This window comes from Alnus glutinosa, chromosome 7, assembly GCF_958979055.1.
Source record: "Alnus glutinosa chromosome 7, dhAlnGlut1.1, whole genome shotgun sequence".
Classification (NCBI taxonomy): domain Eukaryota; kingdom Viridiplantae; phylum Streptophyta; class Magnoliopsida; order Fagales; family Betulaceae; genus Alnus; species Alnus glutinosa.
In genome coordinates this window covers 10,601,710-10,673,798 of record NC_084892.1, presented here as the reverse complement: position 1 = coordinate 10,673,798, position 72,089 = coordinate 10,601,710, and the positions used below count along the sequence as shown (strand labels likewise).

At 35.2% G+C, this 72,089-nt stretch overlaps 2 protein-coding genes, 1 long non-coding RNA gene and 1 pseudogene across 4 annotated transcripts; 2 read left to right on the top strand and 2 right to left on the bottom strand.

The window, feature by feature from the left end:
- The first annotated feature begins 24,062 nt into the window (after nucleotides 1–24,062).
- Nucleotides 24,063–26,344, top strand: LOC133872413 (transcription factor ORG2-like). Its single transcript, XM_062309919.1, has 3 exons — nucleotides 24,063–24,408; nucleotides 24,531–24,893; nucleotides 25,724–26,344. Exons 1-3 carry the CDS (start codon nucleotides 24,109–24,111, stop codon nucleotides 25,808–25,810), a joined length of 750 nt encoding a protein of 249 aa, XP_062165903.1. The 5' UTR covers nucleotides 24,063–24,108; the 3' UTR covers nucleotides 25,811–26,344.
- Nucleotides 26,345–33,865: 7,521 nt separating this feature from the next.
- LOC133873234 (phosphoserine phosphatase, chloroplastic-like) lies at nucleotides 33,866–34,703 on the bottom strand (annotated as a pseudogene).
- A 608-nt stretch (nucleotides 34,704–35,311) lies between these two features.
- On the bottom strand, nucleotides 35,312–49,635 carry LOC133873233 (bifunctional aspartate aminotransferase and glutamate/aspartate-prephenate aminotransferase-like). The gene is made up of 4 exons (XM_062310967.1): nucleotides 49,424–49,635; nucleotides 35,834–36,071; nucleotides 35,642–35,735; nucleotides 35,312–35,538 (listed from the first exon to the last, which is right to left on the bottom strand). The coding sequence occupies exons 1-4, from the start codon at nucleotides 49,633–49,635 to the stop codon at nucleotides 35,312–35,314; spliced, it is 771 nt and encodes a 256-aa protein (XP_062166951.1).
- An 11,189-nt stretch (nucleotides 49,636–60,824) lies between these two features.
- Nucleotides 60,825–67,121, top strand: LOC133873031 (uncharacterized). 2 transcript variants are annotated; one of them, XR_009901101.1, is made up of 3 exons: nucleotides 60,825–61,534; nucleotides 62,211–62,240; nucleotides 66,553–67,121. It is a non-coding gene; the product is annotated as an uncharacterized LOC133873031 (long non-coding RNA). The 2 variants fall into 2 exon arrangements; XR_009901100.1 differs by having other exon boundaries at nucleotides 66,421–67,121.
- Nucleotides 67,122–72,089: the final 4,968 nt, after the last annotated feature.

The following is a 72,089-nucleotide window of genomic DNA, read 5'->3' as shown; positions in this document are numbered from 1 at the left end:
GTCTCGTTGGCGTTTTCTCCAAGGATCTCTCAGCTCCAGTTGTCTACACGTTGCCATGCGCTTGTACTTGCGTTGTCAATGTCTTCTCAACCTTTTCCAAACCATAGGGCTTGTTTGGTAAAGGTAATAAAATTCTCTCTTCCCCTCTGTACTTTTTTTTATTTAAAAAAAATAATTAATTTTAAAACATTTTAACTTTATATTACATCAATAATTTTTTATTACTATTTAAAAAAAAATCACTAAAATATGTAACTTTTTACTTTTTCGTACAAATTCTTTTTACTTTATATTAAATTTATCACTTCTGATTCTGACTCTCTAACTCCCACCCCCTACCAAGCAAGGTCATAGCGTAAAATTCTAAACCAAAATCAGGTCTATCAAGTACAAATCTTTTGATATATGGAGGACCCGTCCACACCGGCCACTACGCGCGCCTCCATGCACCGGCGAGCTCCTTGCCTATTCTGCAACACGCCGCCTTAGTCTTCCAGTTGCCTCGGAGACCACACAAGTCGACAGATCCACCTTCGTTCGTTCCAGAACTACCAAGTACACTGTCGTACGCGCTGCCACACGCTTTGACGTGCCTTTAGAAGGTTTGGCTGCTCTAGGCCTCTAGCAACTCACGTCATGTGTTTCCACACGACTCCTTTAATCTCCATGCGCCGGCGGAGAATTTTGCGCGTCGTTGTCGCGCGCCTCACGTAATCTCTCTCCTGCAAGTCTTCAACATGCTTCACGTGCTTTCATAAACCCGGTCTGCCAACCTTGTTTGCTTTGTCCATGCCCATTCGGCCATCTGGGTTCAACCCGATTTCAGAGCAACCTTGGCTAGTTCAACCCATTTTCAGAGCATTCAATCTGGCTTCAGAGCAATTTCAACCGGTTCACCCTATTTTTTGAACTATTCAACTCTATTAATCCAGGGTTAAATACAATTCACCCCTTTAAAGTTGTCACACATTTTTCAATTCGGCTATCAAAGTTTAAAATTTTACAATGTGCCCCCAAGTTTTCAAAATTTTCAATATAGCAATTCCATCTCATTTGACTGTCAAATTAGACGAAATTTTGAACACGTGCGTGTCAAGTGATTTTTTTATGCAAATTTGTCAGTTTTACCCTCACTACTCCAAAACGATGTTTTGCCCTTTATTCAACCACGTCACACCCAATAGAAAGCCGACACGTGTGCATTAAAATAAAAAAAAATTATAAAATTTAATAAAAATATAAATAAATCAAACAAAAATATTTGTTTTTTTTTTTTTTTTTAGAAAAAGAAAGAAAATACTAAGGGGTGGCTGCAGGTTGGACAGCCACCCCAAGCCACCCCCAAAGGCATTTAGGCAATTAGGGGTGGCTCAAAGGCCATCCCCAGCCCCTGGGGGTGGGGATCCGGATCCTCTCCAGTTCATTAGAATTGGAGAGGAGCCGGTTTGTGGCCATGATCTCTTTAAAGAGATTCAAGGCCACAAGTAAGCCACGTGGCTAAAGAAAAAAAAAAAACATCAAAAAAAAAATCCACATGCAAAATAGAACTCTCCGGCCCCCGTCCGATATGACGTCGTCGCCGGTTCCTTTGACGATGCCATCCTCTGTCGCCTCTAGGCCACATGACTCGCACCGCGTTCCTCTGGCGGAACTCCATCCAGACAAGGCCCAAAGCCAAATCGTGCGGCGCAAGAGCTTATTGGCGGACGAGATCTTCCCGCGTGGTGCGTCGCCAAGGCCCAAAGCCAGATCTCGGATCAACTTGTTATGAGCCTAAATCGTAACACCCAGGCGCATAACACAAATCCTCGGGATTGCTCCGAAAACCCCATTTGTCGAGGTCAAAGGAAGGCTTTCCCTAGTCGGAGAGCAAATCTCGAGCCCGCCTAACCTTTTCTAGCGCGGGGAAACCGAAATCGAAGGGAGCCAGAAGGTAAAGGATGAAGTTGAGCAAGAGGCGACAAAGGTGCAAGTGTTCAATGAGGGATGAGACGGAATTGCAAAGATCCAAGAGCTTGAGAGCCCCGTCCAAATAGCCGGCAAGCGAGTCATCAGAATCGGTTGACAGGTGGAGATTGGAAACGTGTGTTTTGTGCCTCGGTGTGTGCAAAGGAGAGGAAGTCGTGGGCCCGGGACGCTCTGTCAATCCGGGCATGAATGGGGGCGCTTTGTGGCGGCGCCTCCAGACTCGTCTCCAGCGTTAGGTCCTTCGAGTCCAGCGACACCACCTACCTCCAGCTCAACCGGGTACTCAACGAGTTGGACCATGCCAGCTGGGCCAGGGGAAAACAGGTCGGCATCTTTGGGCTTTTCTACGCGGGATCATGGCCCTTAGGGATAGCCTCCATGTCGGCCGGTGATAATCTTCTGTAAATGGGGAGAACTTTTCCTTCTTCTTCTTCTTTTTTTTTTTTTTCCTCTCTTTTTCTTTAGCCACGTGGCTTATTTGTGGCCTTAGATCTCTTTAAAGAGATCCTGGGGGTGGCTGCGCGCCACCCTTGGCCTCCCTTAGGGGATGGGAGTGGCTGGCCAACCGACAGTTACCCCCTTCAGTATTTTATTTTATTTTTTAATTCTCCCCTCCCCCCCCCCCCCCCCCCCCCCCCCCCCCAACAAAGTTTCTAGAATTTTCAATTCATCCCCTAAAGGCCAAAATAACGTCGTTTTGGAGTCAAGGTAAAATGAACAAATTTGCATTAAAAAAGTCACGTGACACGCACGTGTTCAAAATTTTGTCTGGTTTGACAGTCAAACCAGATGTAATGGATAAATTGAAAATTTTGGAAACTTGGCCGGGGGGGGTGGGGGTGTGGGGGGAGACATTGCACATTTTTAAATTTTGGTAGCCGAATTGAAAATGGGTGACAGCTTTGGGGTGTGTGGGTGAATTGTATTTAACCCATTAATCAAAAGATACAACAATTAAGCACTAATCAATTGTAAAATAAATTGAGCATGGGTTGGTTAATACTTTGAATCCAATTACATGTCACCAGATAAATTATGCATTCAATATATTCTTGAATCATAACAAATCAAACAAGATAAGCACTTGATATAAACAAAAATCATAATAAACAAAAATCATCGGCAATCCCCAGGTTAGTTACAGCTTGGCGCTTCCCCAGACTTTCACAGTTGGTATCCGTTCTCTGGCATTTCTCTGGCTGCCATTGTCAGCCTTTATCGCCGGCATCGCCTTGATCCATAACCACCGAGTTAGGTTCCCTTTAATCGCTTTCTCTTTCCAAACTCAAGCTTTGAAAAAAAGAAAAGAAAAAAGAGGCTTCCACCTTGAGTTTGAGGGGAGATGCAAGAATATTTTGTATTCTTTTTTATATATTTCCTTATAAGGTTTATTCGCGTTATGCTAGAATGTTTTATATTCTCTAAATTAATATTATCGATATTTTCCTTATTATGTCATTTACCTTTCATGTATTATTGTAATCTAATCTCTTGATTTGATTACCACATTTACATTATTCTACCTACTACATTTTCCCTATAAATAGTGACATTTTGTACTATGTAAACTACGTACACACTTCAATGGTAAAGATATAGCCCTAAAGGTTTCGTCAGTCTTCTTCTATATTTATAAGGAAAGGTCAAAAGTCCAGGAGAAAATTTCTAACATTCAAAATTCTTTTTTTTTAAAAAAAAAAAAAAAAAAATCTATACAAAACTAAAATATTTTGTTAAACAATTTTTAGATGGTTTAATAGAGGATTATAAACACTTTGTTTTGAAGTCTTTTATACTTGAATAAAACTAAAGGTTTTTGTTTGTAAATTACATTATTGTTCAAAATAAATATTATTTATTATGTATTTATTTCCAAGGTATTACACTTCTACTAACGTAGCATGTATTTGGAATCTACGTCTTGGACATATTATTCTAAGTAGGATCCAAAGACTAGTCAAGGATGGGCTCTTGGGCCCATTGGTGAGTTTCCGGTATGCGAATCATTCTTAGAGAGTAATATGACCAAGAATCCTTTAGTAGCAAAAGGATACAAGGTCAGTAATGTTCTTAGGTTAGTACACACTGATGGATATGGTCCTATGGTTTGTTAGACACAAAAGGGTCTAGAATACTTCATCACTTACACTGATGACTACTCTAGGTATGGTTATGTATACCTAATGCGTCGGAAATCTGAAGCCTTTGAAAATTTCAAAAAGTTTCGGGTGGAAGCTGAAAAGCGATTAGGCAAATGCATAAAGGCCATTCGATATAATCGAAGTGGTAAATACCTCTTTGGGGAATTTAAGAACTACTTGTCAGAGGCTGAGATTGTATCCCAGTTGACAACATCGGGGTCTCCCTACAAAATCGTGTAGCGTAAAGAAGTAATAGGACTCTTTTAGAGATGGTAAGGACTATGATGAGTAATTCTACTATACCTACATTCTTTTGGGGATATGCTCTAAAGATTATGACATACTTACCAAACTTGATTCTTTCCAAATTTGTTCCCAAGACATCAGTCGAGTTGTGGATAGGGTGAGAGCCTTGTATAGGATTCATCCACATTTGGAGTTGTCCAGCACTTGTGCTGAAAGGGATGTCTGATAAGTTGGAACCAAATAGAGAAGTATACTTGGGTGTTGGGTATCCAAAAGGAACCAGAGTTGGATTGTTCTATAGTCTTGAAGATAGGAAGGTGTTTGTTAGCACAAACAGCAGACTCCTAGAGGATGACCATCTGAACGAATTGAAATCAAAAAGTAAGGTGGTACTAAAGGAATGTCAGATACTAGAGTGTGAACATCTCCAGATTTGTCTGGAGATGAGGTGGTTGTATGAGATACACCACATATTACTACTAATAAGATACCTCGTACCATCTCACAACATCGTAGTGGGAGCATAGATTCATATTCTTAGGTGAAGCTTGTGAAGTTATTTGTTGCGTCAAAAATATTGCAAACCCAAGTGCAGGCTATGACATATAATAAATTCTCGGTGAAACGGAGGTCTATCCTTATGGAATGATAGTCACTCAAGTAAAACTTCTATTATCATGCAAAAACATAACATGACTTGGATGTTGTTTTTCAACTAAGAAGTGGAGCAATGAAGTGAAATGTACAGTAAAATTAATTTAAATAGAGCTAAGGAAAAATTAATGGGAAAAACACTAAGGCCTCGTTTGGTTTGAAGAATAGACCTCCGGAATGGAATGACTAATCCTATAGAATAGTCATTCCTATGTTTGGTAGGATCAATTCATTGGAATAGTTATTTCCATTGGAATACCTATTCCCTTACGAAGAGGAATACCTATTCTTCTAAAAAATGAGATGAATAGCTATTTCATTGGGAATAGACTAGATTTTCCAAAAAAAACCACTATTATTTCTTTTTATTTCTTTTTTTTTTAAAAAAAAAAAAGAAGAAAAAAAGGGAAAAACGATCCCCACCCCCCCTTAACAGTGGCTGGGGTGGTTGCACCACCCCTGGAAACGCCTCGTGGTGGACTCCCGAGGCGCTCTAGGGGTGGTGCGACCACCCTTGGGGCGATTTGGGGGTGGCACAGGCCACCCTCCATACTCATCGGGGGTGCCCGGCCACCCCCGAATGGGCTTCGAGGGTGGCTGCGGCCACCCCCAGAGTCACTCGCTGGCCACCCCCTGGCTATTTCGTGGGTGGCCGACCACCATTGGGGTGGTCAATGGGTGGTCGGCCACCCTATAGTTTTCAATTTTTTTTTTTAAAATAATAATAAAATTGAAGTTTGTTTTTTGTTTTTGTTTTTGTTTTTATTTTTATTTTATATATATATAAATGTGGTGTTTTTTTAGTAATTTTGATTGTATTCCAATTAATGTATATGAGTTGTTACCAAACTAAAGATTAAGAATAACCATTCCATTTCATTACCTTCTATTCTTAGGAATAACTATTCATTTTCCTAATGGAATAGTCATTCTGCAAACCAAACGAAGCCTAAGGCTTCAAGGATTCACTGTCATTCTTTTACATGTTCTTGAGATAATTTTAACTCGACTCTGTTAGATAATCAACTCTATTAATCAAGGGTTAAATATAATTCACCCCCACAAAGTTGTCACACATTTTTCAATTCGGCTACCAATGTTTAAAATTTTGCAATGTGCCCCCCCCCCCCCCCAAGTTTTCAAAATTTTCAATTTAGCCATTCCGTCTGGTTTGATTGTCAAATCAGACGAAATTTTGAACACGTCCGTGTCACGTGACTTTTTTATGCAAATTTGTCAGTTTTACCCTCACTACTCCAAAACGACGTTGTTTTGGCTTTTAGTCAACCATATTACACCTAATAGGAAGCCGACATATGTGTATTAAAATAAAAAAAATTATAAAATCTAATAAAAATATAAATAAATCAAACAAAAATTTTTGTTTTATTTTTTTTTTTTTAAAAAAGAAAGAAAATACTAAAGGGTGGCTACAAGTTGGACAGCCACCCCTTTTGGGGTGGCCTGGGCACCCCCAAAGACATTTAGGCAATTAGGAGTGGCTCAAAGGCTGGGGGTGGCGCATGGCCACCCTAGGCAATTGGGGGTGGCCACGCGCCACCCTTGGCCTCCACCAGGGGATGAGGGTGGCTGGCCAATCGACAACCACCCTTTCAATATTTTATTTTATTTTTTAATTTTCTTTTAAAAAACAAATATTTTTAAAAATTTGTAATTTGCCCCCACAATGTTTCTAGAATTTTCAGTTCACCTCCTAAAGGGCAAAACAACGTCGTTTTGGAGTCAAGGTAAAACGAATAAATTTGCATTAAAAAAAGTCACATGATGCGCACGTGTTCAAAATTATGTCTGGTTTAACAGTCAAACCAGATGTAATGGATAAATTGAAAATTTTGGAAACTCGGCCCCGAGCCGAGGGAGGGGGGGGGTGGGGGGGGGGGGGGGGGGGGGGGGGGGGGGGGGGGGGGGGGGGGGCACATTGCAAAATTGGGTGACAGCTTTGGGGGATATGGGTGAATTGTATTTATCCCACTAATCAAAAGATACAACAATTAAGCACTAATCAATTGTAAAATAAATTGAGCATGGGTTGGTTAATACTTTGAATCCAATTACATGTCACCAGATAAATTATGCATTCAATATATTCTTGAATCATAACAAATCAAACAAAATAAGCACTTGATATAAACAAAAATCATAATAAACCAAAAACTTTTCAATATCAATTTTTTGTCAAATTAAAATAATTCCCGACATTCATTCATTAATCTATGAAAAAAATAAACATAGTCTCAAGAATACACTGATGTGGTCTTTTGTTTACCAAAATATATCAATAATAAAATTAACCACTCGCAATAGAACGAATCCTTGTAGGATAAGGCTATAGAGAGGGTGTCGAACCTCAAGGACTGCGTAGGTATTATTATCAAGCTTTTCGAGATTAAATATAACTTAATTAAAAAGATGTTTAATTTTATTTTTGTTTATAGCTAAGTTGCATAAACTTAAAGACATAAAAATAAACATTAGAGTGATGAGATAAAGAATAGGGGATTGATTTCACCACTCACCGCATAACAATGGTCAATCATAAATTAACAAGTAAAATTCATACTATGCATGATAAAGGGCTCGCCTCACTAGAGTAGTCAAGAAATTACCTCTAAAGAATAAGTATAATCCATCTTCGGTTGGCACAGACCGTTCACCTAACCACTAAGATGCGGTACGACCCGTCTTCCTTAGGCATGGACTAGCTACGTCTTTAATAGGATACACATAATCAATGGAATAGTATAACCCATCTTCGGTTGGCACTGACTGTCTACCTAAATTACACTAAACTAGGGTGTAGTACAATCCGTCTTCCCTAGGCATGGTCTATCTAATCCTCTTGATCATATGTCAATTAAAACCGTTGTATAACAATCATTCACATAATCACAGAAAATATGAAGGGTTGAGTTCAATCAATATAAAAGACTTTCTAAGACAATATAAGAAATTCATAATGATTGAATATAAACATTAAAATCAATTCTCACAGTTATACAACCATCATGCATAGAGAAAATCCTAAACTAAAATACAATTAAACCATTGTTACTTGCAAAGGGCTACATCAACACCCTATTAGGAATTTAGCCGCTCATGACGTTGCTACAATGGCCTCCTGCCATGATTACTTCTCTTCAACTCTTCAAGAAGTTTTTCTCTGAATTTGCTCTAGGTAGCAGTGTGTCTTTCTTCAATGTTTAGAGGCCTATCTATAGAGATTATGAGAGGCCTAGAAGCTCTTGGAATTCCATAAAAATCGTCTCTTGAGTCTCCTTGTCCAAGTAGGAGATTGAAATTTCAATCCAAGTGGGAAAAGGATTCCAAACTCGTCCAGGATTGCGGTCTTTTATTTCAGAGCGATTTTGGCATAGTAAACATCCGAATTAGGGAAAAAATATTTCTGACATATTTGTTTAATATTTTATTAGCTTTCCAACACCACCAATTTCATCGCAATACGATATCTAAGTCAAAAGTTATGATCAAAACACTGAGATATGTGCAAAATCCAAATTTAAACCCAATCCGATTTTGACTCTTAATGGAGAAAGTCCGATTTAATCATTCTCTTGATTTGATTAAACTTAACCACATCATATGGGTCTTCTATTATGATTGGTTAAGCTTAAACATATCTTCTAGGTCTTCTCAAAGTGTGCTTTAAGCCCAAAATTAATGGAATTAATTGCATCTTTATTTAAAACCTGAAAACATTAAAACAACACAAAATCAAACAAATAACAATGCTAAAGAATTAACATATATAAGTTAAGGGGCTTGAATGTGCAACATTCAACGCTTATCATACACAATAAAATATTAGGCTTCACTCCTAGCCGTGGCTGAAAAATTAACCATTCATAATCATGAAATAAATATCATGATCAAAGTGTCAAACATTATGGCTCCGTTTGTTGCAACATAAAATGTTTTCTACAAAACTTTTTTATTATTATTATTTTTTTTTTTTGTGTTTGGTACGATTGAAAATCGTGATCAAACCCAAAACATTTTTGGTTAACTAATAAAACATTATTTAATTTGTGTAAAATGGTTTCCATTTCTTAAACCTATAAACCACTTTCTGAGTTTGAACATCTCACTCTCGCACGCACTCTCTATTGCAGTTCATTTTTCGCAACCGCTAGAGGTCAGTGGAGATCTTCGCCGCCTGAATCTGCAACTACGAGCAGCCAGAGTTCGCTAGTCATTTTTTGCTGCAATAGTTTATTTTCTGTACGAGCCAAATGTCAAAAAATATTTTTAACTGGAATTACTTTCATGATTTAGCTAAAAATATATTATGGCGAAATAAAAGGAGGATAAGACAACAAATAAAAGAAGAAAAATTAAAAATAAAAGAGAAATGACTAAATCAGAACACACACACAAAAAAAATCAAAAACAAAAAAATGAGCATCTTCCAGAATTAGGACTGTAAACGAGCCGAACTCGAGCGAGTAGCGGCCTCTTGAGCTGGGCCCTTTTAAAATGTTCATGAGCTCGCTCGCGCTTGATTCGAACTCGTGAAGGGTATTGAATATTGAGCACGGCTCGACTCGCCAAAAGAAATTCTTGTCCGAGCTCGCCTGTTAGACGAGCCGAGTGCCTTATTGGGCACTCGACTCATGAGGATAAATTTCAGTGTAACCGAAACCAAGCTAAGCCAACACCTGCAAGAACAAAAGCCATAAGATCTCGACATAAATCAAGCTTAAGAAAATTCTGCCGAATTAACATGATTTTTGAGTTCTAATCATGATGGGTATAACAAAATTGTAAGTAAGAGCTTGATATTTACTTTTTTTTTTTTTTTTTTCTTCCAATGACAGAATCTTACACCTTGTTTCACCATTTTCTTCTTCTTTTTCTCCTTGATCTCTTACTGCATCGGCTCTCTCTCTCTCTCTCGTTTAGGTCCGGGTGCAGGAGGAACGAAAATGAGAAGACAATAAATGGGAGAAAAGAGACGGTGGGAGAAATAAGGGGAAGGGGGTGTGCATGTGATTTTTAGCAAGATGGGAATGGGGGGTTTTGGTCTTTTAAGGAGAAAACATCAACACATTTTCTATGTTTATCTTAATTCCATTTTTAACCCACACCTCACCTTAATTATAAAAATGCCCCATTTATTAACTTATTCTTACAAACAACTATTTACTACACTAATACTATTATTAATTAATCTTATTCCTATTAATTTTATCATCCTAATTAATCTCTTTAGCATTATCTTAGTCTCTTTATTTTAATCATGCTAATATAATCATTATTATTATTTCAATCTAAATTAATCAATTAATCACTTAAAACCTAATCTTGGTTCCATCTTATATTATTATTATTATTATTATTATTATTATTATTATTATTATTTCAATCTAAATTAATCAATTAATCACTTAAAACCTAATCTTGGTTCCATCTTATATTATTATTATTATTATTATTTTATCCAAATTGTTTTGAGATTATTAATAATAAACTTCTTACTTTTTAATCATAAATTATACATTTATACTCAATCTGTTAATTATAAATTCATAATTAGTAATGAAACTTCATCATAATTCATAGGCTAAAAGCATAAAATTATTAATTATATTTAAACTATAATAATAATAATCATACTTAATTATTATTTTATACTTAAGCTAGAAGTATGTATCAAAATTATCTAAGTAATAGATACTTAATCATTATATTAGTTACTTAGTATGAATTGTATGCTTATGACTTATGTGACTATGTCATTGTGTGGCTTTAATAATTTATAGTTATAGCTTCATTTTTAATTATATATAGTTATCAATTATGATTCATATCATATGATATAAGATTATTTATAATAAGATATGAAATTATGAATCATATTTATTCTAACTTCCTAAATATCTAATAATATGACAGTTAATACTTATATCATATAATATAACTATATAAACATTATTATTATAATTTAGATACATATGAGAGAGAATCATATGATTATTAGATTCTATAATAAAGATACATTTTGCCATATGAAATTTTTTTTAATATCATATAAATTGTTAGATCATATGATCATTTGATATAAAATCAAATGATAATACCTATGATCATATCATCCAATGATATGAATTCTAATTTTTTAATGATAATACTTAGAAACACGTTTTTGATTTTAATGCTAGTCATTTAATTTGAGATTATACGGTATATCAATTACATTATCATTGTATCTTATTATATGAATAATAATAACCATACTTATTTGTTATTCTATACTTAAGCTAAAATAAGCTATAAGTAGCCATCTAAATTATGTGCTTCGATTCTTAGATCATACTTAAATTTAATCAAATGAATTGTTACAGCATTCACAACAGCTTCCCTTTGATTTTCATTAAATTTAGAGAACAAAACTACTTTATGCTTCCATATCCAAATACACTCCATAATAAATTCTCTTATATTTTATTATATTAATTAAATATTCTTTCTTTACAAATATAAGTTTGTACTTACCCTCACATTTTTCACAAAATTTTAACACAATTCCCAATAAAAGGCAAAAAGATGAGAGATGAGAGAGGAAAGAAAAATATTTTATATTAAAATAATGGATATGGAAGCTTTTTTGGTTTCATACACATTGGGAAACACTGTAGCATTCCCAATGCTTAGGGAACCTGTAAGGAATTTGCTGCAAGTGATTTTTTGTGATTTTTGTTTGTGAATTTTTATTTTTATTTTTATTTTTTTTATTTTTTTATTTTTTTTTTATTTTTTTTACATTTCCCCTATATTTAGGGAAGAGAACCATCTATAAGGTATTTGCCACTAGTACTTTTAGATAATATCACCTATTGTTGTTAGATTATAGTACATTGTTATATCATACTTAATTAGACAATAACACAAAATAAGTATTGTTGATATGATTATTGCATTATATAATAAAGATATAATGTGCCATATTACCTAAGTTTTAATATTATATAAATTGTTAAATCATATAATCATATCAAAATTATGTGCTTATTATATATTGTTATAATTTATAACCTAATCTTTATAGTTTACATTATTATGGATTGTATACTTATGAGTTAGGATTTAGGAATTATGTGACATTATATGACTATAATTTATAGTTATTGCATTATAGGCTTACACACACACACACACACACACACACACACACACACACACTTAATCGTAGCACATATGAATTTGTTTGATCATATTATATAATTTACATGATTAGATCATATTTAGTCACTAGTCATACAAAATAAGTGTCGTTGTCTTGTTGATATAAATGATGAATCATATGTTTATTATATAATTTACATCATATAATGAAGATATATTGTGCCAAATCAGAATATCACCTAACTTCTAAGATTTAATATCATATAAATTGTTATATTAATTATAACTTATAACTTAATCTTTATAGTTTATATTACTATGAATTATATACTTATGAGTTAAGATTTAGGAATTATCTGACATTATGTGGTGATAATTTATAATTATAGCCTTATAGGCTTATATATATGTATGAATTATTATATACTTAATCATATGCATCTGAATTGTCAGATTATATTAGATAATTTACATGATTAGATCATGCTTAGACAACAGACATATAAAATAAGCGTTGTTGATATAAATCATATGATTATTATATAATTTACATAATATAATGAAAATACATTGTGCTATATCAATATATTCGCTTAACTTTTAAGATTTAGTATCATATAAATTGTTATACTATATGCTGATATATTCAACTACCATTAGATACTTAATGGTTAGATCATTTAAGATATGACCATGTGATTAACTTTTATCATTGAATTATATATTATATAGATACATATAAATATAATTATATGTTATATACCAATTATTATTGTTACTTAATAATTAATATTCAATATATGTATATACATCTATACTATATACAATTACAATGACTATTGTTAATTTGTTACTTAATAAGTAATAAACTATATAAGTTACTTTTAATAATTAATATATATATATGAGCTGCGCTAATATGAACCGATCCCTTACAATGCTAACATGAGCATGTTCGTGTAATATAATGAGCTAGCCGAATTTTATATAAATATGTATCATTTAGTAATTAAGTATCGTTTCGTATCTACGAAAAAATCATTTAATAATCGAATCGTGAACGAGTCAAAATATATCGAGCCGAACCCAACCAAAGTAGTTTTGCTTCGTTTCACCCTGCTCTTCCTAGTTCCCACGCAGGCTACGCAGCTCACTCCTCTTTAAATAGCCTCTGCCCACCGCAATTGTTTTTTCTCTTTCTTTACCCCAGCTGGCATCCTCCTTTTTCAACCAAGGCTCGTCCACTTCAAAAAACACACAGAAGTGGCAGATGACTCAGATGAGACAAACTAGCTTCCTTTACCATTTCACCACATTCTCCCTATTTTTTTCTTTTTTCTCCATGCCTTCTTAATTTCTCTCCTTCAAAACAGAAAATGCAGCCTCTGTTTTGTTTGTTTATCATTTTCAGAAGAGACAGCACCCACTTCACGTTTGGTAGCTAGAAGAATGAGGCATGACTTTCGAACAGATATACGCGTTGCTTGTGCTTTGTCTTGTTGCTGCAGAAATTGTCTGGTTTTTTTTTTTCTTCTTCTTCTTGTTTCGTTGCTGCCCCAGCTGGTTGACCAGGTTTCTTTCCTTTTCGGTTCAAACAGAGAAGCATTTAGAAATTCAAAAGTTTTCTTCCCCTTTTTGCTCGTTTGTCTTGATTTTCTGTAACAAAGGATCCCCCCCAAGAGCTGGCCGATTGGAGAAGAATACAAGGAACCTCTTTGCCTTTCTGTTTTGTTGTTCAGAGTCACAGCTGCAGCAATTGTCTTCTTCTTATTCTTTTTTCCTCATTTGCTGGCCTCCTCCAATTCTCCTCTGTCTTGCGCTGAATCCTTTTCAAATCAGTTTTCCTACTTTGTGTTTGCCTTCAATCATGTCTACTTGTCTTTGTCTTTAGAACAAGCTTTTATTTTTTATTTTTTTATATATATATATATATATATATATATATATATATATGTATTTTATCATTTCTTTCCTCTTTTGCTGGTCTCCACGTAACCTTTTTTTTAATAACTTCACTCACAACCAGGGGCGGACCCACATATATGCTGGGGGACGAATGTCCCCCCAAAAGTTTTAAAATTCCCTTAAAAAATTTTAAATTTATAAATTTGTCCCCTAAAATATCTAAATTTGTCCCCCCTAGATTTTTTTTATATGTTTTGACCCCTCTTTTATTTTTAAAAGTCAAAAATTTCCTTGGTTTGTACCGTTAGCTTCTAACTAAAATTCAAATTTAGTTTCCTTTTTTTTTTACTGTGACTGAGCTCACAAGTCATAAATCAGCCTGTGAAGCCTGCACCAGCACGTCTGCAAAGATTGCAATCAACTAATTGTAGCACTTTTGTCGTTTTCCATTTCCTTGGCAATTGTCTTGGCGGGCTTGAAGCACTGGCAATTGGAGCACTGGCAACTGTAGCACTTCTGTCGTTTTCCATTTCCATGGCAATTGGAACACTGGCAATTGTCTTGGCGGGCAGGGGCGGACTAACGTCTTGGGTGAAATATCCTTAAATATATCAAAAAATATATTTTTGTCCTCCCAAAATAACATTTTTGTCCCCCCAAAATAATATTTGTGTCCCCTTCAACTTATTTTTTTTTTAGTTTTGCCCCATCTTTTAACACAAAAAATCTACAATACCCCATTCATTTAATTTCCTTCCATATTGTAGTTGGCTTGTAACTAGAAACTCAATTTGATTTAGGACTCTGAAGATGCGAAATAAAAAGTTAAATGGTTTGGGTTATTTGAGTAGTTATTATAAGTGACTTCTAACCAACAAAATCAATTTTCTGAGTGGTTATTGTACAGTCATTTGTGTTCACAATATTTGTTTTGGCATCACAAGTTAAATGGTTTAATCATTTATGATTTTACCATTGTTTGGCTCGACTCATAGCATTGTTATTTGAGGCTTTAGGGATTGTTAGGAGAAAGAGTCTACGATCATAAGTATCGTTTTTATTGGACTCTATAGATTATGTTTAGTTTTTTTTTGCTAGTTTTTATTTTTATTTTTAGATAAGCTATTTTGCTAGTTGTTTATACCACTGTGTGTTTGTGATGCCATGAGATTAAATGTAAGACTTCAATGCTTTTATTTAATATCAATATGCACAAACACAAATATATAAAAATTTTAAATATTTATATGCTTTTGTATTTATGCAAGTCCGTCTCCCCAATAAAAAAAAAATTCTGTCCCCCCTCACCAAAAATCCTGGTTCCGCCCCTGCTCACAACTATTTATCTTTTATTAAACTTTAAAAATATCAATTTAGAGTTATTATCTTTCGTAAGTTTACAATGTCATCATCTCAACAGTTTGAAAAATAGTAACTTTAAAGTGATATTTTTTAAAGATTAATGGTATAAATATAAAAGTGATGAAAGATCAAGATTAGTTGGTGAACTTATTTTATTTTTTATTTTTAAAAAAATAGCATGTCTTCTTTCTTCTTTTGTGCGTGACATTGCCTTCAACAGCCTCAACATGAATTTTGGACATGTGTGTCACTTGATCTCTTTGTTTCTCCTTACTAAAATTTTACCAACTCCTCCAAGAAATAAACTTAAAGATTACGGATCAGACAGAATTCCAACACAAATTGTATAAAATGCAACAATCAGTACAAAATAGGTATAATAATGCTTACTTTAATTAAAAAAAAAAAAAAAAAGCCCAAGTCAGATTTCATGATCTTTGATAAAGTGGTCAACAATGTGAATACGCGCGGACCGCTAGATAAAGCTATGAAATCTACTAAGTTGAATCTTCGTATTCTTAGTGGCAATCCTTTTTGTGATAGCTTTGAATTCAATTTTGGTTTGTTTCTTCACCCTTGAATTCCACCACCAGGCCGGTAGTGGCCGGTTGGTTAGCTTTTCAAGGTGAAAGATGTATTCATTAGGGACTTTTCTAGAGGAAAAACCATTAAGTACACCAGTTTTTTTGAGTCTGTGGGTGTCAAAAGGACGAGAGTGTGGCAGTTAGCTTAGCTTTAAGGTCCATCAAATACTATGCAACTAACAGATGGCGCGGCGATGTTCATGCATGTTTATCAACTTGTGAACTGCATCAGTACCACTGAAAAGGGCTGAACTGAAAGCTTTAATCAAGGACCCCCGTATAATGTTCATGCATGTCATCAACTTCTGACCGCATCAGTAGTACCACTGATACAGTGGGACTGAAAAGGGCTGAACTCAAAGCTTCAATCAAGGGTGTGTTTGGCAAACATTCGTGATTGTGAAATTTTTGTAGTAAAAGTTTAAATAGTACTAAAAAGTGATTGATATGATATAAAGTATATAAAAGTTTGAAATTGTTTTATAGAAAAGTGAAAAAGTTTTGTTTTGTAATGAATTTTTTATTTAAATAGTAATAAAAAATTATTGATGTGATATAAAAAGTAAAAAAAAAGAGTGTTTTAAATTTGACTTTTTTGGGAGGAATGAAAAAAATAAAGAGAGTTAGAAATGTTTGCCAAACACCCCCCAAGTATATATACCCCCTTATTATAAAACTTTACATGAAACCATAGTGTAACATCACATAATTTAAGAAAGAAACGAGAATAAGAAAAAGAGATAAAATTAAGGTGGTTCGGTCTAAAACCTATAGGTTATATCCACACATCAAAATACTTTTTTAGTTACATCTTTTCTTTATTCTTGTGATTGTATATGAGATTCTATTTATAAAGAAAAAGTTCGAACGTTACAAATCTCTTCTACTTTTTCATTAACAACAATAAATCTAATTTAGCATATTTTAACTATTGTTTCTTGAATGTTTATAACCTATTGAGTGCTTGTAACTCTTTTATCTTGAGTTTTTATAATTCTTATATTAATACCTAGAACCTCCCCCACTTGCCGCTCCCTTTTTTTTTTTTTTTTTTTTTTTTTTTTTTTTTTTCAATTTAAATAAAGAAAAAGAGGTTTTCAAATTTTTGGTTAGGTTATAGTAATCATAGTGTGGGTAAGGTTAGGTTAAAGTAATCATAATGAGGGTGACAGTGATACTGTGTTAGAGTTATGATGGATCAAGGCGTGCCAATACATGGCCCCAGGCATCAGTACCTAGTCTTTAAGGTGAAATGTGTCAGTGCCAATATATATATATATATATACACTGTGTTCAGAGTTATATACGATGCTTATCGCACAAATGAAAAAAAGTGTATCTTTCAAATTTGACATAAATACATATATATATATATATATATAAACCAGTCCCTTATTCTCCGGTTTTGTCCAGCTTTTAAGGTTTAAAAATGTGCAATATCTGGGACAGTTTGGCATGCTTAAAGCTGTTCATACAACAAACTGGCCGGCTGCTGCAACTCATTTACCAGCAACTGCATATATATATATATATATATATGAAAAATCCATCTAGTGTTTGATCGGCAGATAGAAGGGACAATTCGGATGATCGAGGAATACACGCAAAAGGGAAAATATCAAGAAAGCGACATTTTTAGGACTCGGAAGAACACTTCAAAGTCCAATCCAGCAAACTGCTAGTTTTACCAATGGGCTTGTTACTGCGTAGAAATCAAAAAAATATTGGGCTTGTTAGATAGAATATAATATGCTATGAACAAGTTCTAGAAGGGGTGGGATATGTCCCTATCCACCCTAAACTATAGGGTCATTTGCATTCTGCGCGTAAATAAAATAATTTTGCACTCGACACTTTTTTTTTTTTTTTATTCAAATATGGGAAAAAGGGAGAATGGGGAGTTTTTGAACTCGACACTTAACTCTAGATTACTATGCAATGTCCATTCCACCATCCAAATTAGGAGGTCTATTATCCACCGTCGCGAAGCCATAAATTTGTTAGAGAAATATTTGGTTTTTTTTTTTTTTTTTTTTTTTTTTTTTTTTTTTTTGTTTATTTTTGTAACAAAAGATATGTAAATTATTTATTGAATCTATGAGACTACACGTAAGTTTCACAAATTTAATGGTAAATTTGTAAAATAGATGCGCAAGAAAATGACACCAAACACATTTAATTTGTTATTGTTAAGAGCCGAACTAAAAGTGAAAACTAAATAAAAAATAAAAATGTATGAACTTTTTTTTTTTTTTTTTTTCTAAAGACTATATGAATCGTTTTAAGCTTTGAGCTTTAAACTTAATTTACCAGTCTCTATAAGGTACGAACTTTAAGCTTTTTTTGTCACTCTTTCTCCAAGCATTTTTTTTTTCTGTTCTTTTTATAAGGTTGTCTTTGCACATTCTACCCTTCATATCACTTTTTTTCTTTATTTTTTTTTTTGGAAAAAAAAACCAATATTTGGCACTTACTGTGTGAAATATATTTAAATTTTACAATAATTGTTCAACATAAATAAAGGCTCATAACATCATTTATTAAAGTAAAAAAAATGTATAAAACATCTTCATATTTTATAAAAGAATATATCGTATTTGCATAATTAAAGAGTACTTTATCTATTCCATAAGCATTTACTTACCTCAGTCAATCATCCCTAGTTTCGGACATCTTAACTTCACAACACTACAAATCACATTCTAATATTAGACATGTAATATACTTAAAAAAACCTAATCTAATCCATGGAACCCTAATCATGCATTGAAGAACCTAATTATCCTTTACTGTCACCGTCGAATGTTTGGTGCTTGATAATTAAACGTTTGACCTTCTATGACAGCAGCTAAAACTAGAGATTTCAGCAATGAAATCCTAATATTATGTAATAACTAATTGCTAATCATCATAGAAGTCATAATACACATCATCTATCATACATACATGTTCAAAGCAATCATAAATCATACATTGTTCTTAAAACATTACAGATGATAACTTTCTTTTTCATAATCAAAACCCATTGTAAAATCAGTCATGAAAGATGTTTGAAATACTGCAATATAGGTATCTAGTTACTGTTTTGACTGAAAACAAAATCTATGGTTTTAAAGTTCATGCAATAATCAAACCTCTCAAAATAGATTATAATCTTAACCCATATTATTGAAAAATTGCGAAGCATGCTTTAGATACGTATTTAAACAGTGATTGCATGCATGAAAATGAAAGATTAGAGGTTATTACCCCAAAGAAGAGCTTCCTAAGCTTTGAGGAACAAAAGTTGTTTCAAGAAGGTCCTTCTCTCCTCCTTATTCTCTCTCTCTCTCTCTCTCTCTCTCTCTCTATGTATAGGGATTTAAGAGGTTAGAGACCACCAAAATAGGGCGAAGGGTCGTAAGGATATATTTATAGTCGCACGGTGCAGAACAAAAGGGCGGAGATGTCATATTTTCAGTTGGTTATAACCGTCAATTATTCCTTCGTCGAGTTGAATGTTCGTTGACTAGGGTTTTCATTGGATGATCGATGCTAGCATTGAATGTTCTGTGCTCAAAGAACCATTTTAAACCTTTTTAAAACCTTTTGTGGAATACACTAGCTTGGGTGCAAATGTGTTTATACTTTAAGAAAAATTTCCACAATATCTTTTTAAATGTTTAAACAGTTTTCTTGAGTTTTAAATCGGGAAATATTTTAAAATAATGCTACGTATTTATGTGGGGGCCGGTGTAACAACCACCCAGGACCAAATCCTGCTTTTGCCGACATCATGCATGGAAACCATGAACCAAGCCCATGAGTTGTCTCATGGTCGAAAAAAGAACACAATGGTTTGGTAGACCGTCGTCTCATCCATGTTGACCACGCATTGTGCGGGTTGGCACAGTTATAGGTAACAAGGGGATCTGACATCAAATGTGGATTCAGCAGACCATGTTGCTAATCCTTAGCTTAAGTTTGATTAGTCCCTTGTCTTAAGTATTTTCGGCCATTAATGTCCCATATTGAGTCTAAACCACATTCCTGCAACGTTGCATGTTTTAAGAAGGAAGATCAAAGGGGAGTAGCCCTCAAGTATTACCATTTTGAGCAAACTTGTCTTACCTCACTTCCTATTGTGCCGTTCACTCCCAAGGATGGGGAATGATGTCATATGAACCCCTTTGCCTCACTACTGAACGAGTGGTTGGCTTACCTATATAAAGAGGGCCAACTCAAACCCTAAGAGGGATGTGTGTGTGTGTGGGGGGGGGGGGGGGGGGGGAGGCGCGGGGGCCGCAGGGTGAGGAAGGAACAACTTAAACGAGAGTAACCACATACAACAACACAAAAAGTATAAGAACTCACATACAACCCGATTTTGAGTATAATCGGGAGTGAGTGGGAATAACCCCAGGATATGCTAAGTGAGTGCTAAAGTTTCTTAACAAAAATTATAAATAGTGTCCATAGGGAGCCAACCCACGACAGTCATCCATGTCTCACCACTGGAAGACTAGTGATTTTTCTGCTGAATCAAGAAAGAGCTATCCTTCTGCGTAACTACTGGATCACATCCTATCTCCCATACTCGCGCCCCGTCATATGTACTTGTCGTGATCATCTTTCTAAATAGTATAATATATATAGAGTACGCTTTTGAGTTCATGCAATTATTCTTTTCATTGATGTCTGTGTTGAACCATACTATCTTTGCCAGTGAAGTTATTGCTAGAATCACTACTGAACTCCCTAATAAATTACTATAAACCGTGTGGGCCTTCTTCTCCATTTTGTGCCCTGATTGATTTTATTGCAAGTCTTTAATTAGTGCCCTGATAGCCATCAATCTATTAGGTTAACATGAGTGCTGGGCTTGGATCTCCCCATTTATAATGAACCTAGGCCCAAGTATATTGTCCACTTAATTGCACTCCAAAAAGTGCCCTAACATTTCTCTGGAGATCGACTTTACTAGGGAGTCAAGTTGCAATAATTGAACTTTACAACGCCATAGAAGTCTAGCAACACCAGACGGGAAAGCAATGCACCTTCTCAAGAACATGGGCTTAAGACACAGGCTCTCAATATCAAAATCCAGAAGTTAACAAAGAAACTACTTAGCCCTAGGTGGCTATGGTTTTTGACATGGTTAAAGACTTGGAAGGAGCTCAATCTGAGCTAGTCGAATATTCAGGCTTTGGATTCAAAATAATCAATTTTCATTAAATTTATCTTAAGGGGATATTTACATCTCTTCTATTTCAATTAAAGTGATTATGGATTCGATCTCGAGGAGCATTGTTCCCACAGTGTTACATGTGACCACTCAACACATCAAGATTTTGATCGTACAAGATCTCACTCTTATATGTATCAAAGTGACCAACACTTTACATTTGAGTTCATATTTCTCTCATGATTGAGAGTCAATGCTATAAGTAGTTATGAATTCAAACTATTCAATCAACAATAATGTATAAAATGGCAACCCACGTGGTCCGGTTCAATGTATTTTGACTACACGAATGTATCAATCAGAAGTCTTTACTTCCATAATCAAGATAAATCATCATGATTGATATGTTATAGCCTTATCAGATGGAATGTCAATCTCATCACTAACTATGAACTAGGGCTTTTATAAGTCAAAAGGTATTATGATTCATATATTTTGTGTGATAATTTCATTAATACACCTTTTATGCTCATGCTTTTTGAATTTTTTGGTTATAATTCAATTTTTTTTTTTTAAAAAAAAAAATACTGGTCCTTCTATAATTTGTAGATTTTTGGTCGATGCCTTCCCAAATGATTTACAAATATCCGTATCCAATTAGATCCAACAAGAGTATTCGTATGATTTGGTTTGAAAAAGTTATTAACAACTGTTTCATTAGTTATTTTGAGATTTGAAGTTTTTTTTTTTTTTTTTTTTTTTTTTTTTTTTTTTTTTTTTTTGGAAACATGACTTAACCCTGTTTTACTTCCATTATTTTTATTTTTGTAATATCCCTCCAAATTTAAAAAAACTCTTAATTTAGTGTATCAAATTTTAAAAAAAGTTCAATCTCACCCATCCATTAGAATTTTTTGTTAAATTCTAACGGAGACTATTGAAATTTCTAAAATACCTTTATGTAAAAAAAAAAAAATAATTGTAATTTAAGGGTAATTTCATAATTTAATAAAGTTACAGGGGTATAATGGTTATTTTATCCTTCGTCGGTGTGATTTAACCCCAAACCTTAACAGGAGGGGTGACATTGCAAAAAATTAAAAATTTGATCCACTGTATTAAGAGTTTTTGAACTTTGGGAGTACATTATAATATTAACAGAAGTTAATGGGGCTTAAGTGAAATTTTTTCCTCTTTATTTTTTATTTTTTTTGATAATGCTCCCTCTATAATATGTAGATTTTTGGTCTACGCCTAGCTTCCCAAATGATTTTATAATATTCATATCCTATTACATTCAACTAGATTATTTGTATGATTCAGTTTGAAATGTAATTAACATTAATAGTCCTGTTTATTAAAATTTTTGTTTTATTTTTGTTCAATTCTCAAAGCAAAAATATTAATAAACAATTCAAAAACAAAACACTCTTTAACATAAATAGTTTACTGTTACGTCACATCAAAATACTTGTTAAAATATATGAAAAATATATTATATTTTTCCGTATTTTCCGTATTTGGTTAATATTGTAATATTCTCTATTTACGGGTTAATTGTAATCAAATCATATTACCATATTTTGTATTTACTCTAAATCATATAAATAGGGACCTTTGTAATGTAGGCAAATAAGTCAATGAGCACAATGTAATCCTTAGGGCTAATTCGTAGTGATGGACGTAAGGTTTTAATACCGAACTACCCGTAATTCCTTGTATTCTTTTCTCCCTCTTGTTTCGCCTTTATTATTCTATTTTAGATTTTTACAATACTCTTTTCATATCAAAAATAAAAAATACCTCCTAAAACACATTAACAAAAAAAGAAAAAGAAAAAAATGGTCATAAAAAACTAATCGAGCAGTTACATTTTGGCGAAAAAGTTCATATCTATTATCTAACTTCTGTTGCATCGAATACAAATAAGATTGCATTTTAAGCAAAAGAATAAAGGGTCTAGAAGGATGTGTGCTTCCCACGCGATGTCGCACCTCATGCACGTGCATATGAGTAGTAAAGCCCAGTTAGAGCTCGTGCATGCCATGCCAGGCACGTGCAGTTTATACGTCCAGTCTCTGCAAAAGTTCGCTCTAGGTAGAGTACTATAGTATTGCAAGTGGGGGAAAAAAATAGGAAGAATTGACGTCAAATCATCCAATCTTCTTTTCTTTATCATCTTCCTCTTCTTTATTTGTTTGTTAATAAATCTATATATTGTTTTGGATGACATAATCTTCCATGGATAAGACCTAAAATCTAGCTTAATGATTGAGAATATAAAAGACTTAAAGGTGATTTCTCCTAATATTTAACATAGCAGGGTGTTCTTCATGGGTATTAATCAAAGGAATTGCTTCCTGTCTTGTCTAGCTACTCCATTTATGTGTGTTTGAGTGACTATGTTTAACGGTATGGCTAGAGAAAAAATAGGTAAAATTTTGTTTCTAAGTGTACTGTTGACGTGTGTTGGTTTGCATTTTGCATATAAGGAGGTTATGTGTGAGAAGAATTAAAGAAGGTATTTGTTATAATGTAATAGTTGAATAAATAAATCCATATCGTTTTTTCTTTAATTTACAAAATTATTATATACTAACTATTAGACGTGCACACGACGAACATGAACACATTGAGAAAACAGGGAGCATTTCACCTCCAGTTGAACCAGTTGAGTTAATTCCTATTTCCTTCCATTAACTCAACTTGAAGTGAGCGGGTCCAAAGAAAATACTTATCATTTCTTAATCAATATCTTATACGTTATAATATAATGTAGTTTCTAGTTTCCAGAAGTAATCTTATATAATAAACGAAATAAATGTTGCTGAGGTAATGGCTTTGTATACTATAAATACATGTCATGATCATCTCACTTGATTAACAAACCAAGTCCCAAACAGCCCCCAGCTAATCCACCATGTTAGCATTATCACCGCCTTTGGTGTCATCCAACGGATGTTATAACTTAGAGAATAGCGTAGGCAATGACCACAACTGTGTGCACGGAGACCCCGAGATAATGGAGTCAGTGATCCATTTCTCTACATATCAGACACAAACCGTGAAGCTTGACACGGCGAGAGCACCAACAGCTATTTCTGGTGATTCCAAAATGTCTAAGAAGCATTTTCATAATGCTAGCGAGCGTGATCGTCGTAAGAAGACGAATGGTTTCTACTCCACTCTCCGTTCACTGCTTCCAGGGGTGGATGAAATGGTATATATATATATATATATATACGTACCGATTAATCGGATCCCCTCTTTATTATACCTTTTGATTTCTTATCTTTTCGCTATTTTTCTTCCTTTTCGTGACTATTTTGACGTCGTTAACAGAAGAAGTTAAGCATTCCGGCCACAGTTTCACGGGTGGTAAAATACATACCAGAGCTACAAGAGCAAGTGTTGGGGCTGATTCTAAAGAAGGAAGAGCTTTTGTCCAGGATTTCTGGGCAAGATGATCATCATGAAACTCGTCAAGAGAAGCAACCAAAAAGCATAGCTTGGAGCTCGTTGTCAACTGTTTCGGCAAGTCAACTCGATGATCGAGAAGCTGTGATTCAAATATCCACACATACGGTCCACAAGAATGCATTATCTGAGATCCTTGTCAATTTAGAGGAGGATGGACTTGTACTGCTAAACGCATCATCCTTTGAGTCCTTTGAAGGGAGGGTCTTTTGTAATTTACATCTTCAGGTTTCCTTTTCTAACCTATCGGTTCCTTTTGCTTTCTCAATTCTTGCTCAGCATTCATACTCATCAAAACAATAATCAAGTGTAAGAACTAATAGTCTAGGAAAGAGATGAGAATAAGAATTAATAGAAACAAAATTAAGGTAGTTCGACCTATGGCCTACATCTACACGTCAAAGCCTTTTGTTGTCTACATATTTCCTTGATTATTTGATTATATGCAAGGCACGTACTATTTATAGAGAAATAGTTTAAACATTACAAGTCTCTTCTACTTCTACATTAACAATAATAAATCTAATTTATTACCTTGTAGCTCTTGTCTTTTAAGTGCTTATAACTCTTGTGACCTTGTCTCTTGAGTGTTTATAACTCTTGTGACCTTGTCTTTTGAGTAAGAAATAGAAATAGAATGAAGGTAATTCGATCTATGGCCTACATCCACACGTCAAAGTCTTTTGTTGGCTACATCTTTTCTTTCTTGATTATTTGTTTGATTGTATGCAAGACACTATTTATAGAGAAATAGTCTAAACGTTACAAGTCTTTTCTACTTCTACATTAATAACAATAAATCTAATTTACCATCTTATAACTTCTGTCTCTTGAGTGCTTGTAACTCTTGTGACCTTTGTCTTGAGTGCTTATAACTCTTGTGACCTTGTCTCTTGAGTTCTTATAACTCTTGTCTTAATATCAAGCCGTCATTCACTCTTGAACCATGCAAAATACCTTTTTGTATAATTATTTTGTAACATATTAATTCATTAATTAGACTATAATTTGTTCTAGCTAATACTATTTTTGTTTTCCTGCTTTGGGTCATACTGCAGGTCGAAAGAACGGAAAGATTGGAGTGCGAGAGTCTAAGTGAGAAACTCATGTCACTGCACGACAAGAGGGAAGCTCTGCTTCCATGATTCTACATAATTTTAACCGTTGAAATCATAACTTCTTATGTGCTTTAGATATTTTAACTAGACAACTGGCCATTGTACAGACTACATAAGTAAGTAGCTAGATGTGCACTCTTGTAGCTTAAGCATGTAACAAAGTGTAAGGCAGATTTGCTTGACCTGGCCTTTATAAAGAAGGCAGTATCTTTTCCCTTCAAAATGAAAGATGTTGATGTAGATTTTTGCATAGCCAGACTGGACGGTGGGTACTTGCAAAATAAGAGAAGACTACCAGGGGCTAGTGGGGATCCTCTGATGGTAAGCCAATAATGACCATGAAAGAGAGGCTCAATCAAGACTATATGTAGGTTGTGGCCTGAAGGTATACCCGTTTTTGGGGTTTGTGACAATTTTTATGTGAAGCTCCCTCAAGGTGGTCCGTAATAGTTACCTGATTATATATTTGCCACGTAGTGGGCTTGTTTGAGTTGGGGCCATTCATTATTTATGTCTATTGTTATGCAAATATCTACCTAAATAAATAGGTAAATAAATGTACGTCGTTTTACTCGCTAGTGTACAAGATCGAAACAATAGTATAGAAAGTAAATACGAGATCATTCCCACAAGAATTGATATAAATTATACTTAAAGTGAATTTCCTAATTAAAAATCCTGAATGAAATGAGATAAAATATTGATTTGAGATAATAAGAAGAAAGGGTAGAGCTTCGATATACACCGCTAATCATACTCAAATAAGATTCACAATATGCACATTGATACAAACATAACATGATACTTAATGTTTGCCAACCTAAGGGCATGTCATCTACTCCTTAGACTATTGATCTCCCTAAGCAACGAATTAGGCATGGCATCTACTCTAATTATTTTCTTTCTCAAAGAATTTAGCATGGCATCTACTAAGTTGTTCTCTATGAAAGCATAAAACTATGAAGATCGACAAACACATGAAGCCTAGGGCATGGCAGCTACATCCGGTTTTCCATATTGATTAATCGAAGAACCTGTAATGGAGTTCTTTCATTATTCTATTATGCCTAGGACTCGACCATCCAAATTGACACAAATAACAAATTCATACCATATGCATATGATGATCAAGTACATACATGTGAGGAATTCAATAAAACCAGAAGTAATCAAGTTAAGCATAAATATATGAATTGTAGCAAGGCAAAGTGAAAACTTAAAGAGACATGATTAGGGTTTCAATCGAGCCCTAACTAAAATATTAGCTGCACATAATTTAGATGAAAATCATCCTCATAAGAAAATAACAAAGAAAAAGAGAAAAACTAAAGAAAACTAGAGAAAACTCTTCTTGAAGTAGCCTTTGATCATTTCCAAAGCTTGTGTGTTTGTCTTCAATGTTTAAAGGCATATTTATAGGTATTAGGAGAACCCTAGAAGCCCTAGGAATCCCAGAAAAATTGGAAGAAAGTCTCCTAGTCCAAGTAAGAGACTGAAAATCCAATCCAAGAAGCAAAAGGATTCCAAATTCGTCTAGATTTTTGATCCTATATTCCAGTGCGATTTTGACATTGTAAATGTTTGAATTAGGAAAAATCTATTTCAGACATATTTGTTTCTTTTTTTTATTAGCTATCCAACAACACTAATTTTAATGCAATCAGATACTTAATCCGAAAGTTACTGTTAAAATACAGAGACGTATTCATTTTGGAATCTTTCCAAAAATAACAGTTTTTTTTTTTTTTTTTTTTTTTTTTTTTTTTTTTCCGATTTCTATAGCAAACAAATTCAAAATTGATTTGGTGTTGGATCTTTCTAAAAGTGAGTTTGCCGACTTCAATATTCTTGCAAAATTATTCTAAGCTAAGCTTGGAATTTGATGGATTTTGAGTGATTTTCTTCCAAAACCTGTAAAATGAAAGAAAACACAAAAACAACACAAAACGTCAAACTATAACAAAATTAAGAAATTAACATATGTTAATTAAGGGGCTTGAATGTGTAACATTCAATAATTATCATCCATATCATTTGGGCCCTACTACCACGGTCGACTTGTTCAGCATGTCGGGCAATGGAACTTGTGTTTGCTTGTATTCGGGGCATTTATTTTGCAAGCCCTTTACAAGTTGCTTCCCATTCCCGCAAGGGGTTTGTTATCTCATCGATGCCAAGCTCGTGGGTTGGTCTTTTGCATTGAGCACATGACTCGGATTTTGGGCACCAATCTTTGACTTCATCTTTACGTGCCGAGCTTGTGGCTCGGTCTCTCGGTGCCAAGCTCTTACTTTAGTTGCTTGGTCTTAAGGTGTTGAGGTTATGGCTTAATCCTTGGGATGCCTAGTGTCTGGTGTAGGTCTTATTTAGCCCGCTAAGCTCATGGCTCGGTCCTTGGGTGCCTAGTACGTGGTGTATGTCTTAGCTCCCGAGCTCAAGTGTAATGCCCCGACTAAATTAGTTCGATAGAATATTTGCATATTCCACGTGATGATACTACTTTACCTCAATAACGCATAAAAAAAAAATTGTTTATTTTTATTTTTTAATTTCTTTTTCTATTTTGAAACAACAAACTCACATTTTACATAAATATAAATTATACATCAGAGCACTAATCTGTAATAGACATCTTATATAAAATAGAGCCATTCTATCACGATGAAACATTGTTCGTTACAATCACAAAGTGCCACATATGGCATCTACTACTAGGGCTGACTTCCACAAAACTCAGCCTCACCCTGCTAACCTTAGGGATAATACTAGTGCCACATATCGTTGCTAGGTGTCGGAGGTGCACGCCACTGATCCTGAAGTATCGGTTGGTGAAAGGCCCATTGGGGGGGTGAGGTGACCTCTGTGTTTGTGGGCACTCTAGAATGGCTAGTGATACGGGTTATTAGCACCCTGAACGGTAGAGTCGTGCCGACGTCCGTGTCGTCGACCTGCTTCATGATGTGATTGTGACAGAGGGGAAGTCTATCCGTACACATGTCAACACTACATAAAGACACAACACCCACTCAAAGGTGATGGGTTCGTGCTCTTGATTGGGTGCACTCGGCTAGAGGTGATGCATTAGACCAGTCGAGCCTCCACCGACAGCTAGTTGAGGGCGAACCCTCCAATCCCTTCTATGGTCATGTTGTGGGGCCGTCCCTTCGCAAAACACTCCACAAGCATAGAGATGGGAAGCCTATACTCTACAGCCCACAGGTACATTAAGGGCCACTTTGATAGGGCGTTTGCAGAGAGATGTCATGAAGTGGCCCTTGCCGCGTGCGTGAAGGTTTGCGTAAAACTCGCGAACCAGCTCCGTCGCCCCAGGCATGGACTCTAAGATAATCTATCCGCATCCTTGGAACTCGAAAAGCTTTGGGATTCTGTGGGAGTGACCACTGATATTCGGTAGATTGACTTTAAGCTTTACGAGGGGGCTTAGGCATAGTAGCAGCTAGTGAATTAGAGGGCTGCATCGTCGCCCATAAGCCTCGTGGTATCAAACCTCCGAGTCGGTGGTGCCTCAAGTTCTGGCTCGGTGGCCTCCGTCGTCTGGGTCGGGGTGGACCCCTCAGTTGATGTTGAGACATCCGCCTTCATCCTATGCTGGGTACGAGAAGACGAGGCCTCGACATTTGCCCCCTATCGTCTATTATCTCCCTCAGTACGTGTCGTCATCTTGTTACAACCAGATACATTAATCAACTTCTATTTACGTGAACCGTAACTATGTCTAGTGACTTAACAAATTCCAACACGTTGAGCAGGTTAGGTTTCAATGGGGTAACCCATGTCGAATACTGGGTTAGTCACGAATGATGGTGTGGTGTTCCAGCCACGGGTCACAGTACTTACAAGAGGAAAACTAACACAAGGAATAATTGGTCATAACGACAAAAATCTCGTCCGAAGGTCATGAAATGACAAAATTGGGCATGCCAAGGTCACAGAGGTAACGAGTCATGGTCCAAATTCAATCACAACAACAATGGGCTTAACATAACCCATCAAACACAACAATGGGGTTCAATCCAACTCAACAATCAACAAGATTTCCAAAGGAAATTTCGGATTTGGGCAGAACTTTCCCAAATCTGAACGGGTTGGGTTCAAGGGCTAGGGGTGTTGAAATCTAACTACCCACAACTACAAACCACTCTACAACAATCCTACAACATCAATGTCTCGTAATTTTAACATTAAATCAAGACAGCCCCAAGTTAAAACTAAAAATTGAAATTACTGTACTATAAATCGAAGTTTATCCTAAATAATGTTTAAATCAAGCTTGAATCTTCAAGAAACAAGGGAGATGTGGAAGAAAATCATTTTGGAAGAGTTTGGGGAGTGAGAACTTGGGAGAAAATAGGGTTTGAAATGATTTTGGGAGTTTAAAATTCAAACTTAACGCATTCTGGGCAAGATCAAATGTTCGGCTAGATTTATTTTTAAATTTTTTAAGAACAATCCTTGAAGTCAAAATTTTATAATTAGAAGAAACAAAATTATTTTCTTACTTCAGAAATCACTTCAAAACAAAAGAGTGTCACGACCCAAAAATGCAACCCAAATCTATCTATTCGGTTCACGTGTGTGACCTAATCACTCTACTACTAATTATCAGATCCTAAAATTAACTGCCACAACTGCCATTATCCTCAGCCATGTCCTAGGATGGATCCTATTCCTCCTTGATCATTGCTGCATAGTCCTTCTCGATGCTTAACAGAAAAGCTTCCCTCTAGCAACATATCCCGTCTTGAAGTGCTCCGGTCATCAGCAATCGTATCTCGTTCCACTTCATCTCTGCATACACATTAGCCATGTGGGTCGCCATCGCACGCCTCCCTTTTGTACTAAGGTAGGGATTGTGGAAAATCCCTCACCACTGAAACATTGTGACGTTTCCACGTTGCCAGAGTGGGGTTAATGTTGAGGTTCTTTGTCACTCTTAACTCACCATTTAAATATCCTTCACTTGATGATTTGCCTTCAGTTGGCTTGCTATGACCATTCCTCATTAGATCAAGCTTGCGTATTGCAAAAAGAGGCGTATAGCCTAACTCATAAGATTTGTACTCACTACAAGAAATTCGCTCATTAGCGTCGACTTTTGGACGCTAAAAGCCCGACGCTGATGATCACCAGTCGATCATCAGCGTCGACCCTTCGGTCGACGCTGATGATAGACTATATGTTGACGCTAAAACATGTAACACATATGAAAATAATTTATTGATTTCTAATTTAAACCAAGTGTGTGTATGTGTTTGTGTGCAAACAAATATCTTAAATGCGGAATTTAAATAAGACAAGATATTTGTTACGAAGTGGAAACTCTATGAAGAGAAAAAAACCACTCCGGGGCAGCCAAACCCAAGAAATCCACTATCCATAAACAAAGCTAGTTACAAGACACTCGTACTCACATAACCCTATGCAGTAGTCATACCTTTAACTCTGACGTGTAGCCCAACACGAATGTTTCCCAACCAGATCTTCCACCTGAAAGGGTTTTTGATGGATTCATTTACCTTAGGGCCGACCCCTTGGATAGACTTCACACAAACAACGAGCACACACCGGAAATGGCTTGAGAGCTAGCGGATCTTCAATATCTCCCTAAACACCCTCTCAAAGCACTATGGAATTCACCACCGAATTCTGTACAAAACACAGACCTAGAGCCCCTTATTTATAGGCTTCAAGAGACCTTGAAATCTGCTGAAAAACGGACTCTGTCTGTCGATCGTCCGGACGAGTTTCTGCGATATCCTTCAGAAACCGCGCATATCTTATCCTTATCAGGTGTGCGTCTGGACAGCTTGACCGAGCGTCCAGACGGTCTTCACTGAAATCCTTTCCGCGTTCGATCAGAATTTTGGAGTTATCTGAATTACTGTATATCGTCCGGACGTGTTGCCGAGTCGTCTGGACGACTTGCAGATAATGAACATTGTCCGAACGTGATGCCGAGTCGTCTGAATAGAATACTGAAACTTCCCAAACAATGCCGATTTCTGAGAAAAGACTTCTTGTAGAATACTGGTTGACCAAGCGTCCGGATGGTGTGGCTCTGACGTCCGGACGCTTGCACATGAACCGGTTCAATTGACTTGATTTTTGCACAAGACTCTTCATGGATAACTTCTAGAAGCTTCTGAACAGTAGATTTCTGAATATATGAAGATTCCCATTTGAAAACCGACTATCCTGTTAAAATGCAACCATTACAAAAAGTGTTTTTGTTTTAACCAGAATGTAGCCAATAAAAATACTAACAACATATATCATAAGTCGACCCTGATAGGTATACTATTAGAGTCGACACCTTGTTGTCAACGCTAATAGTCTATCATCAGCGTCGACTCATGTGGACGCTGATACTCCAAAAATATTTTTTTAAAAAATAAATTAATAGATTATTAGGGTCGACCCAATCGACGCTAATACCTTAAATTTTTTTAAAAAAATAGTAATAGGCTATTAGCGTCAGCTAGGTTGATGCTAATACCCGATTTTTTTTTAAATAATAATAATAATAATAATAGGCTATTAGCGTTGACTTGGTCGACGCTAATGCCCTATTTAATTTTTTTTTTATTAGAACCCATCAATGGAGCTATGCCCACAATTATGGTTTTTATTTGTGATAAGTGAAAGGGAGCACCATGTCGATAAAGTAAACATCTCAAAAAAAAGGTTATGCACATCAAACCTAATGAAGAATGTTGTTAACAGTCCAAAGTCAGAACTTCAATATATAGTTAACAGATTTTGGAGCTCAAGTGCTCAACACTGTCCATTATATCATTTCAATTTCTTTGTCAAAAATATATAGAAACACTTAAAAGGAATTTGAGAGGCTGATGCAACCAAAGATGTCTTCAAGCTAAGAACAGGTTCCCCTGCCAACGAAGATAATGACAAGTTAAAATAAACGTAAAGAACATAATAGGCTTAATTGAATAAAGCACTTCCAAATCAATTTTCCCAAACATCACCAAAATACAACCTCTGTTTTGGCAAGTCAAAAAAGAATTGAGCTGGTTTTGAACCCACAAGCTCACCCCCCAACCTCATTACTCCAAGAGGACACTTGAACTAAAGCTCATTCTCTTGGTCAAGATGTCCCATAAAAGATGATTGCTTCTATAACGTAACCTATAAATCCATCTCAATTGGAAAGGAACCATAAATAAATTGTTTTCTTAAAAGCAAAAAAGAGAGATACCAATAGCTTAACAATTATTCAGAGGCTCTTCCATTATGATTTGATAACTAAATCCATAAAGGAAGCAAACATGAAATTAACTTTGTTCGGTCCATCAAGTCAAACTAGCAGTAGAGTGAAAATATGCCATACATGTCCAAAATTGAAAATACATATAAGTTTAAGAGGCTGCAGTGTTTCCCTTTGTGAACCTAAACAATCCATGAGTAAATTCAGTGTATGAATCCAATTTGCACAAATCCTTGACGAACAATCCCTAAAATGTTTTGTACAATCTAGTAGAAAATTTGAAGTAAAATGTTTTCATGATTTGGCCACACAAAAACCTTTAATGCGGTTGACAATTTCAAATGTAGCTACATGGAATAGAAACCGAGAATTCTGACTGTAGTAAAAATAAAGGAAAAAGACAGCCTATGCGAGGATAAAACATAATAAGACTGCATGTATTATTGCACTAAAAAGAGTGCTCAGCTATCGTAATTGAAATTGGATGCTTCTCCATGTTTTACAAGATTTGGTGCAAGCACATAGTGTCTTGACAACATCCAATTTAGCCCGCCTTTTAGAATTAAGATCTATTTCAGATATACTTTTGGATAAAAGACAACATATATTATTCCTCTCCATCCACAAGATGGTAATGGTTCCATAGACCACTGCTGAATTATATCTTCATATGCTACATAAAACTCAATGCAGAATTCAATTCTTTTTCTTTTTTATCGACCTATCCAGCTCAACCTTATTATTATTATTATTATTATTATTTTGAGCAATTACAAGGGCAGAAGGGGAATGGGAGACAGCTCAACCTTATTAAGACAATGACATGCTCCAGATAATTAAAAATCCCTCATAGTCTCATAGCGTGGGGGCTTCTTTTCGAGAAAGTCCTGGACTTAGGAAAAGGAAGGATTAAACAATGATAGCCTGGTAGCCAAGGCCTCCGCAAAAGGGACAGAACCACTCATTGCTTTAACAAAATCAAAAACCAAATCAGGCACAAACACTAACACCAATTCAATTGAAGTAGTTCCAATGAATGTGGGACATCCAACCTAGAAGTCCATTCTGCAATAGCCTTTCCAGCTCCACAAAATTTTGCAAGTTCATCGATGTCCTCATCTAGGCCCCCTGTGCTATCCACATCAAAGCACACCGCATTGGAATTTCTCCATAACTCAAGAACGTCTACAAATTTGAGATAGCAATCATCAAGCATAGAAACGAAATTCTAAAGTTGACAAAATTAGCATGGAAAAAGTAAACAATGAATATTTGAAGAATTCAATAATTCGTATCATAAGCTCTAAAATTGGTATCTAGGTAAGCCAACTCCAATCTTTATACATAAATCAAAACTCAACTCAATTAAATAAGAAAGTTCAATGAGTTTAAAATTAAACCTATTTTTCCTTCAAAACTAAAAAATTACAGATGTTAAGACATTGCTCAAGCATAACCTTTGGATGGCAGAGTTTTGTTTAAATGGCTCAATTTTGAGGCTTCCACTGGTTGAACTAAAGCAACAATTAATTTCAATGATTTAGGAGATTTGTTCATACTGATGTGACTAATATTCAAATTTCTTGTAAAGGAAAATGCAGGAAGGAACAGAGAGCTATATTGCCTACAATGAGCACTGATTGGTGCCGCCTGTGAACTCACCAATCCTTCCATCAAATCCGAAAATGAAAATATTCAAATAAGAAACCATCTTTACCGCAAATGGTTCTATACCAAAACAGCCCCAAACGATCGCACAACGAACTATAAACGTTAAAGATGCCTTGTGATAGATGCCTTGTGCCAGGTGATAGATGCCTCTAAATGTGTATTCCAAACAAAAGAAAAAGAGTCCATGACTGTTGAAGCTTAAAAGATAGAAACAAACAAAAAAAAAAAATAAATAAATAAAAAAAGGAATTTATAAAGGGTGTGATATGGAGGAAACCATTTTGTTGCATACCACCTATAGTATGCACAATATACACTCCCTCCACCCCATTCAGTCAGTCCCTTATTCCTTTCTGGAATGTCCCAAAACGTGTCTACTTACTTAAAAAGAGAACAGCCACAGACACACATACACATACACGCAAATGATTTTGCACACACACACACACACACACACGTGACTGTGATCAAGACCACTACTCTGATCAGCTTAACGTCATATATGATTTTATATGACCTTATGTTAAAGTGGGTTATTGAGTAGCTTTTAAACTAGTAATTTGGTCTAATTAAACTGACAGCTAAATAAGTATAAAAATAAATAAACATCCCTAAGACAATCTTGTACCAAACTGTACATCACAAAGCACTTCCAATATAATTACACAACAAATTGTATCAAACAACGATATATTTGATGTAAAACTATCAATGAAAGGCATAAAGCACTGGACCTCATCTCTGGGTGAACAAACTGCAAGCAAAGCTTGAAGAATGCTCTGCTTGGCCCCGTTGCTAACCACAATCTGATTAGGCGTGTAAGAAATCCCATTCTCCTCTGCAACAAAACAAACCCAATTGTCCGTCAGATTCACATCTCACAAATCCACCCACCACATAAACACAACTCTCAAGCGGCACAAAATATAGCAAACACCAACCCTTTAGCTTGTGACAAATTGCTTGGCAGATCTCCATAGTCCCCGCATTTGGAGTGTACCTCGTGTAACCCTCTCGAATTGCGTTTATCCCAGCCTAGATTAATGTAAAACACTTTAGGTAAAAAAAAAAAAAAAAAAAATACAAAACAGAAAAAAAAGATTAGATTCAAAAGGCTAAAAAAGGAAAATTACTTCTGCAATCGGAGCTGGGGTATCGAAATCGGACTCTCCGGTGGCTAACCGGATAACGGGGACGGCAGCTTGGGCGAGAGCTGTGGCCTGGTCGGTGATGGCCACAGTCTTGGAAGGCTTTACGGAGTTAACTCTGGGGCTAAGAGAGAGATCAATTTCCATTGCGTCAAAACGACTCTCTGCCCTCACTGCCACACTTACTCTAGGGGATTTTACCTGCCATGTGCCCTCCAAAGACCTACCAAAACACAACCAGACAGATCAAAGAAAGAAAGGAAATGATTTCAGAGAAACAGAGAGAAGTGGTTCGATGACATTCTTGAGAGGGAGTGTACGCGGATGAGAGGCGAAAGATACGGATCTGAAACTGGGGTCTGAAGCTGAGTGGAGTCCGAGGGATTGGCCTCTCAGACTCAGATGAGGAATGGCCGATGAACTGTGCAACGAGTTAGCCATGAAAAGGACTGGCAGGTGTTGGATTCTGCTCGGTGGTGAGCGGTACTACGGCTGTTGAGGGGAAAAGAAAGAGCGTGAGAGAGAGATTTCTGAAAATGCCAAAGAAAACCTAGCCTTTGTAATATGATAAAAATTTCCTCTGAAAAAATTCCCTAGCGCCAAGAAATCCCGCCTAATTTTTTTTTTCTCAAAATGATTTATTCTACATATCAGCGTCGACTACTAGTAGTCGATGCTAATACTAAATAAAACCTATTAATTTATGCAATTTAAAATTTGTTTAAATCAAAAAAAAAAAATATTAATAAATATTTAATAATAAAATCCTATTAAAATTTTTGAAAAATAAAACTTATAAAAAAATCATATTTAATATACATATACTGTATATAGGGAAAAATATAAAATATATATACGTCATTTTTATTTTCAATCGAACTCTATAGATCTTGCATTATCCTTGTGAACTAGTTCGATCGATCAATTGATCATATTCCAAACGATAAAATGCATTAGGATCGATCAAATGTTCGATCAAACCTTCAATCATTTCAAGTTCAATCGATCCATTGATCAGACTAATGCATTAAAATCGATGAGATGTTTGATTAAACATTGAATTGTGTAACAATCTATCAATCATTTGATCATTTTATAGTTGATCGGGCTAATACAATATGATACTACAAAATCCTTAGTATCACAATTGATCAAACTAATGTGTAAGGATCGATTAGTTTGATCTTATTATTATCGATCAGACTATTGATCAATTCTTCAATCGATCGTACTAATGCATAAGGATAATACAAAATTAAAAGAGTTTGATCGATTAGACTAATGCACTAGGATCGATTAGTTGTTCGATCAAACCTTGAATTATGTCAAGTTCGATCAATCCTAAATAAGATCATGGTTTATTCGATTTTACAATGATCGAACTAATGCATTAGTATCGATTGGATCTTCGATCAAACCTTTCATCGTGTCAAATTCGATTGATCATTCGATTGATTACGATCAATCAGATTGATCTTATAATGATTAATCGAACTAATACACAAGCATAAATAATACAAAGTCCATATAGTTCGATCGATAAGACTAATGCACTATGATAGATAGGATGTTCAATCGAACCTTCAATTGTGTCAAGTTTGATCGATCAAACTGATGCGTGTAGATCAATTAGATTGATCTTATCATGTCAAGTTCGATCGATCAAACTGATGCGTGATGATCAATCAGATTGATCTTATCATTATTGATCAGACTAATGCACAATGATAAATTAAAAAAAAAAATAGAAATAGAAAATATTAATTCATAGGATTGGAAAACAGGAAAAAAATACTAATAACATAAAAATCATTAATTTTTTTGGAGTTTTTTTTTTTGTTTTTTTGTTTTTTTGTATATATGTATATATATTTCTTATTTTCCTCATTTTTATATTTTTTATGAGACATATGACCACGTGGCAGGTTTTGATTGGTTTGACAGGAAGTTCTGTTTATGATACAAAATAAAACCTAGCTATAAAAAAATAAAGTCGTTAAAACCCAAAGATTGAAATGACATTTAACCCAAAATTAAAAATTAAAAAAATAGAAAATTTTTACTAATAATATAAAAATAGTATTTTTTTTTTTCTATAGGCTTCAAATTTATTTATTTATTTTTTTTAAAAAAGTTTAATAGATTTATATGATTTTTTTTTTTGTTATACATGATCATTGGTGTCGACCTAAAGTGGACGCTGATAAGATGTTATCAGCATCGACATGCAGGAGTGGACGCTGATAACCTATTATTAGTGTCCACTTTTAGGTCGACGCTGATAGTTTTCTACTTTTTTTTTTTTTAAAAATAATTTTCTATACATGGTCATTAGCGTCGACCTAAAATGGACGTTGATAATAAGTTATTAGCGTCAACTTCAAGGAGTCGATGGTGATAACCTATTATCAGCGTCGACTTTCAATCGACGCTGATGCTTTTCAATTTTTTCAAAAAAAAAAAAAAAAAAATTATACATAATCATTAGCGTCGATCTATAGTGGACGCTGATAACCTATTATCAGCGTCCACTTTTTGGTCAACGTTGATGCTTTTCAAATTTTTTTTTTTTTTTTTTTTTTTTTTTTTTTTTTAATTTTTTTTTACAGGATCATTTGCGTCGACCACAGAGTCAACGCTAATGACCTATTATCAGCGTTGACACATATAAGTTGACACTGATAATAGGTTATTAGCAGACACATTTAGTGTCGACCAGGGATGGAGGGAGGGGGGCCGGTAGGGGCCATGCCCCCCCCCCCCCCTCCAATTTCTTGAAAAAAAGATCTATAAGGAATGCTTTAAAATAACTCTTTAAATAAATCACCTGGACATGCCTCGGAATGCGCTTCAGGCAGTCCACACTCCTCTCCTTTTCAAAGCATTTGCGTAAAATCCACGGCGATTGTGTTAGGAGAGGAAGAGAAAGGGGGAGCAGTGGTTACCCATCTTTTGTGGCCACCATGCTTCCATTTCGACTCATACTGGATCGACCCAGAACACCCCTCAGCCTTTGCTTGTATTAACCCAATTTGATTTCTACGATATTTTGGCTCAGTTTTTGTGGGTCTAGTTTTAAATGAAATGGGTTTTCCTCCTTTTGCCATTTTTCATATAATTTCCTTTAATATAAGTATAATTTCTTCTCTGTTTCTTGCATGTGTCTCTGTGTTAATGGCTAAAATTGCAAATGGAAACAGTAAGACCAAAGGATTTCACTCTTATTGCCATAGTTCAACCAACTTATGGACAATAAAACACAAACATCATAATAATCGTATGAACTGCATACGTAGAAATGAGGGAAAGAGAAGGAAAGAGAGGCATAGACAGAGAGGAATAAGAAAAAGAATTAGAAGAAGACGAAGACGAAGAAACTATGGGCTGAGTCGTGTACTCCACTATTGGATTACTTGGGTTTCAGTCTTGGTAAATAGTGTCTTCTCGACATAAGCAACATGAAATCATCTTTCATTTAACTAATTAATTAATTAATATATATATTTTTTTTATAAGTAAAGTATATTTGTAATTTATGTCTTGGCCCCTGCCCAAAATATTTTCTGGCTTCGTCCATGATGTCAACGTTAATAGTTATTTATTAGCGTCCATGAATACTTAAATGTTGTTGCTATTTCTCAACCCGAGCGAGGCAAAATTTCCCGTCAGGTTATTAGCAACGACACATTAGCGTCGACACCAAAGTTGACGCTAATAGTGCGTTTTTTTGGACAATTAGCGTCGACTAAGGGGTCGACGCTAAGAATGTTAATAGTTGATGCTAATAGTCGATTATCAGCGTCGACTACCAAATTCGACACTAATAGTCGACTATCAGCGTCGACTTTTAGTCGACGCTAATTGTAAAGCCGACGCTAATTGTGTCGCCCCTAATGAGTGAATTTCTTGTAGTGACTCCACCAGCCAATCACGTAACATTAACTTGTGCTTGCACAGGTTGTGCATTTGCTTGTGTAGTAGGATCAAACGACTTCAATATGGTGACTGGCGAGTTCATTCCTAGATTCTTATCAACGAATTTTTATCATAATCAAACATAGGCCGTTACTTAGCCCAGACCTCAATCATCAAGTCGTAATACTCAAAAGGGTCCTAACCCTCTCCTATGCTCTGGTCTTTCTCAATTAAACCTATTTGGATCGTCACCTATTCTCAGATCGTCTGTTGTGGTCAATAGAGCCGAATGCTCTGATACTATACTGTAATACCTCCAAAATTAAATAATTGTATTTACTTAACTTTGAGGGTTACTGTCGATTCTTCCAGATCGATTAGCTGATAACTGATTAGTGGAATTACTAATAAACTTATCAGAGTAAAAAGCATGCGGAAGATCTGAGACTTTTAGCAATAAACCTTTAAGACAAAATCATATATCATCAATCATAGGTTTAGAGCCTCTAAACAGACATTACCATAGCAATTAACTACCATATATATATATATATATATCCGATTTTATTTGATCTATCGGAAATCTATTGCAGCATCACAAACTTTTTTGTTTTCACGTTGAAAGGCTAATTATGTTATGAAAGAATACAAAAAAAAAAAAAAAAAAAAAAAACTTTAGGATTGCTGAATAAAAGACTAAATAAATATAGAAATATAAAGCAACGAAGCCATTATAGAATTTTTTAACTACTCCAAAATAAAAGGAAGGATGGTTATTGGATAATTTATTGATTAGGGTCTGGTCTGATAGACCCTATATTTTCTGTTTCTTTGATGGGAGGTAAAAAAGAATTCCATTGTAGAGCTGTATGTAATGCAAAAAAGATGTGTGTGTGTATATATATATATGAGTCATAGCTATTCCCTATATGGTATACAGATGATATTAACCTCTTCTTGGCATGGTTGACGTTATCCCGAGAGATCTGTAAGATAACACCAGTGCCCCAGATATTGTATGCATACTATCATATACTAGTAATCCAACTGAGTTTGACTTCAGCTGGCCTACGCTACTTACTTACTAGTAAAGCCGTAATCATGACCTTTATTATACATGGTGCGCCCGTCACAAAACAACCATTGGATTCAAGGCCAAATATAAAATTAAATCTCTCTGACCATAGGGTCAAGCCCATATAACAGTAAGCCCATGGCTGTCATATCGCACGTACCGGTGTACCATCTTATAGCAAATATCGTTCATTTACTTTAAAAAAAACATATATAGGTATTTATCCACAAGAAGCAATTAATGCATGTTATAAAAAAAGAGTAGGCTTAGGACATATCATTATGAAGAATAAAGTATGCTCAGTCTGCTGAAATATTATTTTTAAGGCATTTACTTACCTCAAACGTTCATCCATAAGCTTGGATACCTTGAACTCTCGCTATAGTGAAACATACCCTAATATTAAACATAATAAAACGACGGTTCTAATTCATGCAAGTAAAAATTCTAATGTCAACTTTGGCATTCTAGCCTACCATTAAAACCACAATTAACTATATATGGTCATTGTTGAATGTTCGGTGTCGAGGTCAAGCATTCGATTAGCAAGGCTCAAACGTTTGGTAAAAATGCCGCGAACGTTCGAGGGGTACCGAAGTGCATGAAAAACTCAAGCTAGAACATTTTTTATACTAACCAAAGCTCACAGTTTCCACATATCTTTATTTCGTATAAAACTTATCTTTCTTTTCATTCACTACAAAATTTTTGTCAATTTGCCACTTGCATTTCGACACGTGTACGGACACTGTACACGTGTCGATCAGGTTGCCACGTGTAAATAGCCACGCGTGCGACTCGTGTTAGATCAGAAAGTGACTAATTGCACATTTTGACACGTGTATCTTAATACATGTGTCAGATTAGACACGAGTATTGGAATACACGTGTCTGACAGTCAGACATGTGTATTAAATACACGTGTCCAACTGTCAGACACGTGTATTGATGTGTGTTTTAAATAGTACTCGCAAGTGCACGAATCGTTTTACAATATAGTGTTATGCAAGTGCGAGGTCGATCCCACAGGGAAATGGTCAAATATTAGTGTCTTGCTTGATTAACCCCATTTTAACCTAGTTCCAAAGGTTTGAGAAATGATTGAAGAACAAAAGACTAATGGAAAGAGATGTAATGAAATATGCAAATTAAAAGGAACTAAGGTTAAGGAATCCACCAAACCAAATCCTACAACTCACACTCTTGGTTTCCACTTGAACACCCAAAGAACATTAAGCTTAGGGTGTTATCCAAGTTTCTTAACCATAAACCCAAGAACCATTAAATGAATCCAACTCATTGACAAATCACAAAGAGTACCGATTGAAATCAAAACATCCAATGTATCATTCAATCACAATGGATATCATCATTCAAACCGATAAAACAATGTATTAGTCGGTTGAAACACATAAAATGTCCTCTATCCACCACTAACCACATTCATTGCAAAAGATAAAGCTTTAAATGAATGGAACTTGAACAACTAAAATGATATATCATTAAATGTGCAAGTGGTACAGCAAGATTGTGAGTGTCATCAATGGAAAGGTTTCATCCTCAACCCTAGTTGAGGTTACTAGCCTTCCATAACTAAGAACACCACAAGAAAATGATGAACAACCATGGAAATGAAAGAAAAGCTCTACAAAGAGAAAGTATCTGAAAATAAACTACTGAATTACACTACAAGAAGCACGAAATTAAACCTATCTACAGAGTTTCTGCTCTATTCTTTCCTTTCCTACTCTCTCTACTACTCTCTCAACAAGGGGATGTCTATGGCTTTTATAGAAGAAGGCTAGGGCAAGAAATGACTCCTCTACCCTCCTCTAGGGTTCCTCTGCAGCTAGAGACAACCCCAAACACGAAACTAGCGTGTTCTGCAGCGGAAATCAGAGGGAGGACTGCTTTTTGGCTTCTGATTGGGCGTTCTGGCGCGCTCTGCAAAAGCAGTTTCTGGGAAATTTCGATCGATCGACTTCGGGCAAATTTTCGATCGATCGAATTTTAAGTTCGATCGATCAACTTGTCAGGGTCTCCGAATTTCCAGTTATCTCCTTATGAACTTTGCCATTCCTCTCTTATTGTCCTACAGAAACAGAAAACACAAAAACTAACCAAAACATTAGAAAATAACAAGGCTAAAGGTCTAACTAGTGCAAATCAAGAGGTCCAAATACACAATATTTGGCACTCATCATGTATGAAGATACACGTGTTTATTTTGTGTTTTTTTTTTGAAAAAAAATTTAATTGTATTTTTTATTTAATTCTTTAATTGTATTTTTAAATTAAATTAAAAATACAATTAAAGAATTAAATAAAAAATACAATTTGAAATTTGTTTTTCAATTTAAATTTTCTTATTTTTGACCACAAATAATGCAATATTTATTTTACCCAAAAATATCAAAAAATCAAATTACACAAACTAATAATTAATAACGTATTTGTTAACTGTGCAAATCTTTACAAACAAAAAATAATTACAAAAAATAAACATATTCGTTAATAACAAAAAATAATTGCACAAAATATATACAAATCCGAAGGGCGTCTCTGCGGAGCACGAGGTACCGTCCCAGGCGTGTTCTCGCCAACCTGCGATTGCTGCGCAAGGGATGGTGTAGCGGGCGAAGGTGTAGCGATAGGGGAGTGCTGGCTCAGCCGTCGTCCAATAGGCGACAACGTACCAACCGTTGTCGCATTACTTGCAAGTAATATAGACAATTAAAGTATATAATATTACTTGCAAAATTAAAGGGGTAATGAAAACAAATTGAAATTAATTTTGTCCTATACACAATATAAATCATACCTGCAGATGCACTACTAACAGACGACGTACTACCTATGTTTGCAGGTGAAGACTGAGCACCAAGACATGATTGTGATACTCCCATTGAGGACATGAAGACCTCGAATTGTCGCATGTGCTGTTCCATGGCGTCGAACTGTCGCATGCGCTGCTCCAACGCGTCATTCCTCTCTCGCTCAGCCCGTAGCTCCGCTTGGATTTCTTCCATCTTCCGACCGTGTTCGGCCCAATCCCGAGATGTGCCCTCAGATGATCCCCCCTGTGAGCGAGGCTTGTATGAGAAACATGTCCCCCGAACAGGAGTAACGTTCGACCCAACCTGCCGAACCCTCCCCATGTACTCAGGCCTCCCAACCGCCTTTTCATACGCGTCGTTCAGTGCCCAACGCACCGTGTCTGCTGAGACGCTTTGCGTGGCGGCTGGATCACTGGATAAACTCTGCGTCATCCTTTCCTGTACGTCGTCAACATGAAATACTCATATATTGAATAATGCATATCACACACATAATTTAGAAATATTAGTAAAATAGATCAGTAGCATACGCATAGGGCCCGTGTACGATCATTCAAGTAAGTGCCGTCCTTCCTTGTGTGGGTCTTCACGAATGACGTGGCGCGAGTGGGGGGCGTGCCAGATGTACATGTCTGTCGTCATCCAGTTGAAATATATAACAAACAGAGAGCGAGAAAATAGTGTAAAGAAAAAGAAAAACAATTAGCAACAAATACGAAAAACATAAACATATATTTGTTCATACCTCCTCGTGATTACATCTGGCATAACTTTTGGATCCCATACAATGGGGAAGGTCATTCTGCTCCCGCAACCTCTTCATTCGTTCAGAGGTCGCCTACGCATTGAACATTAAGATAAAAATGTAAGCATTGACACACTTAAAGTAGTAACAAAATTAAATGAACTGTTATTAAAAAACCACAACATATTTTTGTCATACAATTAAAGACCTACATACCCTTTTTTGCTCAGTGCACCAACCGCTCAACATGAACTCTACATCTTCTGCGTTATACTTCGCAAAAGCATTGTCCGGCACTCTCGCACGTATAATCTCGGGCGTGTCACCGTCTCGAATATCTAGCTTGGTTTTGAACCTCGACTTCCACGAGCGGTGCTTACGGCCAATATCATTCCATGCTTCCTGTTGTGCCTTGCGCTTGTCTATTGATACAGGTAGATAGAACTCCTCCTGCACATTCAATTTAAGCATTAGTTTAAAAACTTCAAGAAAAACTTAATCTTAAGTTTAATTCATATAAATAAATAAATTAGATTCATAAACATACCATCAGCGCGTCCCACATAGCCTGCTTAATCTGCTTATCTACCTTCGTCCATTCGTCCCACATATGTATGTAGGACCCGCTCCTGATAAGCATGCCCTCAGCCCGCCTAAAACAATTGTAGGCTCGTCCTGCAGGTTGTAGAGTAGCATTGTACTGCAACACAACCTTCTTCTCCCTCAGGAGCACCCAATTTCTCTCTGGGTCCCTAATCACTCATAATATATGGTTCCGTCTGGGTTAAACCCTAATGAAAAAAATATACAACATTTAATTGGTTAACACTAAAAAACATAATTATATCAACAAATTGTAAATTCAATTTATTTTTCTTTCAAACTTAATATTTATTTTTGGTAACATAATATGAGTTTGAAGGATTTCTAAATATGTACTTACCCAGCAACCGAATCTGGTCAATCTGTATGTGCTGGGTCGCCTGTGACCTCCTCGCCAACCCCTCTCCCTGGTGGAGGCTGCTGATCATCATCTGAAAGCATATCCTGGGGGCTATCGGGGGCCAACTGATCGGTGCCCAACATCGCAACGTCCCCCTCATGGAGAATCTGGCTCCCCCCCAGATCTGGCATCTGACTCTCATCGAAAAGTGGTACTTGGCTCTCTCCAGATATCGGCACCTGGCTCTCCCTAGATAAAGGCACCTGGCTCTCTCCAAGCCTCAGGCCCTGACTCGCTGCGGATGCTGCCATTTGTCTCAACCCCATACTCTAGCCCTGCATCGCTGCCTGTGCTGGCATCTACATCTCCCCGGTCTGTGGCAGAGGAAACCTATTATCCTGTGTCTCACTATCAGATCCACATGGCATAGGTCCAGTATATGTATACGGAAAGTATGGTGCATAACCATGTGGCTCCATCCCCTCTCTCACCCACCATCGAGCCACGTTACCTGGTGGGGTGAACCCTATTTGAGATAATGTCGGCAGCTCCGAATATGGAGAATTGGAATATCTAGCTGTGCTGGTCTGCTCGTGATCTGACGTGGGCACAGCCACCGTACCTGGCAACAATGGTCTATAAGCGGCATCTGGGTGGTGTGGCCACGCCGCAGTATATAATGCCGTCGAATCTGTGGGCGTGGTCATGGGAGGCACGGGTGGGCGGGGTGCCCGATATGCACAAGGAGGGGGTCTCTGGTCCATCGATACCTGCGAACAAATGTAAACAAATTAATTAAAATTTGTATTTTATATATTATTAATGAATGTGCAAATTATAAAATGAAATTTATGCAAATAAAAAAAAGTGTATTGAGTTCAAGCGAATTGTACCAACACTAAATATATCAATCATTGTATCACGAGAGCTTCAATCGGATCAATGTCGGGCCTGTCGTACTCGAATTCATCATTCGTATCGGGTAGGTCATCAGTGGCTAGTACGAGCGGTCCACACTCATGATAGGTTGTACCTACCTCATTACTCCCTTCCCCCTGACCAACGTCGTACAAGTTGCGCGGTTTGGTCATAACTGCACAAACCCAATTTGGGTTCCTTCCATCTTCGATGTAGAATACTTGATCTACCTGAGATGTAAGCACGTACGGCTCGTCCTTAATCAGTTCTCCCCTGTGGACGAGGTGATTAAAATTGACAAACACTAGGCCATACTCGTCTATTCTGAATCCTCTGTCCATCGTGGGGTCTGCCCAATTGCACTTAAATAGGACGTACGTAATCCTGTCATAGTACTCGACCTCAACTATATCGGTTAACTGCCCGTAGTACGTTTTGCCTTCAACGGTTGGAACACATACGCCGCTGTTCTGAGTCCTCCTTCCCACATCATGGGCAAGCGTGCGGAACAATTTCCCATTTACCACGTACTTGTTGTACTCGACTGCTGTCCTTTAGCCATCTACAACGCATAACCAATTTGTGGCCCAATTCCTCCCTACGTTGATCCTCCAGGCCAACAACCTATGTTATAATTACAATTATTAAAGATCACATTGGTTAATTACACTGAACAAGCATAAATTTTTCCAATTTCAAAATTACCACTATTTCCTTACATATGCACGGTACCATTCGCAGAACTACTCATGATGTTGTGCTTCAATAAGAGCCTCCGTAATGCGACCCCTAGTGCATGATCGCCTAAGCGCGTCTTTGTGCATCCTACATTCAGCGTATACAATTATGTAATAATTGTTATTAATAATTTTATTCGAATTCTGTTAAATATATAAACACTACTTACATCCGCAAATTGTGAAACTCTTCAGAGTTGAACACAATATAACGATGAATCTGGTGCATTGTCAACCGGTTCAGGGTAACTCGCGTGCCCGCCCCTTTGGATCTATTAGGATTTCTTTGAGGTCTGTTGTGAAATGTTGGTACGTTATCCAGATACCTTGAACATAACGTTACCAGCTCGGTCGCTATGTTCCCCTTTGCAATGCACCCTTCAGGAGCCGCTTTATTGTGCACATTAGACTTGAAACTCCCAAGACTCCTGGTGTACATACATACACGACATTTTTATTGTCGTCAATTAGGGACCAATTAAATCAAAATATATATGTATATATTACGCGAAATTTTACCTCTCTGCCGGGTACATCCACCTATACTGCATGGGTCCGCCGAGTCTACAATTGCGCATAAGATGCACGACCAAGTGGACCATGCTGGTAAAAAACCCTGGAGGAAATACCTGTTCTAGCTTGCACAAAGTAATATAGATGTCACCTTGCAGTCGGTCCATCTCTTCTTGTGATAGCTTAGTTGAACATATGCCTCTAAAAAATACAGAAATCTCCACAAGTGGTCTAACAACTTTATCTGGCAATGACTGATGCAATGCAATTGGGAGAAGCTGTTGCATCAGTATGTGGCTATCATGGCTCTTCAACCCAGAAATTGTACGGTCCTTGAGCCGAACACACCGTGAAATGTTTGAGGCGTATTCGTTCGGGACCCTCACATTTCAAAGAACCTTCAGAAAATTTTCTTTGTCCTCCCTAGACATTGTGTGACAGGCAGCGGGAATATACGTCTTAACATTTGCGGCTGTGAACGGATGCAACTTAAGTCTCAACCCCATTTCCTGCAAGTCCAGCCGAGCTGCCAGGTTGTCCTTTGTTTTCCCTTTGATATCCAAAATAGTACCAAGTATATTATCCATGACATATTTTTCTATGTGCATAACATCAAGATTGTGCCGAAGCAAATTGTCTTTCCAATACGGCAAACTGAAAAAAAAAAACTTTTCTTCTTCAACATAACATCATCGGAACTCCCTGCACCCTTCTTCCGCTTCTTCCGTTTCTTCTTCTTACCCATGTTCTCATCCCTAAACGCAACTCCGTCTAACTGTTGGAGGATCTCGTCTCCGCATGGCACATTTGGCGCGTTGTCAAATTCTTCAGTACCGTCAAATGTTCTTCTGTTCAGCCGCAATAGATGTTCAGTTGGCAAGTATCTCCTGTGCCCCATGTAGCAAAATTTACATCCGTTCTTTAAATATTTAGAACGTGTCGATTGCATACAGCAAGGACATGCCTTCACACCCCTGTTAGGCCAACTAGATAAATCTTCATATGCTGACAAGTCATTTATTGTCCACATCAACTGGGATCGCATATTAAAATTTTCCTTCTTTGAAGCATCGAATGTTCATACCCCTACATTCCACAGTTCCAGCAACTCATCAATCAATGGCTGAAGGTAAACATCAATATCCATACCAGGTGAGCTCGGTCTAGGAATAACTAGTGACAGGATGAACGACGTCTGTTTCATGCACATCCAATGAGGCAAATTGTACGGCACAAGCATTACGGGCCATGTGCTGTGGGATGTGCTCATGTTCCCAGAAGAATTAAATCCATCTGCTGTCAAACCAAGCTGGACGTTCCTACTGTTTGCCATAAAATTTGGATGTAAAATGTCAAACGATCTCCATGCCTCACCGTCGGCCGGGTGCCTCAATACGCCATCCCTAGTGCGGCCTTCTGCATGCCATCTCATATGGGGCGCAATATGCTTAGACATGAATAACCTCTGTAACCGTGGGATGAGTGGAAACCACCTCAACATCATCACCGGGCGTTTTTTCCTCGATGATATGACCTCACCATCCTCATCTATATGTGTATCAGCCCTTCACTTAGATTCTCCACATACGGTACATGAATCTAATTCTTTATTGTCTTTCCAGAATAACATACAGTCATTACGGCACACCGGGATCTTCTCATACCCTAGACCTATGAAACTTAGGAACTTCTTCACCTCATACGTATTAACTGGCAATGTCTCATTGCAAGGAGGCAACAGTTGATTGATAAACTCGAGAATGTATGAAAATTTTTTGTTACTAATACCTCCAACGCACTTCAAATTGTACATGTGTACAGTAGCACTCAATTTACTATGCTTGGTACCAGGGTGAAGTGGCTTCTCGGCAGTCTTTAACAACTCTTGGTACTTCAATGCGACCCTGCAAGAGGTTCTTTCGTCAACTTGTTGCGGATCCGTACTGACGGCTTCAGCAACATCGTGTATGCCGAAGGCGTCATGCAACATGGCGTGCATGTCATCATCGTGTTCCAGGGCCCCACCCTGTTCAGTGCTACAGGCAGCAGAATCTGTGCCACTGTGATGACTCGAACACTGACCACGAACAGCAGACCCGCTCATGGTCTCACAGTGCATATACCACAAATTGTATCCCGGATTCGTCCCCCTACGTCCTGTCAGGTGGGCAATAACGTAATATGGAGTGTGACACTGGTTATTTCGACAATACTTGCATGGGCAGTAAATTTTGCCATCGACAGCCGTACAGTTACTACCGGCAAATGCCACAAACGCCTTACACCCGTCGTTATACTGTGTCATACCCCTACGTGCTGACATCCAAGACTTGTCCATATTTCTCTGTATAGGGTTAAGAGACTGAGACAAATCATACTTCTTACAATGTGAACTTGTAAAAAAGGAAAGAACATGTGTTACAATTTTACGGTTATGGTTTTAGGGTTTATGATTTAGGGTTATGGTTTTTGTAGTTTTTTTTTTTTTTAAGGGTTTAGGGTTTAAGGTTTATGGTTAGGGTTTTTGTTTGTGTTTTAAGGGTTTAGGTTTTATTTTTTTATTTATATTTTTTGAAGGGTTTAGGGTTATGGTTAGGGTTAGGGTTTAGGGTTTACTTTTTTATTTATATTTTTTGAAGGGTTTAGGGTTTTTTTTTTTTTCTTAAGGGTTAGGGTTTTAATTTTTTCTTAAGGGTTTAGGGTTAGGGTTTTTTTTTTCTTAAGGATTTAGGGTTAGGGTTTTTGTTTTTTCTTAAGGGTTTATGGTTTTTGTAATTCTTTTTTTTTTTTTTTAAGGGGTTATAGTTTTTGGTTTTTGGTTTTTTTTTTTTTTTTTTTTTTTTTTTTTTTTTTTTTTTGTAGAGTTTAGGGTTTAGGGTTTAGGGTTTTTTGGTTTTTTTTTAGTGTGTAGGGTTTAGGGTTAGGGTTTTTGTTTTTCCTTATAGGTTTAGGGTTTTTGTATTTTTTTAGGGTTTAGGGCTTAGGGTTAGGATTTTTGTTTTTTCTTATAGGTTTAGGGTTTTTGTAATTCTTTTTTTTTTTTTTTAAGGGTTTCTAGTTTTTGGGTTTTTTTTTTTTTTTTGTAGAGTTTAGGGTTTAGGGTTTTTTTGGTTTTTTTTTTAGTGTTTAGGGTTTAGGGTTTAGGGTTTTTTGGTTTTTTTTTTTAGTGTTTAGGGTTTAGGGTTAGGGTTTTTGTTTTTTCCTTATAGGTTTAGGGTTTTTGTATTTTTTAGGGTTTAGGGTTTAGGGTTAGGATTTTTGTTTTTTCTTACGGGTTTAGGGTTTTTGATTTTTTTTTTTTTTGGAAGGGTTTAGGGTTAATTTTTTATTTATATTTTTTGAAGGGTTTAGGGTTTTTTTTTCTTAAGGGTTTAGGGTTAGGGTTTACGTGTTTCTTTTTTTAAGGGTTTAGGGTTACGATTTTAGTTTTTTCTTAAGGGTTTATGATTTTTGTTTTTTTTAAGGGTTTAGGGTTTAGGGTTAGGGTTTTAGTTTTTCCTTAAGGGTTTAGGGTTTTTGTATTTTTTTTTTAGGGTTTAGGGTTAGGGTTTTTGTTTTTTCTTAAGGGTTTATGGTTTTTGTAATTCTTTTTTTTTTTTTAAAGGGTTTATAATTTTTGGGTTTTTTTTTTTGTAGGGTTTAGGGTTAGGGTTTTTGTTTTTTCTTAAGGGTTTAGGGTTTTTGTATTTTTTTTTTTTTTAGGGTTTAGGATTAGGGTTTTTGTTTTTTCTTAAGGGTTTAGGGTTTTTGTATTTTTTTTTTTTTAAGGGTTTAGGATTAGGGTTTTTGTTTTTTCTTAAGGGTTTATGGTTTTTGTAATTCTTTTTTTTTTTTTTTTTAAGGGTTTATAGTTTTTGGGTTTTTTTTTTTTGTAGGGTTTAGGGTTAGGGTTTTTGTTTTTTTCTTAAGGGTTTAGGGTTTTTGTATTTTTTTTTTTTTTAGGGTTTAGGATTAGGGTTTTTGTTTTTTCTTAAGGGTTTAGGGTTTTTGTATTTTTTTTTTAAGGGTTTAGGATTAGGGTTTTTGTTTTTTCTTAAGGGTTTATGGTTTTTGTAATTCTTTTTTTTTTTTTTTTTTTTTTTTTTTTTTTTTTTTTTTAAGGGTTTATAGTTTTTGGGTTTTTATTTGTAGGGTTTAGGGTTTAGGGTTTAGGATATTTTGGTTTTTTTTTTAGCGTTTAGGGTTTAGAGTTAGGGGTTTTTTTTTTTTCTTCTTATAGGTTTTGGGTTTTTGTATTTTTTTAGGGTTTAGGGTTTACGGTTTAAGGTTTATGGTTAGGGTTTAGTTTTTTTCTTAAGGGTTTAGAGTTTTTGTTTTGTTTTTAGGGTTAGGGTTTTAGTTTTTTATTAAGGGTTTAGAGTTTTTGTTTTGTTTTAGGGTTAGGGTTTTAGTTTTTTCTTAAGGGTTTAGAGTTTTTATCTTTTTTTTTGGGGTTAGGGTTTTTGTTTTGTTTTAAGGGTTTAAGGGTTTTTTTTTTTTTTTTTTTTTTTTTTTTAAAAAAAAAAAAGGGTTTACGGTTTAGGGTTAGGGTTTTACGGTTTTACGGTTATAGGGTTTTTTTTTTTAGGGTTTAGGGTTAAGGTTTTAGTTTTTCCTTAAGGGTTTAGAATTTTTGATTTTTTTAATTAAGGGTTTAGGGTTTTTTTTTTGAGTTTAGGGTTTAGGGTTTAGGGTTAGGGTTTAGTTTTTTTTCTTAAGGGTTTAGAGTTTTTGTCTTTTATTTTAGGGTTAGGGTTTTTGTTTTGTTTTAAGGGTTTAAGGTTTTTATTTTTTATTTTTAAAAAAAATGGGTTTAGGGTGTTTTTTTTAAAAAGGGTTTATTGTTACGGGTTTAGGGTTTAGGGCTTAGGGTTAGGGTTAGGGTTTTACGGTTATGGTTTTAGGATTTAGTGTTTAGGGTTTAGGGTTAGGGTTAGAGTTTTTGTTTTGTTATAGGGTTTGGACTTTAGGGTTAGGGTTTTTCTTTTTGTAAAGGGTTTAAGATTTAGGGTTTATGGTTAGGGTGTTTGTTTTTTTTAGGGGTTTAGGGTTAAGGTTTTTGTTTTTTTTAAAGGGTTTTTTTTCATTAATTATTGATTTTAATTTTGGTTGAAATTGTTGGATACGGTCATTTTATTATAAAATGATATGGAGTTTGTTCTAAAATGGTTTTTGTAAGAAATTACCAAAAAGGATTCCTTCAATTTTATTTTTCTCTCTATAGCCAAAAATGTTGAAATAGTACGATATACTTGTTTCAATTTTATTTTAAACAATTCCTTAATTTTATTTTTAAAAAGTGATTTTGTATATGAGGACCATTTTTATGAGTCATTTTTCCATATTTCGGTTTTTTAGAATTGCCAAAAATGATAATAACAACACAAATTTGTAAATGGTAAAATATATCACCAAAAAACATAAAACTGTACGCATGCATATTTCCCATGCATAATAACCAATCACAGCAAAACCAAAAAAATGACAAAACAATATATATACAAATACAGTAAAATGTATGAAATTTATTATAGCCAAAAAATGAAGGAAACAAAATTTGAAAATTACTCACAATCCTGTACTCTGTGGTGTAATATATGGTTCTTGTATTTTTTGTACTTGCATTTTTTGGGAGGAAAAAATTAATACTAACAGAAAAAATTAAAAATAAAAACAAACATTACATATATTACAGAGAGAGAGAGAGAGAGAGAGAGAGAGGCGGAGAGAGATAGGGAGAGATACACAGAGAGAGAAAGAGAGAGAGATAGAGAGAGAGAGGTAGAGAGAGAGAGAGAGAGAGAAAAAAAAAAAGGGCCAGAGAGGGTACTGAACCCTTACCCTAAGTGGTGGCCGGCCGGAGTTTAGATAGGTAGAGAGAGATAGAGAGGGAGAGACAAATAGAGAGAGAGAGAAAGGTAGAGAGAGAGAGAGATAGAGCGAGATATTAGAGAGAGAGAGAGCTGGAGAGAGGGCGTGTCACCGGCGGGAAGGGCGGACGCGCGGTGGCCGGGAAGCTGGCCGGTGTGGCTGTGACAGAGAGGGAGAGAGAGAGAGAAAACTCAGAAATGGGTAGCTTCCTTTAGAAGCTACCCATTTCGAAAAAAAAATATATATTTTATAAAATAATATATTATTTGAATTTTAAATAATTTATATATATATATATATCTAAGTATCCGGCCAGGTGGCGCGCGGGAGAACTCCCGCGCAGCTGTTCTGGCCAAACAATTGGACACGTGTACTAAGTACATGTGTCCAATCAAGGACGTGGTATTATGCCACGTCCCCAATGGGCGACGTGTATTTAAAATACACGTCGCCCATTGTAGCATTTGTATTTAATAAAAAAAATTATATTATAATTATATATATATTTATATAATTTAACCACGTAAACAAAAATACAAACCCATGCAGCCCTAAGTGTACGTACTGTACATATAGCTAAACCCTAAGCTCTAAAACTAAACCGTAAACTATAAATTAAAACTAAACCCTAACCCTAAAATTAAACCCTAACACTAAGTATATATACTATATTAAACCCTAAATTAAAACTAAAACCTAACCATAAAATTAAACCCTAACCCTAAGTGCATATACTATATATAGCTATAAACCATAATCCTAAGTGTACGTACTATATATAGCCATAAACCCTAACCCTATCCCTAAAAGTATATACTATATATATATATATATAGCTATAAACCATAACCCTAAGTGTATGTACTATATATATAGCTATAAACCATAACTCTAAGTATATGTACTATATATAGCCATAAACCTTAACCCTAAGTGTATATGGCTATATATATATATCATTTTTATTCCTTTTTTTTTTTGGAAATTTAATATTGTATTTATAAAACCCACATATAGTACATAAATTCAATGATCGATTTACACATCTCTTGTACAAACATGGATAAGAGATGTATAAGATAATGAAATTAAACATTTCTATTTAAAGAATGAGAAAAATCAACATTTAGCTTTTTAATTTTTAATTTTTTAATTGTTTGAAGAGATTCTCTCTTTAACTTGATTGAATAAAATTCGACTTAAATGCCGTAAAAAAACTATAAGATATACGCTATAGTTTTTTTTCATTTTTCCAACTGTTTAGATTTAATATTACAATCTTTCTCATACAAAATTAGAGTAAATATATTGTAGTTTTTTGTAACAGCACATAAGCCAAATTCATTCGAATTTCTATAATATCGGAACAATCTAATTATAATCAATATAGGATTTAATGTTATATTTAAAAGTGTACAATAATGACACGTGAAAAATATATTGACATTATTATTCATAAAATGTAAAATCAATTAAATTATAACCCATAGCCCTAAGTGTATATATTATATATACCTATAAACCCTAAAACACCTAACTCTAAGTGTATATACTATATATAATGATAAACCCTAACCCTAAGTATATATACTATATATAGCTATAAACCCTAACTCTAAGTGTATATACTATATATATCGATAAACCCTAACCCTAAGTATATATACTATATATAGCTATAAATCATAACCCTAAGTGTATATACTATATATAGCCATAAACCCTAACCCTAAGTGTATGTACTATATATAGCCATTGACCTAAGTGTATATACTATATATAGCTATAAACCCTAAGTGTAAATACTATATATAGCTATAAACCCTAATCCTAAGTATATATACTATATATATCGATAAACCCTAATCCTAAGTATATATACTATATATAGTTATAAACCCTAGCCCTAAGTGTATATACTATATATAGCTATAAACCCTAACCCTAAGTGTATGTACTATATATAGTCATAAACCCTAAGTGTATGTACTATATAAGGGACTAAACCATAAGTATTTAATTTATTATGTAGCATGGAACCCTCAAAATAATTGCATTTACTATATATAGCCATAAATAGCAAGGTTAGGGTATATATATACAAGTCATTATAAATGTATATAGTTTCTAAACCGTTTACATGCATGCATATCTATATATATAGTATTAATTATAGGTTTTTTAACTTTGTTATGTTTTAATAATTTTTTTTTTCTTTCTAAACGTAGATGGTGTACAAAACTAAACCCTAATTTGAACTATTTGGTTTAATTATATATATATATAGTACCAAATTTGGTTTAATTATGCATATAGTATAATATGTAAATTAGGTTAGGGTTTACGTACTTATCAGTATACCATATATATATAAATAAGGAACTCAACATGTAAACTCCAAGTATAGAATTTACATATAGCATGTAGCCTTAAAACCTAACCTTATGTGTATATGCTATGTACACTGTAATTATATATATATAGCACAAATTTAAGATTATGATATATAGTTAATAAAATAAGGAGTTTTTTTTTTTTTTTTTTTTTTTTTTTTTTTTTTTTAAAAAAAAAAAAAATAAATGAACACAAAACACATTTTTTTTTTTTTAATATATATTTAGAAAAAAATAACAGTTGGCCACGTGTATTTATTACATGTGGTAACATATGGACGCGTGTAAAAATACATGCATCCAATTGGACACGTGTATTTAATACATGCGTCTACCTGGACACATGTATAAAATACACGTGTCCAATTGGACGCGTGGATTAATACACGCGTCTACCTGGACACGCGTATTTTATACACGCGGCCAATTAGGTTGTTTATACCACTAGCCACGTTGTCAGAAAGACACGTGGCTAGTTGGACGCGTGTCTACAGTAACCGGTACTGTAGACACACGGCCAATTGTGGTTTTTTTTTTTTTTTTGTAGTAATTTTTCAAAAAAATTTATTCTTCAACACTAGTCTTCCAATTTTAAAAAATCCAACCATTCCTTTGAAATTATTCTCTTGTGAAATATGTAAAACACAATGAAACATACGATAGTACAAATTAACATACTTGTATAACAGGGATCGTATATAATCACGAGTAAAATATGCAGGTATATCATGGCATGCAAAAACATATTCTAGTATTGGTCAAAAGTGTCTTAATTATAATTTGCTAATTCCTCCATCTTATACTTTTCCGATTCGTAATCACGTTCCTCTACATTTATATTACGACTACTCATCATATTCTAAACTCTTTCTAAAGTCCTAAGACTTTTTCTGAACCTCTAAAAGCTTAATTTGCAAAACTGCCCAGGCTGGTCAAACGAGGTTCTGCCAAATAGCTTGGTCGACTGACCATTGATTGAGTATTCCCCCAAGGCTCTTAGGTTGCTTTTGTCCCGTTCTTGGTCGATCACGTACGAGTCTTGGTCAACCTAGAGACATTAGCAGTGTCTTCTCTATGTCGAAATAACCCTAAAATCTCTTATTTTCACCATTTTTCACACCAACCATCAATGAAACGTCCCAACTACTCAAACACTATTCATACAACACTTAGAAATCACTTTATACTTCATATACGATTAGAAACCTAGTTTTCTTTAAAACTCCATTTTCTTACACTTTTCCATTTCTAAATCATTTTGGAAAACACAACAATATTGTAAACACCTTATTTCAAATCCATGCTAGCTTATACCAAGGTTTACATCTAGGCCTCGTTTGGTTTGCGGAATGTCTATTCCATTAGGAAAAGGTATAACTATTTCTGAGAATAGATGAAGGTGGAATGGAATAACTATTCCTATTTTTTTGTTTGGTTGTAATGGTGGAATAGAACATTGCATATGTATTCTTTTGTTTGGTACAGTGCAATACATTGGTGAATGGAATCATATTATAATCAAATTTCCTAAAACACCCTTATAATAAAAATATAATTTATATTCTTAAGGACATTTTTTTTCTTTATTTTAGAAACATAAACAATCATACTATGACCTTTTTTTTTTAAAATTTCATAGAGTTCATGGCTTTTTTTTTTTTTCATATACAATTACGCTACAAAATGATTTGTAAGGAAAACACACACACACACACACACATATAATCATCATATCACCATCATAAAAAAATAAAAAGAAAAAAAATAGATCATCTATAAAGCCCTTTTTATTTTATTCTTTTTTATTTGTTTTCCAGCAACAAACATTTATTCTTTGCTTACAAAGTAAAATGATTTATAAGAAAAAAAAAAAAAAAAACATAATCATCATAAAAAAATAAATCATCTGCAAAGCCATTTTTATTTTATTATTTTTTATTTGTTTTTCAGCAACAAACATTCGTTCTTTGCTTACAAAGTTTTTCTCAAACCTTTGCCAGGCAATTGGAGTCCTCCCGATATTAAGAGGTACTCGTTTTACTACGTCTAAGTGCATTCTGTAGGCTAAATCATAGGAGAAAAAAAAAATAATAAAAAAAAAAGAAAAAAAAAAAGAGAGACTAACCCACAACAAATTAAGTTGGGTTGAGAAACAGAGAGAGGGGGATGAGAATATAATTGCAGAGATAGAGAGAGATACTGATGGTGCATTTGAATAATGAATTTTTGAAATCAAAATTAAATTCTTATTCTGTTTGCGAATTTTGAGATTTGACTTTTTAGAAAAAAAAAAATGAATAAAATATGATTTGTTTTTGAAAAAGTTGAATAAAATATGATTTATTTTTGAAAAAAGTAGAATCGGAATTATATTTTATTTTCAAAATTTTGTATCCAAATACACCATGAGTTGAGAAACAGAGAGAGAAAGGTATAAGGGACTTGGATGTTGAGAGGGTTGGAGTTTTTGGGCAAAAGACTAATTTTATTTATTCCCAGGAAAGGAATAGGTATTCCACTCCTTTTTGAGTGGAATACCTATTCCTCTTCGTAAGGGAATAGCTATTCCGTGGGAATAACTATTTCCTTAAATAATATACAACCAAACAAAGGAATAGCTATTCAGTAGGAATAGTTATTCATTTCCATGGGTCTAATCCGCAAACCAAACGAGACCCTAGTGTTTAACATTATCAACCTTACAAAACTTTAATTTCTTTTCAAAATTTTAAACAACTTCACCAAAATAAGAACCTTCTTACATTACAATTCTAACATAATTCTATCAAAACACAATAACTTAGCCAGAATAAAGCTCAAAGAGGTGTAAGAAAATATACCTCTTGTACTCTCCTTCTTCAAGCCTCTTCCCTTGAGTACTTCATCACTCTCTCACTAGAACCTTACTCTCACACCAAAAACTTAGCGTTGTGTTGTTTTTGGTGTAAGAGTGAGGTTCTAGTGAAAGAGTACTGGTGAAATAGTCAAGGTACGAACACTACAAAAAAAGAAATTGTGATTTAGTGTCACTTGTACAAAACGATGCTAAAAAGTGTCGTTTACTGTTAAAGTGAAACTTAATTTACATTAGTGTCATTTGAACAGGCAAACGACATAAAATTTTTAGTGTCATTTACTGCTCAAATGCTACTAAACTTAAATTTAGTGTCGTTTAAACAGTAAATAATACTATCAGTATAATAATGTTTCTTAACCATGCCCAAAAACTAAAAGCAAATCGGAATTTTCCCCCCAAAATTTTTTCCATTTTCCTCATCTCCTCTCCCACTTGCTCTGGACACCCCCTCACCTCTCGGGGACGCCCATTGCTACCCATGGCAACAACCCTCTCCTCATCTCTTCTCTCCACCTCGGCTCACCTCTCGGTGACACCCATCACCTACCACTACTGCTACCGAATGGAAAGCCACCCACGGCCGAAAGCCACTACCGCTCTGCCCACTACTGACGCCCCCTAGCCGCTCACGGCACCAGCTCAGAGGTATGTGGGCATTTTGATTTTTGATGGGTTCTCTTCATTTTTTGATGAAATTAAGAATTGGTGAGTTGTTTTGTTTGATTTGAAAAATGAGTAAGAATTTCTGGTTAACTCGTGGGTTGTTTTGTGTAATACCCCAGATTTTAAGACAGAACGCCTTAAATAGAATTTAAAACTTGTGGCGATCAATCCACACTTTATGTCGCTCGATCGACATTATTCTGATAATTGTATATTTATGCGTCACCTGTTCTTAATTGATAAATAGACAAACCTAAATATCTGGTAAAATAGATGAGATAATAATATTCTTAATATTATTATATGAGAATATTTATTGGAATAATATTATTTTGGCCTAATATTATTCAGTATAATAATACTATCAGTATAATAATGTTATTCGAAAATTTACATTAATTATGAAACGAACTAGATTTAAAACGGGTTTAAAATTATACCCTAATGAGTTATTAAATGAGAAAGACCTTATATAAAAGAAAATAACTTCTATTCGGTGGTGGACCAAGGCCTTTCTGCCCACCAATAAGAGGTTGACATATCAGCATGGAACAAAAAAAAAAACACAAAAAAGGTAAATGTTGGCAAAACACCGGATCATCCCTCATTCTTTCACCCTAAACAAAAACCAAAAAAATCCTCCCAGACACAGAGCCAGTGCCCCACGCGGCCACGCCGGACAACCGAGATCGGCAACTCCACGCCGGACACCCGAGATCGACAACTCCACGGACGACGAGACGGAGCCGAACGTGGTGGGTAGTCCCATCCGCTCTTCTTGGACCCAAAGTTGGCCGGGGGTGGTCGCGCGGCTACCCCCGGTCCATGGGGCTGCTGCGCGGCCATCTTCGGGGTCTGGGGGTGGCCTTCGGGCCAACCCTAGATCCATCTAGGGCTGGCTCGATGGCCACCCCAGGCCCTGCGTGGCCACCCTCGGTCCATGGGGCGACCGTGCGGCCATCCCCAGGGTCTGGGGGTGGCCTTCGGGCCAACCCTTCTGTCCAGGCGTCACTCATTGTCGGCCTAGGTCGACTTCGACTCCGACTCCGCTGGCCGGCTCATTGGTGGCGACTCCGGTTGTGGTGGTAACGGTGGCGGGTTGGGTTGGGTATGCGGTGATAGAGAATGGGGATGGGTTTCAGCGGGTCGGGTGTATGAATTTGGTGTGATTGAGTGTTTTCACCCTATGGTGCTTTGGTGTACTAAATTGACGTGTTAAGTGTTTATTGGTGGGCAAAAAACTGTTGTTTTCTGCCATGACCGTATAGAATGGGCTCTCTATATAAAAATACTTATGATTTATAATAATTAGTTTTTATTAAAAAAGTAACTCTAGTCAATTTAACTAGAGAAAAATTAACCATAGGTTAACTAGATATCTTTTAAAGATTAACTTAGGTTAATCTAACTAAAGTAAAATTTAACTATAGATTAATTAAATATTTTACTTTTAACTCACATTAATTTAACTAAATTAAAAACTGACCATAGTTTATTAGTTTCTATAACTTAACCCCATCATTTGTCAAATTTCGCACCTCACCTCTTCAATACTCACTGAGCTGTTTCTCCTTCCCTCTCTTCTTTCTTCTCCTTTCTCCTTCTTTCCCGTTCTTTCCCTTGCTCTCTTTTCTGAGGGACACAGGGAGACTGAGCGAGAGAGTGAGAGATCGTGAGATTGGGAGAAATAGAAAGAGAACCGAGAGACCAAACCACTCCCTTTCTTCTTATTTCCTCCTTTTTCCTTCTTGTTCTTTCTTCTCCTTTCTCTTTTTTCTTCTTATTTATTCCTTTTCCCTTCCTCTTCACCGAACCCAGACGGAGGTCGAGAGGGAGAATAGGGGAGATACAGAGAGAGAGACCTGGAGAGAGTGAAACGGAGGGAGATCGCCGAGAGAGAGAGAGAGAGAACCCGGGTGAGACCTAACGAACCCAGACCCACGTCCGTGGGTCAGCACTGATGGCTGACCGGAAGCCCGATATTCGGTGGGTCGATGGCTAGCTGACGGCGTCGTCCAGCAGAGCAAGGGCCGTGAAACCCGTGATCCGTAAGTGCAAAACCCGATCGACCCATCTCAAACCCGAAGAAGACCCGATCAATGGTGGTCAACGCCGGTGATTTCTGGTGTCCTGGGAATCGATTTCCGGCAATTTGGAGGCGCGATATTGGCGACTTCCAGTGACGATTATCCGGTGAGGCAGGGGTGCGATTTTCCAGTGGTTTTTCCTTAGCTTCAAAGGTAAATTCTTATGAGTTTCTTGTGATTTTATGTGGGTTATTCTTTGAGTATTTAGTTTACTGATTTATGATGAAATTCTGGTATGTGTTTTGGGTCTTGTTCGGCCGATTAGGCCAAATGGTGCTTGATTAATCGGCTGGGTTGGATCTGTCCAAATCATGTTTTAAGTGTGTAGTGATGTTTAGCCAAATGGTTTTAGTAAATAAATGGTGATGATTGGGTTTGGTTTGTGTGCGGCTATTGATGGTGGTCGGATTGTGTTAATTTGATGATAGTTTTGTGAGTTGGAGTAGGTTGGACCTTGTGTTTTGGGTGTTGAGTGATTTATGAGTTTGGACCGTATGGTAATGTTGGGTACCTTGTTGGTTTTGGCTGTGTGTACTAGTAGGAGAGGTTTTGGGTTCTGAATATCTTGGTTGGTTATGATTATGGAATTTTAGATATTTAGGCTTTGTAGCTTCTTTGGTCAAGTAGTTGTGAGAAGTTGATTGGTCTTTTTGTCTTGGGGTTTGATCAGTTATGGGTATACTGGCTTGATATAATTTTTATAGAAGTCAAGTTTAGTTGTTATTGTTGAGTAATAATAATAATAATAATATTATGTAAAGAAATTATAGAATTAGGATTTGTGAACGATGATGTTAACACTTTGTGTATACGTATGTATTTATTGCAGATAACGAGTTGAGAAACTACAGATATAACTGTAAGTATCTCTATACTTATTGAGGACGAAGCTGGTGAATTTTTTCATAATATTGTGTTTACTGCTTTATTTAATTTGTTTGTGCATGTGAATTTGCATGTTTTATATTTTAATTAAACTAATTAATAACAAAGCTGGTGAATGCAGCGGGGGGCGAAGGTATTGCCAGTGGGACCGTAGGTTCCCGTAAAGATAATAATCAAATGTTGTAACCGTAGGTTTACAGGCCAGCTGGGACCTTAGGTTCCTAGCCCCAGATAATTAAGCTTTAAGTGAGGAGACCGTAGGTTCCCGGGACCGTAGGTTTCCACAATATGCTAATACGGACCGTAGGTTCCATTATGAGAGGATTGCAAAAGAAAATAATTAAGACATTGCATATAAAATTGTCATATTATTATTATATATTGCATATACATGTGACTATAAAGCCATATTTGCATTATGATGCGTTTATTAAATAAATCAGCATTCATATTATTATTGAAAACAGCGGACTCACTTAGAGTATTTTGTGTTTTTGTTTCTATATATATGTATATTTATACTGGTGCAGGTTTTATAAATGAAAGTTAGAGCTCAAGAGGTTTTGAAGCTAAGGACCCATAGATTATATTTTGTTTGTAGTCTTCTGTGTTTATAACATTTTATGTTGAGAAGATTGCTAAAATATTCATGTATTCTTTTGTGTCACTATTGACACCTATTTCCATATATTTGTTCCGAAGTATTTTAAATGGATGTCTAGAAGTATTTCAATTAGAAGCTCTGTCGTGTCGTGTTATTTAAATCCAAGTCTGCTGGATAATTATATTTTCCGCTACCAATTTATAACTCTGATGTTGTAGTAATGTCACATGTGAATCGAAAAATTTTCGCTTATGCCTTTTTGTAAAAGGCGGGGCATTACATTTTGTTTGATTGAAGTTGTCACATATGGACAAGTTCTCCGATGATAACAAGATTGGTGAAGGTGGATTTGGCACGGTTTATGTAACGACCTACCCTCAATGACACAATATTATCCGCTTTTGGCTCATTCATAAAGGAATTCTGTCATTGGAATTGCTAAGATTTTTTGTAAAACTAACCTATGACAAACCACAGAATTGCAGAGTTAACTCATACTAACTTGACCAATACGATCATCTGCACAAGATGGGAACTTGGGTGAAGGTGTAGGAATCACTTGTTGGCAAATGGCAATCCAACTCGATCCTATGTAAGAACTCAACGTCTCCCGACAACTCTAGCTCTCGATGACGGTGACTCCACAATGTCATCCTCCTAGATTCGTTCACTCTCTCAGGAGTGGTTATCCTCTCTGGAGCCCTGTCTGGAATCCAAACACCATGTCCCCTCCCGCGATTAACACTGTGAGTCTTCACTCTAAAAGGGCGCAATCGAATGATCTCATATCTCTCATTTGTTAATTGTTATTTAACCCACTATACTTAATTCAATTAAAACCTACTCTTATGATTAATTACTCACTACTCTAAGACTCATTATTAATATTTATTTTAATCATATAAATACAACCACTTAGAATTTATTATTAGTCCCATCCTTATAACGACCTAGGAAAAAATGCTAGCCACATCTGTTTTATCACTCCAAAAGGACTGGTGAGTTTTTACCTTTCCTAGAATCTCTTATAAAGCCTAGTTTTCACCTAGTAACTAGGTAATGTGAGACTTAACACCTATGAGTATCTTTATAAACTACTCACTCTATGTGAGCTATTCATGATCTCCTTTCAATATGGGACCGGAGTGTTACAGTTTATAAGGTAGGAATTATTTAGTATGTTAAGTTAAGGGAGATTCATATGCACCCTAAAGTATGTTTTAATGTTGTTTATTTAGTATATTTTCAGAGCACCCTTTCTGATGGACAACAAATCGCTATGAAAAGGTTATCTGAAAGATACGAGCAAGCTACAGTAGAACTCAAGAATGAGGTTGTACTGGTAGCTAAGCTTCATCACAGAAATTTAGTGAGGGTACTAGGATTTTGTGTGAAAGGAGAAGATAAGTTGATTGTCTATGAATATAACAAAAGCCTTGATTACTTTCTATTCGGTTTGGCCAATTTGAATTGATGTCAACTTCTTTTCTTTTTTTACCTTTCATTTTATGTCTAAATAAATGCATGATTATTTGTTGAACTTCTCAAAAATTAAATGGTAGTCATTTAATTCCTAGATAAAAATGGGTAAGAAGTTTTGTTTAAATCCTTCAATTTTTTTTTAATTAATTATTTAGATTAACGTCGTTTATAAAGAGAAAGACACTAAATTTAAGTTTAAGGTCGTTTACTGTTTAAAGAACACAAAACGATTAGTGTCGTTTGAGCTCAAGCACATTGAATTTGAGTTGTTTGAACAATAAACAATGTTAATCTGGAGTTTAAACCCTAAGCATAGCGCCATTTTCAAGCAGATATTATTCAAATGACGTAAAATAAATAGTATTGTTTTTTCATCCATAAACGACGCTATTAAAAATGATACTATTCAAGTGACACTAAACCTTGATTTTTATTTTATTTTTAATAAAACTTGAAGAAGGATAGTACAAGAGGTATATTGTAGGTGTTATTTCAAGCTTGAAGAAGGATAGTACAAGCTTGCAATAGTTGTACATTAAATCAATGGACTTTCTGATGTTTTTGTTGCCTTTGTCATGACTTGGAGAGGGTTATTGTGCTGTTTTTGGTCATCAATCGTTGTGGGGAACATGAGATATACAATGCATTAGACTAGACTATTATTGCACAGAAACCTAGTGGCCTATGTATCCAGTAATTCCAAATGCTCTATCTCATGACTTCAGTTATCCAAAATCAATTTTTTAGTTTTGAGTATGTCAGTTTATATGGTTTCCTGTTGGACAGGAGAGCTGGGGTACTCTTTGCGTACCAAGATAAAGAATGTGTTCCTAAAAAGGTAGACATGCACACGTGTGACGTAATTCATACGAGTCAGTTTTGGAAAATTATCGAGATACAATTTCTTCATGTAGTTTTTGGAGTACTGATATCAAAGAGTACTGTACTTTTATCTTTCTAAATTATTATATATGTGTACTGATCAATCACCTATTTTGGTTAAAACCAGGGGAGAAAAGTGCATGGATGTTCCTCTAGCTTTTTGGTCAATTGGACCTGATTTTAATGAGAGTGACTATCTCTATTCACCTTCCTTCCTATGACCTATATATAAATAAATATGTAGCCTAAATTGTTCTCATTTTTTTATTTCTTTTTCTACTAGAGATTGCTTCTTCTTTTTTTCATCAAAACTATGTACCACTTATATGCTTGTTGTCTAGGACAAAAAATGATGGTACATATTTGAGGAGTTTTCACTTTAAGTGCGAGCATATGAGATATATCTGGAAATGACCAAGTTTTTGGCTCCTGTTACTCAAGTCTGCCACAAGAGATATAAAAGCAGCCTTGCTTAATGTATCTCTTGGTGTTGTTCATTATAAGAATGTGTGATTGATTTCATTGGACTCTCTGATTTTAGTGCTTCAGGTAGGTAATAATCTGTGTTTCAACATTGGTTCACATTGTATCAAAGTACCTACTAATTTTATGTTGAGTTTGTGTTGGATTTATGGATTGTGTAAAAAATTGTCAGTTTTAAATATTGCGTGTCGAATTCAAGTCGTGTCAAGGCATTGTATAACTATATATGTCAATTTGAACTTTCACCCATTTAATTAAACGAGTCAAATCTTTCAACTCAAACTTTCTAATTTCATATTATGTTGGTATAAAATTTGCAAATAATATAAAAAATTGTCTGCCTACTTTGATCTCAAAATACTTTGCCTTGTGAAGATATTGACAGAAATATATTGGAAAAAAACTTTTTTGGCTAGACTGATTTCATTTACAGTCTGACCAGCCAGTTGGTTTCTTTGTTGTACTCATGATGAAATTTGGTTTAATATTGGCGTGATGTACCTTAGAGCATTCACATTTGATACCCAATCAGTTTCTCTAAATGTAGGCGATAAAACCACTTTTTATTTCATTAAACAAATACACTCTACAATAACTTCCATTTATCTTTCCCTATAACATTAAAATATTATTTTTAATTTTTTCTTTTGTTTTTTTATTCATTTCTTTTCTCTTATCTTTTCTCTCTCTCTTTCTTTCTTAGGGTTTGTCACCGTATCGAATCAGATCAGGAAGTCTTGTTTCTAGAGAATCTGAGAAGATTTAATTCTTCAATTGGCTTCTCTGACTTTTGGTAAATCCCCTTTATAATCTTTGATTTTTCATTCTTTTTCAGGTATGATTGTTGTCGGATCTGCGAACTCTTGATGTGTATTTTAGGGGTGGTTGTATGTACAAATCAGGGTTTTGTTTGTGGGTAGGGTGGTGTAGTTTGATTCAGTTTTTAAACTTTGTACCGATTAGGGTTTCGGGGTTTGGGGCTATTTTGATGGGTGTTGCAGAGAGGTGGCCATGGTGGTTTGGGTTTGGACAAAGAAAAAGAACGGATGGCCATGGTGGTCTTGGTTTGGACGAAGAAGAATAAAGGACGAAGAAAAGAAAAGAATAAAGAAGAAGAAATGAGTGAGGCTGCGTGGGACGATGAAGAAGAAGAAAGAATTAAGAAGAAAAAAAAGAATGAAGAAGAAGAAGAAGAAGAAGAGCGGATGAAGAAGAGATTATTATTTTTTTTTTCTTTTATGATTATAATAATACTTGGGAATGCTACGGTGCAATGCAATGCATTAGGTTACACTTTAGCATTCCTAAGGTTTAAGGAAAATATAGAGTATATGTTGTAGGTGATTTTTTGTGATTTTCTTGACATTTTTCTTAAATTTAAGAAATAAAACCTCTTATAGAGTATCTGCGGTGAATTCTCTTACTAGAGAAACTCAATTCCATGAAAATATACTTTTAGATAAAATGACTGGCAACTAATATTATTCACCTATTTTTAGGATAAAAAAAGGGAAAAAAGTGCAAAGATTCAGGCGTTGGTCACAATTCAACAGAATGTGTAAAAATACCAAAGCCTGAATCTTTGAAAAAAAAAATAAATATTTTTTTTAATAGAAAAATGGGTGCATTTGGGAATTTTTATAAGATTTGAAGGAAAATCCTGACGAATGGTTAAAATTGAAAAAATTGAAAGATTGATACATTAAATTGATACTTTTTAAAGTTTAAGGGTATAATTACAAAAATGATGAAAGATTAAGAGTTGTAAGTGAATTTTTTTTCTAAATAAAATTTAAAATTTATAAACTTGAAGTTTTCTGCTACGATATAAAGTCGTCATTGATAATAAATTATTAGCAATGATGTAATGTTTAAGGAGTTGTTGCTCATAATTAGTTACAAGCACTGTCTTTTTGTGGATGTTGAAAACTTATTATCAAGGTTTAGATTGTAATCTGAGATGACTTAAAATATTATTAGCAATAAGACAAAGGTTGTTTCTGATAAATTTTCTTGACAGGGCTATTGCAACAACCTATTAGCAACGACTTTTAAAAATTTAGTAACGACTTTTTATCCTCGCTTAAAGCTAAATTTCTTATAGTGAGGAAGTTACCTATCCCTTTTAAAATTTAATTGTCTAAATGCTAAATAATATAAATTTAAGAGGGTTTAGTGTATTTCTCAATAAAACAATGGTGGTATTTGTTAAAGATTGTTAAGTTGATTTGTATTTTTGGAGTAATTGTAAGAAGTGATTAATGTGATATAAAGTGAAAATAATTTTTATGAAAAAGTGAAAAAGTTTTGTATTCTACTAAATTTTTTGTTTGAATAATAATAAAAAATTATTGATGTGATATAAAAAATGAAAAAAAATTAAAATGTTTTAAAATTGATTGTTTTTTAAAATAATAAAAATAAAAGAAAGAAATGAGGGGTTTGTTTGGTAAGGGAGTGTGAGTCGGGGGTAGTAGTAAAAAATGATAGATATGATATAAAGTAAAAAGAATTTATATGAAAAATAAAAAAAAAATTGTATTATAGTGAATGTTTTTTATTTAAATAATAATAAAATGTTATTGATGTGATATAAATTTAGAATGTTTTAAAATTGATTATTTTTTAAAAAAACAAAACGTAAGAGGTAAAATTTTCTCAATCTCGCCAAGTAAGAGAGGGATGTTTGCCCCAATAAAAGACAACTTTTTGACCGAATGAATCAAAAAATTGAAATTAAAATGACATGATTTTGTACCCACCCCAATAATGTGACATGTGAAGTCAAATCTGAGAGACCTCTTAGGACTAGGAGTTTGTAACTGACAAAAAACAAAACAGTAGAAGATGGTCAGTTTTACTTTTGTCAATAAAATTGTTGAAACTGTAAAAAACGACAACAATGTAGGGATAATTCCTAATAAAAGGTGTGCCGGAGAGAGAGAGAAAGAGTTAGAATATCATAATGATGTCTGCTAAGAAGTGATTGTTAAAACGAAGGTGTGGCTGAAAACAACGGGGACTTTTATTCCTTCGTTTCCTCAAACCTTCTCAGCCACAACACTTGTCTTTAATTTTCTGGGCCCCGACGTGGGGTTCCGCGATGGAAGAGAGAAAGATTCATTGTATATATGATTGGTGTTTTTTTCTTTTTTTTTTTTTTTTTAAAAAAATTATCATTATATTTGTTATCAACGAGTCATATAGTATGATCTCATTCTCAGTTCCATCGAGAACATAAAAAGAAAAGTAGAAGGATAAAGATTAATGGGCATGAATTTGGTCATACTCAGTCATATGGAGAACATAACGATAAAAAGTTGATGGATATTGGATAAAGATTAGTGGGTATCAATTAACGAACAATCAGACTCATAAGGGAATAAATTATTCTACATGACAACAACAAATCAAGCAACGGTAAAGACAAATTTCAAGAAAGGAAAAAATATCTTCAACCGTGTATCTCTACCTAATTTGTAATCTCAAACACTTTAGTATGTAAACCCAATGATATGTTATAGGAAATTAATCCTACTTTCCAAGGCATGTGAGATGAAAAAAAAATAAAAAATGGCAAAATTAAATCAATCACATATGACATCAAGATTTAAGTAGTTCTCTCTGTATGAAATATATTCATTGGCAGAGGCAATTACGAAGAAATTTCTATGAAAATGGAGTACAAAAAAAGTAGAGAGAAAATCACCTAGAACCCAAAACCTCAATACAATCAAATAAATCAAGGAAATACGTAGTACAAAAAAAGGGTTTGATATGTGGATGTAGGCCGTAGGCCGAACAACCTTAATTTTTTTTTTTTTTTTTTATTCACTCATCCTTTTGAATCTTCAATCATAACCAAAATCAAAATGCCAACAAATATTCCTCGTGTGCATTTTTTTTCCTTGGGTTTTCTCATCCATCTACATTTTCTTATCTTGTACCCGAGCTATTTCTCTTTCGACACTCACGTGAGTCTCTCTTTTTCAAGATGACGTGTTGCATTGCCATTGTTTCATCTACTAGCAAATACCACCCGCTCAATTCTCTCTTATTAAAACAAAAATGCCCAAAAAGGTTTTATGCTCATAGTTGGCCCAATATCGGCCATAGTTGTCGCTTCCGGCCATAGTAGCCGATGCCGGCCAAAGTCACAGATGTCCAAGTCTCGGCCATAGTAGCTGATGCAGGCCAGAGTTACCGAAGTCCAAGTTTTGGTGATAGAAACCGATGTTCTAATTCAGGCCATAGTAGCCTTTCTTCTTCTTTTTCTTTTTTTTTTTTTTTTTTTTTCCTAACCTTTTGATGTTCAAAATCAAACCTCAACGTTTGTGATCAATCGTTGGGTTTGCTGGAAGGTATTGAGACAAGAGTTATAAAAACTCAAGAGACAATGTCATAAGAGTTACAAGCATTCAAGAGACAAAAGTTACAAGATGATAAATTAGATTTATTATTGTTAGTGTAGAAGCAAAAGAGATTTCAGATTTGTAATGTTCAGACTCTTTCTCTATAAATAGAATCTTGTATACAATCAAATGAATCAAGAGACAATGTCATAAGAGTTACAAGCATTCAAGAGACAAGAATTACAAGCACTCAAGAGACAAAAGTTACAAGATGATAAATTAGATTTATTATTGTTAGTGTAGAAGCAGAAGAGATTTCAGATTTGTAATGTTCAGACTCTTTCTCTATAAATAGAATCTTGTATACAATCAAATGAATCAAGGAAAGATGTAGCCAAAGAAAATGCTTTGATGTGTGGATGTACGCTATAGGCCGAACCACCTTAATTCTCTCTACCTCTCTTTCTTATTCTCATCTCTTTCCTAAATTATGTGATCTTACATGGTATCAGAGCTATAGGCTAACGCCAGTATTCGATCCTGTGCCAATTTTTTTTTTTTTTTTGTTCACTCATCCTTTTGCATCTTCAATCATAACCAAAATAAAAATGCCCACAAATATTCATTGTGTGCATTTTTTTTCTTGGGTTTTCTCATTCTTCCACATTTTGTTATCCTGTACCCGAGCTATTTCTCTTTCCTCACCCACGTGAATCTCTCTCTTTTTCAAGATGACATGCCACACTTCCATTGTTTCCTATACTAGCAAATACCACCCACCCAATTCTCTTTTCTTAAAACAAAAATGCCTAAAGGGGTTTCATGCTCAAAGTTGGCCCAATTTCGGCCATAGTAGCCGCTTCCGGCCAAAGTTGCTGAGGTCCGAATTCCGGCCATAGTAGCCGATGCTGACCAAAGTCACAGATGTCAAAGTCTCGACCATAGTAGCTGATGCAGGCTAGAGTCACTGAAGTCCAAGTTTTGGTCATAGAAACCGATGTTCCAATTCAGGTTATAGTAGCCATTTTTTTTTTTCTAGCCCTTTGATGTTCAAGATCAAACCTCAACGTCCGTGATCTACCGTTGGGTTTGCTGGAGGGTATTGAGATAAGAGTTACAAGAACTCAAGAGATAAGGTCATAAGAGTTATAAACATTTAAGAGACAAGAGTTACAAGCACTCAAGAGACAAAAGTTACAAGATGATAAATTAGATTTATTATTGTTAGTGTAGAAGCATAAGAGATTTCAGATTTGTAATGTTCAGACTCTTTCTCTATAAATAGAGTCTTATATACAATCAAATGAATGAAGGAAAGATGTAGTCAAAGAAAAGACTTTGATGTGTGAATGTAGGCTATAGGCCGAACAACCTTAATTCTCTTTACCTCTCTTTCTTATTCTCATCTCTTTCCTAAATTATGTGATCTTACACACACAACAGAGATTGTTTCCCAAAAGAAAAATACAAAAGACAGAAATACAAACTCTTTTTTTGCTAAAATAGATGGCGGCTAGTCTCTCTATTTTTCTCTTTCACTATAACACTCTCTATTTTTCTCTCTTAGTTTGGCTCCTCCAAAATCAAGAAGAAAAATCACATGTGGGTCCTCTTTCTCAAGCTCATCGATGCTATCTCTTGTGCACTTATCTTGCACACTCTAATGCTCTCGTTTTTGCACACCTAGACAAGGAGCTAAAACAAGCTTTTATAAGTATGAAAAGTCAGTTGCTTCTATAGAGAAATCCAAGTTTGTCAAGCTAGTACTTCTTATACAAGACCGATTCTGTCTTGGAAAAAATACTTTCCAAGACCCACTAGGAATAGAGTGAAAGTCACCCCCAACAATCTCCACCTTGACTTGAAACTCATCAAGACTAATAATCACCTCTCAATATGCCTCTGCTCATTGCTCGAAGGGCAATCATAATCTACAAGTCCAAGCGTCTCTTGAACTTGAGCAATAGGACCTAGTTTAGATAGACCACCATGCTTCTCTACCATAACTTAGGACAATTGT

Excerpts from the sequence above, each read along its gene's own strand:
- LOC133872413 (XM_062309919.1), top strand. The coding sequence starts at position 24,109 with ATGTTAGCATTATCACCGCCTTTGGTGTCATCCAACGGATGTTATAAC. Across the intron at positions 24,409-24,530 it reads TTCCAGGGGTGGATGAAATG|AAGAAGTTAAGCATTCCGGC; the intron begins GTATATATATAT and ends CGTCGTTAACAG. Across the intron at positions 24,894-25,723 it reads TTTGTAATTTACATCTTCAG|GTCGAAAGAACGGAAAGATT; the intron begins GTTTCCTTTTCT and ends GTCATACTGCAG.
- LOC133873233 (XM_062310967.1), bottom strand. The coding sequence starts at position 49,635 with ATGAGCGGGTCTGCTGTTCGTGGTCAGTGTTCGAGTCATCACAGTGGC. Across the intron at positions 36,072-49,423 it reads TCTTGCAGGGTCGCATTGAA|GTCTTTGGAGGGCACATGGC; the intron begins GTACCAAGAGTT and ends GTGTTTTGGTAG. Across the intron at positions 35,539-35,641 it reads AATTTGTCACAAGCTAAAGG|AGGAGAATGGGATTTCTTAC; the intron begins GTTGGTGTTTGC and ends GTTTTGTTGCAG.